The sequence below is a fragment of the Topomyia yanbarensis genome, chromosome 2 (assembly GCF_030247195.1).
Source record: "Topomyia yanbarensis strain Yona2022 chromosome 2, ASM3024719v1, whole genome shotgun sequence".
In the NCBI taxonomy this organism is placed as follows: Eukaryota; Metazoa; Arthropoda; class Insecta; order Diptera; family Culicidae; genus Topomyia; species Topomyia yanbarensis.
The window spans coordinates 345,600,221-345,667,221 of record NC_080671.1 but is presented as its reverse complement, the minus strand read 5'-3'; the positions used below and the strand labels follow the sequence as shown (position 1 = coordinate 345,667,221).

General features: G+C 42.4%; 1 protein-coding gene across 4 annotated transcripts; it reads right to left on the bottom strand.

Annotated features, from left to right (window-relative positions):
- Positions 1-15,563: 15,563 nt before the first annotated feature.
- LOC131684154 (E3 ubiquitin-protein ligase hyd) lies at positions 15,564-61,773 on the bottom strand. 4 transcript variants are annotated; one of them, XM_058966749.1, is made up of 16 exons: positions 61,319-61,773; positions 59,086-59,790; positions 39,141-39,583; positions 37,900-38,941; positions 35,305-37,843; positions 34,338-34,815; positions 33,793-34,277; positions 33,534-33,726; positions 33,359-33,460; positions 20,032-21,324; positions 19,778-19,977; positions 18,158-19,539; positions 17,890-18,096; positions 17,208-17,355; positions 16,904-17,134; positions 15,564-16,841 (listed from the first exon to the last, which is right to left on the bottom strand). In XM_058966749.1, the coding sequence occupies exons 1-16, from the start codon at positions 61,378-61,380 to the stop codon at positions 16,629-16,631; spliced, it is 9,723 nt and encodes a 3,240-aa protein (XP_058822732.1). In that variant the 5' UTR covers positions 61,381-61,773; the 3' UTR covers positions 15,564-16,628. The 4 variants fall into 4 exon arrangements, with proteins under 4 accessions (XP_058822732.1, XP_058822735.1, XP_058822734.1 ...); XM_058966752.1 differs by having other exon boundaries at positions 33,793-34,250; XM_058966751.1 differs by having other exon boundaries at positions 37,900-38,920.
- Positions 61,774-67,001: the final 5,228 nt, after the last annotated feature.

Sequence of the window (67,001 nt, the reverse complement as noted above, 5' to 3'; positions counted from 1 at the left end):
TAAAATCTACAATGCACGATTTTGTATTGTCAACCCAAAAGCTTCACAACATTTCCACCTCTCATATAAATACATTACTGCTTGTAGAAATAATTATATAAAATGATATTTGAGTTTAAAGTTGGAAACTTAAGGAAAACGAAAAAAAAAGTAAAAATGAGTGGTAAATCACTTTATAGTAGTACCTTACCGTATAATTGAACTTACCACACCAAAAGACGGTGTTGGGCACCAGAACGAAAAAAATGCTTTCTCAATTTTCGACTAAACCTAAACCACTGGCAAATGATCGAGAAATTATTCAAGATTTATTAACCATACTTGTTGGTCAGAGCAGAAAACCGGTTATGGCTTTACAAAGAAATCCCATCACTATGGTCCCAAAGCTGTATTTAGTAAGACAAAACTGTTTGCGCCAAAACCGTTGGTTTTAGATATATAGTATCTTCGGCAAACTTTGTTAGTACTTTCTTGCCGATTTTTTTATATTAGTTGAATTAGGGTGGTCCTTGTAATTAGGGTGTTCAAAGTATCAACTTCTTAGATATGTAAAATTCAGCTAAATAGTGTTCTACAAAGTTACAAATCAATCAAATTGAAGCAATTTTTCTTAAGAAACTATGTGACTATCTCTAATGGTTCATGTGCTATGATTTTTGCAATATTTAAAGTAGGGTGGCTCTTTAAAAATTGGTTATCTATTCATATCTTTTTATGTGTTAATTTCTCGCTAAAGCTTTGTTGTAGAGGTTTTTAGAACTTTTGTAAATACACATTTTTGCCGAAACAATGAAGTTTCTATCTCTTTTGTTTGCATAGTTACAGGCGATTTTCAAAACAAAAATGGGTGTTTTCAAAGCTATATATCTTCCAACATTGCAAATAGATTTTCAATCTTTCAATTTAATTTGAAAAATCGGAACTTTTGCAGTTTTTGGTGAAAAAACTGCGGGAGCGTTATTTCTGTAAAATAAATAATTAATTTTTGAAAATGGTGTATTTTTCAACAAAAATCGTTCATAACTTTTCAAATAGACGAGATAATAACTTTGTTACTTCAGCAAAAATCTTCGCCATGCAAAGTTCTAAAAGTGCTGCAAACAAACTATTTACGATAAATCAATGTATGAAGTAACAAATGAGAAATAGTGATTTTAAGGGGTCACGTTTTCAACGTTCAATCTCTTATGGTAAAATCAACTGATAAATAGTCATTGAGTGTGATAATACCGAATGTCATGGCAATTTTATTGGATTTGTAAACGTTTTTGAAAGAACAATCTACCGTACATCTAAATAGTACAGTGGATTTGCAGTAGTGTTAGTTGCAAACTATCGTTAATTCTAAATCGGCCAACAAAAGTTATCTATGCTCACTGGTTTGGACTAGTGCTCAAAACGAGTGCTACACGGAAACAAAAAACTACCTAAAATTGAGTTCCTTTGACTCAATCTCGTGGTATCGTGGGGGAACTTAAAATTAGGTAAACCGTGTTGAAGGTAGTTTCCATTTAACCACGGCAAAAATTACAACTCATTGATAGGTTTTTTATACTCAAATTTAAGTTGAATTTACCTAATTTTGAGTTCACCCCAAACAACTCAAAAGTAACTTCCCCCACGGAAGATCTCGACTGAGTCGAACCTCTCGTTTTGTTTTTGACAACACTAATAAGTGCGAAAGCGACGCACAACTCAAAAGTAAGTTAAAAGAACTTTTCTGCAGGTTGTTTTATTTAACCGTGTAGAAAGAAAATGTTTTAGTCTTGTTATCTTATACCATGTTCACACTACAGAGTTAAAACACGTTATAATAATTAGCAACAAGAAAAATGTCATCAAGATAGTGTTAAAACATGTTTTAACTCGTAGTGTGAACGTAGTATTAAAATAAAATCTTGAAACGAGTTTGTTATTCATAGCAGCGGAAATTATTGTATGGAATACATCCTGTATACGAAAAAGGTGCACTCGATTATTTGTAACTCTTCAGTGCGTTGCTAAAATGGTAATAATTTGAATTGAAAGTTGCATATAGTTCAAAGTTTACATTAGTATTGTTGCATCAATATTCTAATGCCTCTTATCGATGAATCGGTAGCAAAGCAGTTCGGAATGGTAGTTTAATGTGTACCTATGTCGCGAGCTGTTGACTTTCTAAGAGCTCCTTTCGAGTTGGTCAATTCCCGCCATTTTCGGCATAGTTTTTTCCTCCCGGTTATTAAAAGAGAAAATAGCGGTACAATTTAGTGTTTCTATAGATTGAAGTGGCATATTGACGCATTTTTCGGTGTATTTCCCACCGATGCGAGTGTTGACAATTTGTGAAAAGCGAATTCCTGCAGGAGTAAAAAATCATTTCTCCTGCATTCCGGACCGTCGATTCCCGATGGGGGGTCAATAAAAGGGCAAAAACAACACCAAGGAATACAGTGAATAGTTCAAATACAATGAAAAAGTGGTTTTTAAAGAGAAATCTATCTCCAAAAAAGAAAAAAATACGACATATCCAAATAATTGGCGTTCCGCCGTTGATTAGCTACTACCAGGTGTCGCTTCAATTTTTTCGCTTGACATATAGGTGGCTAACCAGCGAGTGGAATGATATAGCTGGTTGTGTGGTAGTGAGAAAGTATATAGATACGGAGCATTACATAGTGAATATGGCCTGTGAGGCAGCAGGGTGTGGATGCTTAGGAAATTCTAAATGGACGCTTCTTCCCGTTGGAATCAAGATAAGTTATCCTTTTTCATATTTTAACTTGTAATACCCTTCATATTCTGTATACTATTGCGACAAGCTAGAATGTTTTTAATGTGTGAACCGACCATGGAATATATAGTAAAATTACGCAGTTCATCTCACACACATACACTGTTTGGGGTCTGTTTGCCAGTTGTTGGACTTTGTAGGTCCGAGAGCCATCGTGTGGATGGCGGGTTGTTTCTTCTGATAGGTTTATTGTCTTTCTAATTGGAATAGTGCCATCCTGACAAAGAGAAATTAGATCACCACCGTCTTTCTTTGCACTGATTCTCTCATTTGTCTTGTAGTGTACGCTGAGGGACGGGGACATGCAGGGTTTGCTTGACTTCTGTTACCTGTCCTGTCTCTTTTATTCTATTGTGATTTTTGTGAGTTTTTCTGCATATATTTCTGGTGAGCGTTTGTGAGGTGGATGGACCGAGTTTGTCTAGTGCGTTGAGTTACGGGCAATAGATGGAGGGGTTTGCTGTTGATGACTGAATAAAGTTCCCCGTGTAGTGTTGACGTTTTCGCTGTTTTCACCTTCTGTTACGGAAAAAGCCTATGAATGTGTTGCATCTTCCATCAGTTTGTATTGCCTGCCATGGATAAGCTGCTAGTGAATACATGAGGAGCTTTTTTGTTCATCGATGGGGTATTGCTCTGTTTGCCTCTCTTTTCTTCTGCTGTGAATTTTGTTCATTGAACGTGTTCGGTCTGTCTACTCATTGAATGTTATTGGAGGTGTATGCCCGAGTATACATGGAAATCACGGCGAAGTGCGGGGGAGGGGGGGGAGATGGACAGTGTAAGGTATGCTCTTTAGACCCATGTGGAATAGGTATTGCGATTGCCGAGATAACTAATGCTCTCGAGTATTTCGTTGATATGATCAGTATAGTATTCCATGTTTCTTCAATAACGCTTATGCTCACTGAAATTATATAACATTTTTCGAAATTGTTTCATTCTGAATTATATATGTAACAGATTGTATTATAGATGTAACATACAATATTGAATATTAATTATAATATTAGTATTGTGTTGGGAAAAGACAAGAACATGATTCTCTGATTCATTTTTTACATATTCTGTTTATTTTAGCTTCAATCAGTAGATTGCTTTCTTCTCCTTGCCTTCGGTGTTGCCTCAATTCGGGGTAGCTAGCGCAAAAAGGCGCGCCTCATCGGTTGTATATCGGACATACAAAGTCGGTCGTTTTAGGGACTTAGGTGGTGCTTGCTTTATACTGCTCAAAATGCATTTCAGCTAGCATAAAAACCCGCGCGAATATCGATTGCATGAAAGTCGGTATTTTATTAAATCGTTCGTGAAGAAAAAGCAATATATAATTGTCATTTCATTTCTTGTAGTAGTATCAATGATGGTAATCCATAAATGTTATGTTACGAAATCTTGATCTAGGCTTTATGTTATATTGTATTTTTCTTGAACGGTCGTGTTTTGCCGGAAAGATGAAACATATAAATGATAAATGATAATTCGAATTGATAAATTCGTGTGCATGCCATCTGAAAAAAATTGATTCATTCAAGTATAGGCAACACTCCCGGCAACCGGTTGCCCGGAGTTGAAGTTGCATTTTTTACAAACCAAGTATTTCCGAATCAATTCAACAAACGATAAATCTATCATAAATTCCCGGCAGCCGGCTGCCCAGAACAACAAACATGATAACATCTCTGAGAGTTGCATAATCGTATCACTTATCAAGGTGAATCCAGATTTGTGTAACGCTTTACCCCATCCCACTAACAAAAACTCCTTCTCGTGGCAAAGGTGGAGATGCAGAGGTATACACGGTCTCCATAACAACGTTTACCACACTAATATTCCTTTCCTTCCCCGATGACTGTAAGGACGTGGCCGGCGCCGTTATTGACATTTTAAAGAATAGAACTCTCGAGACTTGTACATTGATTGTGGATAACTACTCCCAGGCCCCATCTGTTGATTCTCTGTGCAATTTCGCTTGTTCTGGTCAATCACGGAGTAGCAACTACGAATTGTGCGGTCATCATGCTCATGCTCATAGCAGCGGAAATTATTGTATGCTTTTCCAACATTTATAAATGTTTGAAAGTTTAAATTAATTATCGACTATAATGACGGCTGTGGGTAAGTTAAGGAAAGATTCTCAATTTTTTGTTACTTCAAAATAAATAAAAGTAAGAGGTCTAAAAATCGCTAACCACGAACTGGTAAAATAACTCATAAAGCATAATTCCATAGAATCTATATAATGCATGATGACGGTACTTGCTTTATTGGCCCCGTAATAGATAACTTTTATTTAGAGTTTACTATAGTACACTATTAACACTATTGTGAATTCACGCTAACATGTAGTTGTTCGGTAAAATGTTGTGTTTTCAAACAGTGTCACATATTCAATAGATTTTCATTATAACACACATTGACTATTTCTCAGTTGATTTTACCATAAGAGATTGAGCGATGAAAACGTGACCCCTTAAAATCACTATTTTTCATTTGTCACTTCATACATTGATTTATCGTAAATAGTTTGTTTGCAGCAGTTTTAGAACTTTTCATGGCGAAGATTTTTGCTGAAATAACAAAGTTATTATCTCGTCTATTTGAAAAGATATGAACGATTTTTGTTGAAAAATACACCATTTTCAAAAATTTATTATTTATTTTACAGAAATAACGCTCCCGCAGTTTTTTCACCAAAAACTACAAAAGTTCCGATCTTTTAAATGAAATTAAAAGATTGAAAATCCATTTGCAATGTTGGAAGATATATAGCTTTGAAAAAACCCATTTTTGTTTTAAAAATCGCCTGTAACTATGCAAACAAAAGAGATAGAAACTTCATTGTTTCGGCCAAAATGTGTATTTACAAAAGTTCTAAAAACCTCTAAAAACAAAGTATTAGCGAGAAATTAACACATAAAAAGATACGAATAGAAAACCAATTTTTAAAGACCCACCCCACCTTAAATATTGCAAAAATCATAGCACATGAACCATTAGAGATAGTCACATAGTTTCTTAAGAAAAGTTGCTTCAATTTGATTGATTTATAACTTTGTAGAACACTATGTAGCTGAATTTTACATATCTAAGAAGTTGATACTTTGAACACCCTAATTACAAGGACCACCCTAATTCAACTAATATAAAAAATCGGCAAGAAAGTACTAACAAAGTTTGCCGAAGATACTATATATCTAAAACCAACGGTTTTGGCGCAAACAGTTTTGTCTTCCTAAATACAGCTTTGGGACCATAGTGCCATGGGATCAGTTATAGGGCCATATTTAAGGGAAGCGTCTGGTGTAAAGTGTTCAAAACGATTTTTTTACGATTTTGAAGGCAAGGCAACAATGAATCTTTTGTGTAATGTAAAGGACATTAATTAGTCATGGGTGCGTTTCGACTTCGTCTCATCAGAAACCGACACTAACTTTTTGTCACAATAGATTAGTGCCGGCTTGACGCTAAATCCCTAAAGCTTGCATGTTCAGCGAAGATCGAAACCCCCTTCAACTAGCGCATTCTAGCCTTTCCGAATACGTAGTTCAGCTGGTTGGGAGGTTATCAGTTTCATTAAAACCTCTTCTACCGCCAACAGGAGCTCTACCGTTTTGAGGACCGTAGTTCTCTTCGCGACCCTCCAGCATTCTGTGCAGAAATTGTCGTTCAGATTCTGCACCAGGTGGAGGATGCTCCCATCGGACCTTTGGATGCTGTTGGGGAAATACCCGATGTAAAGCGCTTGTTTTGGAATCTGCGACACTTCAACGGCTTCCAATGAAGCGCCTTCCCAGGGCTTGACCGCAGCCACTTAGTTGTATCTTTGTCTACACAGGCGATTTCGAGATACCTTTGTTTATTGGTGTACTTCCTAAACTTGGGTCTCGTATTGTTTGAGCTATGCTCCATGACGCTATTGATCAGCGCGCATCGAGTAGCATTCAGCTGTTCATGGCTGAGGGTATTCGCAGGGTATCCAACCAGGATGATGGCCATCGAGTGCGATTTGGCCATTTCGTTGAAGGTTGGGTGCTGCTCAGTTTTAAGCGTCTCTCTGGGAACCTGACCCTTGATCTTTTTCGATTGCGGTTCCTTCCTGCACCCATTTTTGTTCTACGACTCCGTGTCCGTCGAACGCTATCGCTTGGATGGTGCCTTCCTTATTGGGATTGATTGGTACGCTCGAGCTCTAACGCAGCACACATTAAACTCGTGGGAGGCATTCACACGAGAAAAATCGCAAGGAGCTTTTACCCAGCGGGTATGCGCAGATATTGAGACTGGAGGCATGTTTTCGATTCCAGGGGCTCAATGAGTCGTTCGCCAAATACTATCGGGACATCGCAGCGCTCTTTCGTTTTGTAGAACCACCTATGCAAGAAGAGGAAAAGTTTTTCATCGTCAACAAAAACATGAACGCGGACTACGCGGCGATCGTCACAGCAGCAAGACCAAGGACACTGCAGGAGATGGTGGAGGTCTGCACCAGCTACGACGAAACTAGACTGCTGTTAAGCAGGCAGCGACGTCTTCCTATACCGCACGGCGCTTTGTTGGAACCAAACTTTGCAACGCCGACAATTACAGCAAAGCCGACACCCCACAATATCAACCACGATTAAATCGAGTTCACGCGGTTGAGATGGAGGAAACCCTGGGAGACGATAACAGGATACCGGAAAGTCTGGCAGCAGGTTACGAGGTGGATCAGTCACAGGGATGGGAAGATCCCTGGCAACTTAATATAGATCAGCTAATAGAGCAGGTCAGTGAAATTGCAATTATGAGCAAGAGGACCAAGACCAACCTATCCACCATCGCAAAAAACAAACCTACCGGTGCGGCACCGGCGGTATATGCAACAACAGGAAATGCAAACACGACACGAGCAGCTTCAACAACGGGTATTGCAACAGCACCAGCCACAGCATGTGCCTTTTGCACAGACTACGACACACCAACCGAGAAGCGAGGAGCCCTCACTGCAAGCACAGGGCGAAAGCACTTCTGATCACCGGCGCTTAGTGATGATTTGCTGGAACTGTGATGAGGAGGGACATCGGTTCATGGACTGTCCTAAGCCACAGGCAATATTATTCTGCTACAGACGCGGGAGGAAAGGATATTCACTGCGCAGCTGTTTCTCTTGCAGAACTGACGCGGGAAACGGACCAGCGGAGAACAGACAGTAGCGGGAAATGATTTTCCGCAGCAGCTCGAGAATCCCTCAACCATTCCAGAATTGCAAAACATTAACTCAATTATAATCAATCCCGGACAGGACAACCGGCCACATGCAGTAATTAGTGTAATGGGAAGAAAAATAACGGCATTGCTGGACAGCGGCGCGAATTGCTTGATTCTGGGAGGAATGTATGCAAAGTTGGTCGACGACCTATCGTTGCGAAAAGGTATTGTCGAAGGAGGCATTAAGACAGCTGATGGGACGCGGCACAGGATCAGCAATTTCACCCGATTACCCATAGTATACAACAATCGCAATGACACGATTCCAGCACTTTTGGTACCCACGATTCCAGACTGTGTGATCCTAGGAATGAACTTCTGGGACAAATTCGGAGTAAAGGCGGTATGTTGCGCAATGGAGACCGAAGTACAGGACACTGACCTGAAAGAAGACGAGCCCATGAAGGAGCTGACCGTCGAACTACAACAGCAACTTCAACATACGATTTCAATGTTCCCAAAGGCGGAAGACGGGAGGATAGGAAGGACCACCATGTATGAGCATCGTATTGATGTCGGACAGGCTACACCGCGCAAGCAACGCTGCTATCCTATGTCTCCCTATGTACTGGAGGAGGTGAACAAAGAGATCGACAGAATGATTTCGTTGGACATAATCGAGGATGCACTTTATTCACCGTGGAACAATCCTTTAGTAGCGGCAAAGAAGAAGACAGGACAGCACCGCGGATGCAAGACACCTAAACTCAGAAATGGTGAATGAAGGCTATCCGATACCTCAAATCTCCTCGATTCTGAACAATCTCGGCGGTTGCACTTATATCTCGTCAATAGATCTGAAGGATGCGTTCTGACAATTACCACTACATCCGGATTCGAGACCGTTGACATCTTTCACAGTTCCTTCGAGGGGACACTTCCAATTTAAGGTTGTTCCATTCGGCTTGTGCACGGCCAGCCAAGCTCTGGCACGTTTAATGACACGATTGTTTGCTGATATGTAGCCTGAAGTATTCCACTATCTGGATGACATAATCATCTGTTCTAGGACTTTTGAGGAACACATTAAGACGCTAGAGGAGGTAGCAAGAAGGTTACGACACACGAACTTGATCATATGGACGGAAAAATCGAAGTTCTGCCGGCGTGAAATCAAGTACCTAGGCTATATCCTAAATGAAAGCGGATGCAAAGTTGATGAGGACAAAATAGAATGCATCGTCAAGTTCCCAATTCCGTCCAACAGAAAGGAAGTTCAAAGGTTTCTGGGTCTATGCAACTGGTATCGCCGATTCATTATGGACTTCTCAAAAATTGCCGCGCCAATCACGGAGCTAACAAAGACGAAAGCCAAGTTCCAATAGAACTCGCAAGCAGAACAGGCCTTCCTGAAACTGAAAGCAGCGTTGGTATCTGCACCGGTATTGGCCATGCCAGATTATACGAAACCGTTTTCGATTGCGTGTGACGCCAGCGACGTAGCGATTGGTGCAGTGCTGACACAGGAGCATCCCATCTGCTATTTTTCTCAAAAGCTGTCATCGTCCGAGAAGAAATACTCCGTCACGGAGAGGGAATGCTTAGCTGTAATCCGCGCGATTGAGAAATTCCGAGGATATATTGAAGGCATACGGTTTACGGTGTACTGTGATCACGCAGCGTTGGGTTATCTAAGGTCGATGAAAAACCCGACGGCGCTAATGAGTAGATGGCTGTTGAGACTGAACGCATACGACTTTGAGATCAAATACAGGAAAGGTCAACGTTGTACCAAATGCGTTGTCGAGGATCGTTGCAAGCATGGTATTCGCGACGGAAGAAATCAAAGATGGCTGGTATAAGAGCCTACAAGAACGTGTTGCAAAGAACGGTGATAACTTCCCGGACTTTCGATTGACAGGAAATGAGCTGTACAAGAACTGTCTTTGCAAGGACGAAATGGGAAACATGACACACAGATGGAAGAAGGTTGTTCCAAGCGAGGAACGGATCGAGGTCATAAAACGGTTCCATGATTCCCCGACAGCCGCTCACCTTGGTTTCCACAAGACTTGGCAGAAGATACAATCTCATTTCTATTGGCCAAAAATGCAGCTGGAAATCAGCAAGTATATACGAGATTGCGACGCGTGCAGGGCCAGTAAAGCACCGAACACACAGATGATGCCAACAATGGGGAAGCTGAAGCCGGCTAGATTGCCATGGGAACTGGTTTCGATGGACTTCGTAGGTCCGCAGCCCAGATCGAAGCGAGGCAACACAGTGATGTTGGTTATCGTGGACTGGATTACGAAATATACCATTGTGCACCCAATGCGCAGCGCAGATTCGGTGAAGATGACGGAATTCCTGGAGGTATTTCTGAAACTCTCACGCCCTCAGATAGTCTTGTCCGATAACGGAAAGCAGTTTCAATCATTGGTATTTAAATCACTCCTGTCACGACACAACATCATCCATATGCGGACGGCGTTCTATTGTCCAATGGTCAACAACACGGAAAGGGTCAACAGAGTCTTAGCAATATGTATACGTTCCCTGTTAGATGGAGATCACCGAGAATGGGACGAGCAGCTCCCAGCAATCACTGCGGCCATCAACAGTGCCAAACATGATGCGACCGGCGTAAGTCCTCACGCTGCAAATTTTGGCAGAGACCTGATTCTCCACACGGATCTGTACAAGCAACAAGAACTAAACGTTCAGGATGACCCGAAGGTGGCACAGGACATGCGGTTATCGAAGATTAGGCGAATTCAGCAGTTCATCGTACAACGCATACAAAACAATCACGAAAAGGCAAAGCAGCGTCACGATCTCCGTAAGCGAGCAGTATCATTCAAGGTGGGGGACCTGGTGTGGCGAAGAACATTCGGCCTGTCCTCAAAGGCGGACCATGTCAACCAAAAACTGGATCCGAAGTTCACACCGGCCATCATAAAGGAAACCCTCGGAGCCAACCTTTATTTGAGGATGTGCCAACAGGAAGGAAGGGCAGATACCATGCGAAGGACATCAAGGCAGATTAGAGAAAAGATACTCAGCTATGTCGGCGGGTTTCAGCCTGCTAACCATGAGCAATGTGCTCCAAAAACACCGTTAGCCGATCGGGACAAATCGTGCCCTGTCATGGTGTGGTTAGCAATAACTTCTTTCAAACTACCTCACCACCATGGCACACCAGCCAACGTCAAATGGATTCGAGGAGCTGTCTAGGAAGTCCCATGACAACATGCCGTTAGCGAATCGGGAGAAAACGCACGTCGAGAAGCAGAAGCCTTCAGCAGGCATGCCGTTAGCGAATCGGGAGAAAACGCATGTCGGAAGCAGAAGCCTCCAGCAGGCACGCCGTTAGCGACTCGGGAGAAAACGCACGTCGGAAGAAGAAGCCTTCAGCAGGCACGCCGTTAGCGATTCGGGAGAAAACGCACGACGGAAGAAGCCTTCAGTAGGCACGTCGTTAGCGATTCGAGAGAAAACGCATTTCGAGAAAGCAGAAGCCCACAACAGGCGCGCCATTTAGGAACGAGAGAAATCGACCAGCGAGCACGCGAGCGCAACAGGAAGGAAAGCAGGCAACCGCAAACTAGAGACGGAACTTTCGGAGCGAGTCTCGGGAAAACCTTGAGCCGTTGCACAGGGGTGTAGGTCGACGAAGGCGGACCCCTCTGGACACCGCAGACATAGCAAAAGTCAATCTCATAGGTAAGCTGCTTCATGGTGGCACATCAAACCAAGTTATAGACCTCAGTCACTGGCGCAAGCGCGCGAGCATTTTTCGGAGCGAGCAAAACCATGCAGCGGATGGAGCAGGGCAAACCAGGACAACAATTGAGCACAGCAGACCGTGGCGAAGCGGAATCACCAACGGACACACATCGCTCATATTTCTAGGAACTAAATACCCCTTTGCCTGCGCAATTGTCAACCCCACAAAAATAAAACTATCACTTGTAAATTGTAGCTTCTCGTAATTTAATGATAATCTTACTAGTTTAGTGCTATAATTAGTATTGATTAGAGCCTGTTGCGCCAAAGGGGGGGATGTACAGAGAAGTAGGGATAAAAACTCAGTCGGAGACATTTTGCCAAAAATTGTTTGGTGTTTGTGATCGCAAATTCTACCAAAGCTCGCTGGTGTATATTTTGTTTTGTGTAAATGGAGAATAGATTTAGAGAACTTTGGCAGGCATAGTAGCTTGCGGATCATAGTTTGTGATATGTTACTTGTTGAACTTGTAGTTCGAGCAAGTCCCCTTCTGAGCGATCCACCGTCTCTGACCGACTTTTTGCAGTAAAAGTTGTTTTAGAATTTTTCATGCATCTGTAGCTATGATGCATGCAAAACTCGTCCGCTTCGGTAATGTTGTGTAGCGTATACGTTTTAATTCTGTACAAGATCTAAGAGTAAGCATGAATCTAGCGTTAGCAATAGTGTATACAGTCTTTGCAATTAATGTCTTCACCGGCTGACTGTAATCGCCAATCCCTAAGCCCCCCGTATGACAACAAGTCAATGTCACGTCAGTTCAGTGGAAACGAAAATGTTGCCAACACCACCACATAAATGCGAGCAAACCAGAGCAGAACGGAAACGGCAGAATTCTACTGGGACTGTGCTGGTGACAAGGCAGTAAGCAGACGTCACATTCCGCCTCGAGGATCGGCCGCATTTTCATCCAGTCGAGGAAAAAACTCGAGCAAACGCGAAGTTGGCCGAGTATTTTGGCAATTAGCATTGCAGAAAATTCACTTCTCCGCGAGAAGCGCGCAGCGAAGAAAGAACCTATCGATCTCGGTTTCAATCGGCGACGGAACCACACGGAAAACGTCGGGACGACCTATAGCAGTAGGTGAGCAATTTCGACGGAAAGCTGTCATCTCCACGAGGAGAACATAACCTAAAAGACATTTGACTGAGTTCGAATTTATGCTGTAGCAGCTCCATTCCAAGAAGCATTCAGACGACGGCGAAAGTCAAATCTAGCGTGGATCGAACAAAAATCGGTGAAGAAATCGAACATTCCCGTAAGGAACGCACGACAAGCAGGACATCAGGTCAAGTTCGGGTTCGATCTCGTAAGACAGCACTATTTTCGGAAGAAGGAAGAGGCTACTGCATAAGATTGATTCGCGCTTTCCGTGCTCAGAGCTAATTGCGAAGAGTAAATATCCAACGAAGAACGTGGCCGGTAGGACGAATTCTTGAAGCTCTCCGAAGTCGGAAGTTCGCAGCAAAAAACCTTCCAGTGGGAAGTTTTTTTTTTCTTTAGTTGCCAGACTCAGCGTAAACTGCGAAGGAGAGATTTTCTTCTGCTACACGCAGTGCACACTACGAGGCAACGGTTTTGTCTGCTAAACAGAACGGAGACAGTGACGAAGGGAGGTTCTCCAGCTGGAGTGAAAGCCATCACGGAGTGACTGAGAAACACAACAGTGTCAGTTGCACCACCGGATCGATCGCCAAGCAAAGGAAGATCGCCGTTGAAGTTTTCCTTCGAAAAGCCACGGTGTCGGTATTCGTCAAGGAGGTGAAAATGTTACGGAGGACCGAAAGGTCACAATGGGTTGGCTTGGATGGCACAGAAAGGCTATGCAAGTCAGGCAAATAGAAGGATGGGCCCATCATACGTGAGTAGTTAGTGGTAAGCAGGAGGGTGTTGAATAAATGTAATAAGTGCAGATTTGGGTTCATGTTTTGTTGGTTGCGTTCATGAGTTTCGGCCTGTAGACCGGGTACCTAAAGCATCCCAGCTTAGGGAGAGTAAACCGAACAGCACTTCAGCGGGTTTGTGGCCGTTTCTCAGCAGCCACCCATAGCGTTTCTTCGCCACTCCGCTTAAGTGACGAGTTCTTCCCGTTCTTTTTGTTGTATAATCGGAGCCCTCCGACCCACTAGTTGCTCCGCCGGACTGGTCTGTGTTTTCCCTGGTCACTGTCCGATCCTTGTCTCTATTTGGAGAGTTGGATACATCATCCTCCAATGAACCGTTATTCAGCAGCTCTCCAAGTTTGCTTTCCACGCAATCCTTCTCGTCTTCAACCTCCGTCGCCGCAATCTCCTCCAAACTCATGTTTACAGTGTTCTTAGTGTTTCCGTTTTGTTCCCACGAATAGCTAGGGGAAAAAAGTCAACCCTGTCAGAGCCCAGCTTGTACTGTGGGAGGCGCCCTGGTGTCCTACCGGCTCCGTGCGCGGCTTGGCATTTGTCAACACTTCGGATCCCAGTCCTCGTTTTCGTAGGGTTGGGATTCGAAGTGTTGATGCATCCCCCATTAATCCCTCGGCAAGGGCCGCGTCACACCTTAGATTAAATATAAATAAATTTTACGGTTCGGGTTTTGAGGTCCGCCCGTTGGCACCCTCTCATTCCGATGCTACAGCAGAAGGCTGATAGCACCCAGCCGACAGCGGTCTAACGACCAAATGTCATCGATAGACTCACGTGACGGCATGAGATAGGAAACTTGTGAGCACAATGTTATTTTTTTTCCCATTTTTTTGTTTGCTAACGACCTATTGAATCAATTTGTTAGCTTAATAGGTAATGGCATTTAATTAGCATGGACTGGAAGGTGAAGTATATTTTTCAATATTAAGAGCCTTAGTACTCAAGGGAGAGCAAGGAGGTGGAGAAGGAAAGTTTAGAATATAGCGTGGAATAGGGTCATATTAGCAAGCTTAGTTTCCTGGCGACTTATCCCTTTGTCTGCTACCGCAGGAGTCAGGATCTTTTGGCATTAGAAATGCGAATCACCTGAGTCTGCGGCATGTCCGGACGAGCGTAAAATAGCTTTATACTTCATGCTGTCGGAACTGTCTGCGGTAGCAGACAAAGGGTTAAGTCGCCGGGAAACTCTAAGTTTGCTTATATGACCCTATTCCACGCTATTCTAAACTTTCTTTCTTCACCTCCTTGCTCTCCCTTGAGTACTATGGCTCTTAATATTGAAAAAAATATACTTCACCTTTCAGTCACTGCTAATGAAGTACTATGTTATCTCACCATTTGACAGCACAACTGTTGTTAGTCGCCTCTTACGACATGAGGAACAGAAACCCAGTGGGTCAATTCTTTGCTGAAATACTGCGAGAGATTTCAGCCACCACCGGATACTAAATGGTGCTTGTCATAAGATAGCACAACAGCGACGATATGGCGGCCCCACTTCCCCCTACGTCTCAAATTCATTTTTAGTTTTTATCCCGGTAATTCATGTTACAACACATTCTTCTCTCTGTCAATACGCGATATCATTTATGAACGGCCACTTGGTGATATCTTTGAGAATTGACACGATTTTAGTGCGTTTATAGCACCTGGTAGCACATCGTTATATTATACATACTAAGAATACCGAATCATGAGATGTGATAGCCAGAAGTTTAGAGAAACAAGCCACCCCCCCCCCCCCCCCCACGCTTATAACAATCCTGAGAACTTGTCATCAATGAAATCGAAAAAATAATTTTTTCCATATTTTAAATGTATTTCCTTGAAATTACGAAATAATCAGTTGACTTCAGTAATAATTATTATAGTTGATTAGGTGTTCCAGCTGATATTAATATAATTACACTGTTTGACAGAAGTGCGCGTTCGTTTTATTTCCGAACCTCCGACTCTTTCCCCGTGTGTCCTGATGTCTGAATTTAGCTAACTCGCTTGTATTGGAGCAGAGGGTGGTGTTGCATTGATTAGTTGTTTTAGAAAAAAAGGATGATGCAAGACTGCCCGGTAATTCGTTTGTCCCATAGTGTTAAACAATATTTAATCATGTCGTTAACAAAAAATAGAAGCAGCAATAAAAAAATTCAGAAAAATTAAGATGGTTAAGCTGAATGAAACTTAATAAAAACGAGAATTTGAATAACAAAATTTATGCTACAGTGGAACAAATCAAAATTTCTTATCGCGTGTCACCTCACTCTATTTGATCGCGTATTTTTACATGTAGAACGTCAACAAATCGAAGCCTCCAGTTTGGCCCTACTAGATGGACCCTAATTTGTCGAAGAACACATATATTGTTTCGTTTAACACACCCTCTCCTTTCATTATTTAGAACTCAACCTAAATCTATCTACGTGTTGTTGTTTCTAAAGAACTCTGCCTTACGCTTAATGCTACAGTATTTTTACGTTTTTAACTTTGTATATGATAAATATATGTATATATAAATTTATTTATAGTTGCATTTATATCAAACATATAAATGATTCAATCACATTGAAACGCGACGATTTTATTTCCTTTCCTTTTGCTCGGCTATAGACAAAGAAAATCAAAAAAGCGAACGCGTGTTTGCTTTTTATGCTTGTGTTTTTGTATACACACAAGTTGGTTGAGTTTTTTTATGATCCGTTATTACAGTGCTTTAAACTCTCATTGCTATCGAATGCCGCGATTGCTCACTACCGAATATCGCGCGTCTAAGCAAGGAACAATCCCGAACAAGATTTTCAAGCTAAAGAACGCTGGTTAACGAAATATTTACATAGAAAAGGAGCGGAATGAATGTAATGCGTTAAACAGAACTCAATCGATCGTGTGCTCTCTGGTGTGTTATTTTGCCGCCTCATCGCTCTATCACTGGTGCAATTGTATTTATTCGATAACGTAAAGCTGACTACTTCCTCGTTTCATTTAGACAAATCCAAAATTTTTCGTTTTTATCGCCAGCAGTAGCTTGTGTCGGAGAACTGCTTTGCTAGAGTAAAGCGGGATGTACAGTCGGGATATGCAAGTGTTGGCCGTCGGCAGATGTGCATCGTCCGCCGGACGGATCGTGACCGACGGCATCGGCTGGAAACCTTCCTCGGAGGCCGGTAAGGCAGGGGATCCGGTCCAAAAATAGACCTGTGAAATAAAAATTCAAATTGGTCAGTGAAGACTAAAACGATAGAGTAAAAAATACTCACCAAATCCTGGCGTTCTAGATTGCTCATCTTTTCTACCACGCTCCAAAGCCATCGTTTAAATTTGAGCAACTTATCACTGCTTTCATTTGATTCGTCATTGAACGAAGTGTACGAGATTAGTGTTCCGACATGAATGTCACCGACGCCGTTCAACAGTAGCCGTAGATCTTCCGCCGTCAGTTGGTCTAACGCCGTATCGGATAGTACGTCGAACACACCCGAACGCAATGCCTACAGCAATTTGAAAACCATTGTTACGAACCAGTCAACGTTGATTTTGTTTTTTGGTAAACGAAATACTTACATCTAAAGCTTTCTCCTGGGTTTTTATCATACGATATTCGGCATATTTGCGTACGTAGTCAAACACGTTAGTTTCGTTCACCTGAATGTCTCGGCCTCCAGGCACTAATTCGACGGTACCGGAGCCTTCCTCTGGGATCAAATCGATACTGCAAAAAAAAGTTTGACGACCGTTGATTAATATGGTCAATATTAGTGGATTTTTTTCTTTTTTGTCGGTGCTTTCAAGCATAGTGTTTGCAGTCGAAGCTACTGTTTTTCTGCGATGCGGGAAAGCATACTCCACGTGAACTACGCGCAGTTCCCGAAACACCTTTCCCATGACGTGATCCTAAAACTAGTCAGGAAAGATGTTGGTCTAACGCGTGAAAACGTGCTCCAAGTTCAGCCAAGCCGGACCCTGTCTTTACCTGCATAAAGATGAACTGAACAATCTTGCCATCCACACATCAAACCAACTTCTAAACTATTTCGCATTTCGCAAACAAGATGCAAATTCGTTATTATAATCTGCCGCTAGGCTATGTCCCATTTTTCATTTCCCGTTTCAATTCCTTAATCATTTTCTCAATATTTTTATCACCTATATCGTCGAAATTCTAGAGAAGTACTTTTACAATAGATGTAATTACATAAAGGACCGTTACACTTTCAAACCATTTGTTGTAACTAACGATACTTACACAAAGTTCAACTCCAGACTTTGTAATATAGTCATTCCACTTTTGGTTTGCGAATCCTTCACCAACTGCCGCAGCGAATCATACACCACCGGATCGAAGAACGCCAGATCGTGGAAACGGATTTGTCGTCCCAGGACATACTTCAGAACGTGTCGCTGCAGGAACAGCGGGAATAGCTCGTTTTGCAGTAAACACAATCCGATCAGTCTGCGGAAAATAAATGGGTAAATTAGATGAAACACAATATCGGGTTGTTTGGTGAATTTACCTTCCAACATTCCTAAATGCATTCAGTCGTTCACTAGAGGGATAACCTTGACGCGGACTGTAGAATCCACGCTTTCCTGGCGAGTAGAATAGCGGTGCGTCAAGCTGGCAGTCTTCTAAAATTAAAACAGGTCCACTCTTCTTCGATAGTGCAGCGTTCTGGTTCGGTGAGTACACGGCGTTTCCAGCAGCCTGCTGTTCAGCAGAACTTCCTGTGACCGTCAAGGATGCAGAAGATCCGGCTGCCCCTGCTACGCTCAAATTGTCTATTTCTAGTCTCTGTCGGCTCAAGATAATTTCCAGTGCTTCATTGGCTTTCTGACGAAGACTTTCTTCCGACGCCAGCAGCATCAGAATTTGTGTTGCCGGCAGATCCAGCAACATTCCGGTTATCTTCGGTGCATTGTTCGGGTATAATGCTTGCACTTTTGGATACAGACGCTCTCCAAGCTGTTGCTGATGGGCAGGTAACGTATCGTTGATTTGCAAAAATGGAGGACTGTTGTTTCCACCGACACCGGCGTTGCCACTACTAGGTCCTTGCACTTGTTCGCTAGCCGGTCGGAATGGCCTTGCATCGTAGTTGAGCGTTTTCCTCGCATCCCGATTAGGCCGCCACAATGGTTGTTTACTGGATAATCCTCGGCGAACATTTGAATCCCTGTTAGCACCTCCGTTGCCACTGGCAGCCGTTGTAGGAACACTACTACCACCGCTTGTACCGCTGGTACCACGATGTCGTTGTAGCATACTATTGAAAGGAACAGATGTGTACTTTGCTGCACCAGTTTGCGCTGCGTCCAGATTGGGCAACTTTTCATTAGCCAAAAGAGCTTCCGCAATCGAAGTATAGAAGCTTCTTGCTACACCCGAACCCTCGCCTGGTTCATCTTTGAACGTAACTTTCACTCGACTAAACGCCAACGGTGATTGTAGTCTTCTATTGTTGTAGTGCGTGTTCAGCTCTTTGAACGTTTGCGTTAGCAGAGTCGCCCTATTTCGTTCCATTTTTGACAAGGTGAGATCCTTCTGCTGGGCATTGCGCAATTTTTCCATGTACCGCCTGAATTTTGCCTCCTTTACGGGGAATCCGTTCAGTTCGTAGATAACACTGCCGGGTTCTATGCCTACGTCCTCGAGGAAGACTCGGCCGAACAAAATCAACGACAGACGCCAACGGCCCAGTAGAATGTCGGAAAGGATAGATGAGTTCATTTGATTGCCAGAGCGAAGGTAAATCCCTCGCGGTGGGAGTTCTTGTTGAACGGTCTGTTGGACGTTCGGAGTGGTTTCTACCGTAACATGCGCGGAAATTTCCTGCAGGTCCATTGCCTCAGCGTGTTGGATGACTTCTGTGGTGGCGTTGGTTGATGGCGAGAATGACTGTAAATAAGAAAACATAATTAAATTCGAGTTTTTAAACATTTCGTTTGAATAACAAAGAAATCATTTGTTCACTTCGTATCTGTCCTCGAAGAAAACTCTTCATCGTCCGAGGTCATCAGAAAGTGTGCTTACTCTACGAGCGACAAGGTGAGAGAAATGCAGTAACAAGCTCAAAGCAGTCTCCGTATCAAAGTGCTCACACCTGAAAAGTGCAAACTATAAACACTGAACTTACCGTTGATGGTCCAGCCCGCACAATTACACTCTTTCCGGGAGATCCACTAGCGGCTACGACAGTTCCGGATCCAGTAGCTACCGTAACTTGTGTCGTCGCGTAGGTAACAAACGAAGCGATAGAGCCCTGCTGTTCCGATAGTGATGATCCCGACGACGAACTGCCCTGAGGTATAATTACTGCTGATGATCCATCGGATCCTGAAAATATTTCGTATAATAAAGACTTCAGAAACTAACTCAATTTCGTCCTACCACTTCCGCTTGACTGTTGCGATGATTCCAAGGCTACCTTCCGGCGTGTAACGATGATCGGCGGTCGAATAGTTGATGCGGATGCATCCTGAGAACCAACTACAACTGCCCCACCATCGTCGCTCGTTACGCCTTCATCTAACTTCTGTCGTTTAATTATCTGATGCGAATCCTCCGAGTCAGACTCGGACAGTTCATCGTGGTCTTGATCCGTATCCACGTCTAACTTGATCGATATCTGTGATAAATCCTGTGGCTCATCCGAACTGATGCTTATTTCGTCAACATCGACGTCGGATTCTTCGTAATACTTGTTTTTAATGTAGCACAATCGATTTTTTTTGTAATATACTTCACCAGATGCGCTAGATCCAACCGCAACCGGTGGTGGCGGGGGTGGTGGTTTAGGCGATTGTGATTGCTCACCCGATGGACCAGGTTTGGGTTCAGCATCCGCAGCACTGACCGGGATTTGTTTTACCGGAGTGACGGCTTCTCCTTTCTCATTTACAACGACCGTGGTTTTGTGCTCCTTTGCATCTTGGTAGATACTGACTGGAATGGCAATCTCCACTGTGCCACTTGTGCAGGAGGGTTTGTTATCTTGCGATGAGTCATCCTGATAAATTTCCATCGATACTGTTTCAACGTTTCCGCCGGTTGCAGCTGAACCATCTCCAGGTGAGACCGATCCTTCGTCCCTTATATTAGATGACAAGCTTAACCGAACAGGTGGTATTTCCAGGTTGACATTTCCATCGCCGGTCGACGGTGACGACGAGTTTGCCGTCAATGTAATTGGGCGTTTAGGCATACCGAATAGCTCTTCCCGGCGGGCGTTCGGTTGCAGCAGATGGGGCTGATCAGCAAGTGGTAGCGCTTCAGCCAGTGCATTGTTGAAGGGATCCGGGGCGGGGCAGCCCAGACATAGCGTTGAGTCGGACCGTTGGAAAAAGGAATGTCGACGACCCAGTGAGGGTCGCATCATATCATCATCCACCGAATCGGTGTCCATCACGATCGATGTGGAAATATCTTCCTCGGTGTCTTCATTTTCATTCTCGTCCTGATCGTCCCAAACGTTCGATCCGGTGGTGGTGCGATCGATATCGCAATCGTTGGTGGCCCGCATGTAGAACAAAATGGCATCGAGAACGTATGCAACGTGGCGCAGCGCGGTCACATCCAGCACCGGCAGGAAGTCCCGGTGTTCCGAGTTGTGAGCTCGCATCAGTGACAGACAGTAGGTTAGGAAATCGCGACGACTTGACGCGGCATCCGCAGTGGATGTACCTGAGGGAAAAGGATTGAGAGAGATACTTGTTATTGAACTGAATTTCCACCAGCAACGATGTCCGTAATTTTAAGGAAGAGATTCCGGTGGCAGTTGGTAAGACTTAATAACCGGAAAAATAAATGTGAATGTAAACAGTTAAAGGGGCAAGTGGTGCTCGAAAGCTAACCATCTGCGAAGTGAGAGTGGTCAAACAGAACTATTCATTAAATCAATAGAAAGACGACTACTAAGTTGTAGTAGAAATACGCAAGTTTGCTAGATACTGTGAACTGTTCAGTGTTCTATAGGCGATCCTATCTATAAGGATCTGAAGCTTAAGGATATTCCGTTGTTACGATGTGTACGTGTGCGTCACCGTTGACTCAGATGTTGCAGGTTCTCCATAAGTTTCGCCGGCAAGATGAAAGGTTTCTAACTCGGGTGTTATGGTGTTCAGTTCAGATCACAACCGTTCAAGAGGACAGCCAGTTGTACTTGTGGAATTTTTACTGTTTTATACTGATGTTCAGTTTCGTGCAGTCCTCATTTGGTTGCAGTGTGATCTGATGAGGGCTTGTTTCGTCGGCAGCCAGAGATACGCTATCTAATTGCTCGATCACTGTTCCGGATTGCTAACTACACTTGTTGTTTCGGTAAACCTTGATTCAGACCAGATCTTGCGAGTTGCGGTTTCGTAATTTCGTCGGAATCCGTGCTTTCAGTTGAACTGCTTTTCTTTTCTTCTTCTGGATCTTGTGCAATGGAGTTAGCGGACTCGGTTATACGACAAAGCCAAGGGCTATTTAGTATATAGATTCAAAGAACTGCTCATATTTGAAAGAAGGAATCAACCCCTAAGCTTAAGTAAACCGGGTGAACCAGTGGATCACTAATTTACTTGCGAGGGCTATTTGGTATACAAATTCATAGGATTGCTCATGACTGAAAGAAGGAATCAACCCTTATGTATTGGAAAAATATATTTGCGTATTTGCCGGATACATAAGGGTTGGTTCCTTCTTTCAGTCATGAGCTGTTCATTAAATTTTCATACCAAATAGCCCTCGCAAGGAGACAGGTGATCCACTCGTTTGCCCGGTTTACAAAATTTAGGGGTTGACTCCTTCCTTCAAACATGACCAGTTCTTTGAATCTTCATGTTCACTGTTGAACTGCTCGTTTGCTCGGTTTACTTAAACATAAGGATTGATTCTTTTTTCCAACATAGCCCTTGGCCTTGGCGCATAAACGAGACCATCCGGATGTGGTAACCGCCAACCCGCCGTCGGAAGCAGCGGCCCCTTGCAAGCAAACCCCTGATTCACTCGCTTGCCCGGATTACTCAAACATAGGGGCTATCAACTAGTTTAAGTCCGACGAAGCGGAGCGATGTCGGACAGAGTCAAAGTTAAAACGATGTGGCGTAGCCACATTAGGCGTCAACGCTTAATAGCAGAGAATTTAATACATATTTCAAAGTATGCAAAGCGAGCATTATGCCAAATGACCATTCTGCCAAGCAACCATTATGCCAAATGAACCTTATGCCAAATGAACCTAATACCAAACGAAATCATGCGTCAGCTGCTGTTATGCCAAATGAGCTTATACCAAATGAACTTATGCTCCCATGCGCACTGGTCTACCAAAAACATGTTCTTGGCGAAGATTTATTAAAGAATGCGCCACATTGCTGTTGTCATTTCGAGTATGAATTGACCAGAATGAGATCCCCATCAAATGGCCCTGTGTAGTTCAGATACAGCCATGGACTTTTCGGAGCTGGTCAGGATTCCAAATTCGTCTTTCGATCGGACTTAGCTATGCTGGCACATTCCTTACATGATCGGACGTGTTTTGCAACATAGTCATCTATATTTGGCTAATAAACTTAATGTCGTGCAATCGACCGCATGCGTTCGACGCCTGGGTGAGCCGTATTATGTAGTCGCTGGAGTACGCATCTTCTGGAACGGGGTTACACTACTAATCTCTCACCACACATGAGGCATCCGGCCACGACGAACAGTTCATCATGTCGCAGATAAAATTCCTGTACTTCAGGATCGGAAATGTGTTATCTAATTTCGTTCTGCTATTGACCTTCTTCTTAAACGGAAGCGGAAAAGCCTGTAGTGAATCGTTAATAATGACCCGAAAACTTTGTTCTAGCTCGAAATGGACGAATAAAAATTCCTCATCTAATCGCACGTTGCGATTCATCAACTGCGAGACTACGTCAGCATGGCCGAAGCCTTTCGTGGGCCCGTAGCAGATTGTTATATCGTAAAGCGTTAGGATTCATCGCTGTAGACGGTTAACTGTGTAGATGGGAATATTCTTTTTCGATTCAAAAATTGCTAAAAGCGGTTTGTGATCGGTCCCCAGAGTGAACAGACGTTCATCTTATAGAATCGCATCACAGCAAACACCAGCGCCAATCATTCCTTCTCGATTCGACTGTAGTTGCTTTCAGTTGCTATCAGGCTGCGGGACACGTGACAAATGGTTTTTACAGATCCATCGGGAACAACCCGACGTTCGATGCATCTGCGAAGCAGTGATTTCTAACACGGGATTGTAGTGCGTCAGCAATGTCGGTGATTGGAGTTCACGGAAACAATCGAAGCCACTCTGGCGACCACACGAACTTGGGCCCTATTCTCACAGTCCCGTCACTTAGTGAATAGAAGGAAATTTTGTTCTAGTCACTGGGTAACGTGACTGTGAGGATAGGCCCCCTTATCCACTTTGAGAAGTTGGTTCATGGGTTGCGGGCGTGTAGTAGTACACAGCACCTAGACACGCACGCAATGTTCAGATGTCGTGCGGAGGCGGTATGTTGGCAATCGGTACAATTTTCTCTGGGTCCAGTCGTATTCCCTCAGCATCGAGAATTTTACCCAGGTACTTAACCTGGCGCATATCGGATTGAATGCGGCTTCACAGTACGCATTGTCGATGCGTACTGTGAAGCCGCAATACGCAGGCGTTCGAGAACAAGTTGCAGATTGTGTTGATGTTCCTCTTCCCTATGGCATCCCACCCCGGCGCTGCTTTGACATAGGTGACAGTCGGGTAAACTGAAATAAGCCTCGGTGTGTGTTCATGGTGAGAAGCGGTGGGCTGGCTTCGTTCACTTGTACCTGGAGGTAAGCATCGGATAAGTCAATGTTAGTGAAAATCCGACAGTTGGCTGTTAAAGATGTCCTACGGCAGGGCCAGAGGATAATTGTTCGGATCAAGTAACGCATTTGGACCAGTCGAAAAATCTGCACAAATTCAGACAGTTCAATTCGCTTTCCGCACGACGATAACCGCCCAGTCCTTCTTTATAATTCCAAAGCATTCCAACCGGTGGAGCTCGTCTTCTACGACGCTCTTTATACTGTAAGCAACCGGTCGTTTTGGACGAAACACTGGTGTTGGATTTCCCTTAAACCTGCACTGGATTCATGCCGCGTTCCATTTTGTGGGTAAAACATTGGGAAACCGAACCTGCCATGCCTACGGTCTTCGGAGTACCGATGTGGTTGCAGAATGACGTTATTGGCTGATTCCACAAGGTCCATCATGTCAATGCCTAAAATGTTACGGTTGACATTGGGAGCGGCAACCAAAAAAATTTGCCCTCCCTGCTGACGTTATTGAGAGTAATATTGCATTGCACCTCCGAGGCGAGTTTCAACGGCTTACAATATGCTGTTTTGGAACGGCAAAATGCAGGTTTAACTGATGCGCATTCGATCCGAATTCTGGGATGGGCCCATGTCACACCCATATACATCTATTGTAGTGTGGAAGGTTTACGAGCAAATATCTTTCGATAACAGTTTTCACTCATGACAGATTCCTTCAATCTTACTTCACATTCGTGTATGCCCATCCTTCTCTCTTCTAAATCCAAAGGTCTCTGCTTCACAAATATCTTACAGGCCTGTCTAAATTCTCTTAGGTTGTTAATCCGCTTGGCGTATTCTGGTAATGCGTTGAATAAGTTGTAGCCTTTATAAAATAAGGAGTTCTGTGTACAAGATTTCTTAGCGCTCAACAATCTTAGGTTGCCGCCTTATCTGGTTTCATTTAGTGTTGCATTCAATTTGCCTACTCAAATTCTCTATGAAGAGCCTTCCATCTCGGATTCCCTGGACTTTCGTCGAGCCGACTATGCCGCATTGAAAGATACGCTCTTAATCACCAATTGGGATTTTATTGAATCGGCCACCACTATTGATGAAGCAGTGGAATACTTCAGCGCCGCTGTGCAGGATGCTGTTTCCTACGTTGTTCCGCCTAAACTGTCTCCGCAAAAACCACCGTGGTCGAATCCAAGATTACGCTCTCTCAAGCGAGCGCGATCTGCTGCTCTTCGAAAGTATTGCAGTTCCAGGTCGCCATATTTTAAACGACAATTGAACATCACAAGCAACCGGTATCGTTACTACAACCATTTTCTGTACAATCGTCATGTTAAGCGCACCGGTGAGAATCTTCGTCGAAATACAAAACTTTTTTGGTCGTTTGTCAACTCAAAAATAAACGAAACTGGTTTACCATGCTCCATGTTTTTAGAAAATTCAACTGCCTGCACTGAAAACGAGAAGTGTAATTTGTTTGCGATGCACTTTAAGCAAGTATTCCTCGATTGTTCCGCCACTTCGATCCAGATAGAAGAAGCAACGTGTGGGATGCCTCGTGATGTATTTGATTTCAATATTCCAGATATAACAGAAGATATGGTAGCGTCTGCTGTGCACAAATTGAATCTATCGTTTGCTGCTGGTCCTGATGGTATTCCGTCGTCGGTGCTAAAGCGCTGTGCAGTCGCTCTTTGTAATCCACTGGCTAGGCTGTTCAATCTCTCGGTTCAGCAAAATGAGTTCCCTACACGCTGGAAGTTTTCCCACTTGTTCCCAGTTTTCAAAAAAGGCGACAAGCGTAATATTTCCAATTACCGAGGAATCACTTCTCTGTGCGCCTGCTCAAAACTGTTCGAAATAATTGTGAACGACACTCTGTTCGTTCGCTGTAAGAGTTATATAGATAGTGAACAGCATGGCTTTTTGCCAAAACGCTCAGTATCTACTAATCTTATGCAGTTTACCTCGAACTGCCTACGGACTATGGATTCAGGATTGCAAACCGATGCGACGTACATGGACCTGAAGGCGGCATTTGATCGAGTGGATCATGAGATTTTCCTTAAAAAACTGGAACTGCTCGGTATATCAGTGATGGCTGTGGCTTGGTTCAGGTCATACTTGACGAACCGTTCTGTACAAGTTCAAATTGGATCGACAACCTCAGAATCTTTCTCAGACCGATCCGGAGTTCCACAAGGTAGTAACCACGATCCGTTGCTGTTCTCGCTTTTTATAAACGACGTATCCACGCTGCTTCCACCGGGCTGTCGTTTCTTTTATGCGGATGACACGAAAATTTTCAAAATCATCAAGTGCCTTTCTGACTACTTGGAGCTACAGAATATGCTGCATATGTTCGAGGCATGGTGCAAAAAGAACTTTATGTGTTTAAGTATCGCAAAATGCAGCATTATTTCTTTCCATCGGAAAAGTTCGCCAATCGTGTACGATTATGAAGTTGGCGGAAGCCCTCTTACACGAGTAGAGCACATTAAAGATCTTGGCGTCACTCTGGACCGTGAAATTACTTTTGGACTTCTCTACGACGATATCCTGTCAAAAGCAAACCGACAATTGGGGTTTATCTTCAAAATTGCAGCAGAATTTCGAGACCCTCTATGCTTACGATCATTGTACTGTTCACTTGTACGCTCATTGCTGGAATATAACGCTGTGGTATGGTGTCCTTACCACGCTAATTGGGTCACGAGGTTTGAGAGTGTTCAACGTAAATTTATAAGGTGCGCTCTGCGGTTTCTGCCGTGGCGTGACCCCGTCAATTTACCGCCATACGAGGACCGCTGTCGGTTGCTAAGAATCGAGCCACTGCACATAAGACGGATCACTTCACAAGCATTATTTGTCGCAAAACTACTCACGGGCGACATCGACTGCTCTGCTTTGTTGATTCAGCTGAATGTGTACGCTCCTGAGACCTCCTCGTCACCGTAATCTGCTGTTCTTGGAACCACGCAACACGCAATATGGTCAGCATGATCCGCTTCAATTTGCTTGCACGCGGTTCAACGAATTTGCAGAACTATTCGATTTTAATGTGTCGTCCAAAGCCTTTCATTAGCGACTAGTTGACCTTTTTAATGTTGTTCGTGACAATAAGTTTTAAGTTTTTTATTCATTAAGACAATATATGTCAGATGAATGCTTCATATACAAATAAACAAACAAATACCGGTACACATCTCCTCCGTGCATAACAGTGCTACACAGGTACTGCGGCATAATTCCATTTAAAACTCTGAAGATGAAAACAAGTGTGTTATATTCAATACGTTGCTGATCTGATATCCTTTGTAAACAATTGAGCATCAAATGTCGCGGAGTTAGTCTGTCACATCGTAGTAACAGTCGCACACCTTGTTTTGTAAGAACTGCATTCGCTTACGCTGTTTCTTGGATGCTAAGAACAAAATAGAAGCACAGTAATCAAAATGGGGAGCTATTATGGTGTGGTAAATGTTGAGTTGATGAAAGGGCTTAGCTAATGCGTCGGCAGTTTTCTTATATACTGCATCCAGCAGAGATGAAATGTAAACAAATACTAATAAGGTCATCTCGAATAAATACCGCTCAGCTGGACTCGAGCGGCATAAGTTTATTGAACCTTCAAACAGTGCGTTCTGTTTAAAGCCGAAATTCCCTCAACAGTTCAGTGACCCGTTTGTCCGGTAAAAGAATATAAAAAGTGACGACGAGGATAAAAGTTTCGGTACGCGTGTGATAAGTGAAGTGATTGCCGGTTGGATTTTGTGGTGCAAAGGCAGACGGCAGCAAAAAAATCACGCTTAGTGAAACGGCAAAGATCGTTTATAATACAGCGGGTGGTTAAGCCACAAAAATTGTGCAAAAAGTTACGGTGATAGTGATAGAGCGACAAAGGTCGTCAGTGATTTTGCTAAAGCCACAAAAAGGTGAAAAAATAGAGCGCTAAGGTGCTGGTAGTGTCACCAAGGCTAATCATAATTAACCGTTTGTGAGGAGGACAAAGGTCCCACAGTTGCACAAAAAGCAAAGGCTTGGTGATGCGGAAAAAAGAGCAATAGTGAATACAAATTTTTTTTATCTTTCGTTAGGCCGCAAAGGTGGTGTTGCGCGATTTTATCGCATCCTCTCTGAAGAGTAGAGAGCCATAGTGCGGCTATTTTTCAACAGGTAATGGAGCAGGTTTTGGCTGGTTTAGAGAACGTTTGTGTTTATTTAGACGATGTTTTGATTGCAGGAGTTAATATGGAAGATTGTCGTAGGAAACTTGACATGGTTTTGGAACGTTTGACCAATGCTAACATCAAGGTTAATTGGAAGAAGTGTTCATTTTTTGTGTCAAGTTTACCTTATTTAGGCCATGTTATAACTGATAAAGGGTTGCTTCCAAGTCCTGAAATAGTTTTAACAATAAGTAAAGCATCTACCCCTAATAGTGTAACGGAATTGAAGGCATATTTAGGACTCGTTAATTATTATGGTAAATTTTTTCCACACCTGTCCTCTAAACTGTTTTGTTTGTATCAACTGCTCAAGAAAGATGTAAAATTTGAATGGAACAGCAAATGTGACGAAGCTTTTGCTGATAGCAAGGAGGCTTTATTGGATGCAAGCATTTTAGAATATTATGATCCTAAAAAGCCAATTGTAGTTGTTTCAGATGCGTCAGGTTATGGATTGGGTGGTGTCATTGCACATGTTGTTAACGGTGTTGAAAAACCAATTAGCTTCACTTCGTTTTCGTTGAATAAGGCACAGCGTTATTATCCCATTTTGCACTTAGAAGCATTGGCTTTAGTGAGCACTATTAAAAAATTTCATAAATTTCTATATGGTCAAAGGTTTACGGCTTATACCGACCATAAACCCCTTGTAGGTATTTTTGGCAAATCAGGCAAAAACTCAATTTATGTTACGAGATTGCAGCGGTACATTTTAGAATTATCTATTTATGACTTCGACATTTGTTTCAGACCATCAGCTCAAATGGCTAACGCAGATTTTTGCTCGCGTTTTCCGCTTGAGCAGGGTGTTCCAGAAGAGTACGACAAAGAGATCGTAAATAGTATTAATTTTACACAGGAAGTTCCCATAGATTATTCTAAAATTGCAAGAGAAACTAATCAAGATGCGTTTTTACAAAGGTTAATAGCGTATTACCAGAATGGTTGGCCTGAGAAAATTGACAAGGATTTAGTGAATGTCCACTCTAATCGATACGACTTAGAGGTGATTGACGGGTGTTTAATTTTCCAGGATAGAGTTGTGATTCCAAAGTCCATGCAAAGAAACATTTTGAAATTATTGCATGTGAATCATTCTGGTATTGTAAAAATGAAGCAGATGGCTCGTAGGTCGGTGTACTGGTTCGGCATTAATGCAGCAATTGAAGCTTTTGTCCACTCATGTGAATCATGTAATAGAATGGCAGTAGTTCCTAAAGATAATTCGCGATCGCATTGGATTCCCTCGACTCGTCCATTTAGTAGAATTCACGCTGATTTCTTTTATTTTGGCCAAAAGGTGTTTCTATTAATAATACAGTTTTTCCAAATGGATTGAGGTAGAGTGGATGAGGTTTGGTACGGATGCAAGCAAGGTGATAAGGAAATTTGTTTCTGTTTTTGCCAGATTTGGTCTTCCAGATGTGGTGGTTACGGATGGTGGTCCACCCTTTAATTCGTCTGTTTTTATTTCATTTCTAAAAAGGCAAGGAATAATAATAATGAAAAGCCCTCCTTACAATCCCTCTAGTAATGGGCAAGCCGAAAGGTCGGTCAGGATTGTAAAGGATGTGTTCAAAAAGTTCCTTTTTGACCAAGAAGTTAGACAGATGGATACGGAGGATCAGATTAACTTATTTCTGATAAATTATAGAAATTCCTGTTTGCCTAAGGATGGAAGTTTTCCATCTGAGAGGATTTTTACCTATACACCAAAAATCCTATTGGATCTTATTAACCCTAAAAAAGTAACCAAACCAAAGATTATTGACGATTCCATAGATGGAAGTAAATTGAAAATTTGTGATATTCCTAGTATTAAGGCGACAGTTTCGATTGACCCAATTACTAAACTGACTGTAGGAGATACCATTTGGTACAAAAACCATAACATCAAAGACTGTTCTAGGTGGGTACAAGGAAAGTTTGTAAAACAGTATTCTCCTACAATCTTTCAGATCAGTATTGGAAGCGTGGTCGTAAGAGCGCATCGCTCGCAATTGAGGGTCCCGAAGGCGAGTAGTAGGCGTCAGAATTTGGCTGCTCCGTGCAAGAGAGACTGTAAGCGTAACAGGCATCATTCAGAAGACGAATTCTTCGGCTTCTCTAACATTGAAGTAGAGTCGGACAAGAAGAAAATACGGGCGAATGACAATTCGAGTTACGCGGCAGGATCGCCGGCACTGAAGCGGTCAGAACGAATAAGGTTACGCCGCGAAAACATGAAATTGAAAAAGTGAAGTGCGAACAAATTTTTATTATTGAAATGAAATTATAAGTTAAAAATATATATGTAATTTAATTGTAATCAAGTGATTAATTTAAGGTATCAATGGATACAAAATGAAAAGCTTTCGAGCGTTTAAGGACGCAGTCAGAAATCTAATATATATTTAGAGCGTTTAAGGACGCAATCAAATCAATAAAATAATGAAGCGTTAAAGGGCACAGTTAGGCAATTTAAATAATTAGAGTGTCTAAGGACACAATCAAGTGTTTAATGAAAAATAGGGTTGGCTTAAAAGCATAGCATCAAAGGATGCATTCAAATCTAAAAGAGGAAGAATTGTTGTGTTCATGAAAGGGCTTAGCTAATGCTAAACCCCGTCGGCAGTTTTCTTATATACTGCATCCAGCAGAGATGAAATGTAAACAAATACTAATAAGGTCATCTCGAATAAACACCGCTCAGATGGACTCGAGCGGCATAAGTTTATTGAACCTTCAAACAGTGCGTTCTGTTTAAAGCCGAAATTCCCTCAACAGTTCAGTGACCCGTTTGTCCGGTAAAAGAATATAAAAGTAAACAGTTATCTTTGAGTCAAATGTGAGAAGTCTATTAATCCTACAAAGAACACCAAACTTTCTGGCAGCTTTCCAGATTGTATAGTTCACATGCGCATTAAAACTTAGTTTGTCTTCCTATGTGACCCCAAGATATGAACTCGTTCAACTATCTCTCCATCTATTTCAACTGTTGCAGTACTTTCATTCATATGCCCCATAGTTACAATCATATATTTGGTCTTGGAAATGATCAGTTTGAGTTTTTTGCACTTCAACCAATCACTAAACTTCGTCAGCTCAATGTTCATTAGCCTGATGCACTAATCGACACTATTACCGATGATAAATAAAAATGTGTCATCGGCAAACAGGTATATTTGGGCTTTTTCCAAAACGTTTCTCATGTCGTTAATGTATAGGATAAACAAACGTGGTCCTAGTAAACTAGCCTGTGGTACACCAAGGGTAATTTAGGCTTCCGATGATGTGGCACGGTTGTACCTTGTAACTTGCGTACGTCTTTCTAAGTAACCGTGAAATCACGCAAGAGCATTTCCTTTTACACCATATTACTCCAAAATGCAAATCAGTTTACGGCGACAAAGTAAGTCAACAAAAACTGCCAAGACAACTTTTCCATTCTCAATGGCCTGCTTCCATTTCAACAATAATAGATTAGGCGCTGTTTCACACGAATGATGCGGCCTATGCGAGATGATGGATATATCGGACCCAGTGTCCAATTGCAGTCAGAGAGACACGTTGTTCAACTTTACACCAACGAATTTCAGACCTTAGCTGACTTTCTGTACTGTCGCTGGTTTTGTTGACTACTCACGTTGCTTCCTTTTCTTCGCCGGTGCCTGTTTGACAGATGTGCTGGTCAACGGTTTCGACGAAAACAGGTGCAGTAGCCCTCACGATGACCTTGTTTGCCGCAATCTCAGTATTTGTGGTTGGGGAATCGATAGGAGTTTGGAGTTCGTGACTGCTCACTGTTTGATTGACGCTAGGGCCTTTCGATTGGCGCATTTGATTGGACGGTCGCTTGTGTGTCACGTAATTAACTGTTGACGGGCTCTCCACCAGCACGGTATTCTGAATTAAATTTCCAAGGTTGCACTACTCAACGACTTACTCTGTTGCTTCGTTGAATTTGTTGAGCACCATCAGGATATCTGCCTTCATGCTTGATTTGAGAACGTAGGCAGAGATGAGACATTTAAACTGCTCCTCTAGCAACTACGAGCGTTTGAAGTCAACACAGGATTTGTTTACCTTTCACGAGTAGGCAAGGTTATCTTCATTATCCTTCTTGGTTGTTTGGAGGTTATTGTAACGCCCGCGAAAAGTGGACACTTCGGCTCCGAACGCTTTCAACTTCTCGACAGCTTCGACGAAGGTGCACTCACAAATTAAGTTTGGTAGAATAAAGCTGGTATAGCGCTCGTGACCTCGTTGGCTCATTTTTGCAAATGTCGTCGAGATCAGTATAGCGAGAAAACCATGTGTCGAACGTGTGCTAATTTGACATACATGAATTCCGCCATGTTGCTTGAAAGGGAATCCAATATAACCTCATCACAAGACAGGTTCTTGATGGCTTCCTGCCCGTCGGCCAACTGTTGACATTTTTGTCAGAAGTGCACGCAAGTTGGTAAGGATTGCTTACAGCCGCTTCCGTGCACTCTTTTCCCATAATAAAAATGACAAGACAAAGACAAAACACGAATTTCCAATTTCCAATATATGTGGGAAATATGCCGAGTAAGCAAATTTGTTCTAACACAAACACGGTCACACCACAAAAACTTTTCTCAAATTACCATTTTACGTTTGTTGTGGTCCTAAAAATATGGAGGACCCTCAATATTCTTCACCCAAGAAAAAAAACCTACCTTCACGCGTGCTGCGCTCGTTATTACTATTGTCACTAAAACCAAGACTCCGTGCGGTGGTTGCTCCTAGTGTACTGATGGCTGCTCTGTTTCTACTGCGTGCTAAAGGGCAATAAGGAAGGAAAAAAGATTACTCTTTTTATACAAAAAAAAACTAGGAAAATGTTCCACTCACCAACGATCCCCATAACGCCCGTTGTAGTATTGTTGGCGGTATTCGAAGAACTAGGCGTATTCAACGGATGCAACGGATGGGTCGAATCTGTTGAATCGGTCAATGAAGCACCGAAGCGGAGCTGCGCTTCGGTTGCCTCCATAACGGTTAGTATCCATTCCCAGGTTGGTCTCAGACGTTTTTCAACGTACATCTGTAATTATCATAAACTTGGTTAGGGTGAGGGGAACCTAATAACCCTTCAACGGTCATTCTTCACCTGTAACTGAACTGCCTCTTGATGAGTAACATCCAACGCGGACGATGCACCAGTAAAACTAGTCGGCAACATACCGATCAAATCAGAAATTTGTCGCAATACGATCCCGAAAGCACGTGCCAAAGCACTGGCTGTAGTGGTCATCGTGGGAGCTTCCTGCTGCTGAGCTGCCGTCACAGCAGCGCTCGCCGTCGTAGTTCGCCGCAAAGCATTGGGATCGATAAAAACTAGATTGGATCCACCGGTTGTTAGGCGAACCCGTTCCGGCCCAGCTGTATCCCGGCTACGAATAGCCCATTGCATGGATTGTGGTGCCAAGTTTGTCCGCTGATTGCCACTGGTCGTTTGTCGACGCTCCAGCTGCTCATCGCCTAGACTGAAATCTTCGTGCGAGTGATCATCGCTTTCACCGTCTTCGGATCCTTCGTCATCCGGTTGGCTGGAATCACCCGAGTCATCTTCGTTGTCGAACAGCATTGCCAGACCTAAAAGTTGTAGCAAAATTTAACTTCCGTTAGAGTTGTTAAGTAGCTTCAGATCGTCACCTGTGTCCGATCCCGCCGTCGCGCCAGTTTGCACACTTCGCTGAGCATCCTGAGTGCTCTGATTATCGTCCGAGTCCGATTCAGTTTCGGCTTCGTGGAAATTAAACTCGGTATCGCTTTCTCCTTGGGCCACATCTTCGTTTCTCAGTGGGTCCTGCGATTCCTCCTCGGTTGCACTGATAGCGGCCGAACTGGCGACCGTACGAACACCGGAACTTCGTCTCGGAGGCGGTTGCTCCCGCTCGGACATCTCCTCCTGTTCCGACGTTTCTCCATCATCCTGCACCATTGCATCGGCATCGTTGTTATCCTCGATGTCCCGCAGGCGCAGATTGATGCGGGACATGAAACCGGAATTGGAATTACGTTCCCCTTCCGCGGGTTCCCCTCGCGAGCTACCGGTGGCAATATCAACGATGTTTGAGGCTCGATTTGTCGGCGGTGCCAGGGGTTCCACCGAAAAGAGGTCGTCCGTGCTCTGAGAGAGGGAAAGGGGTTCAATTATAAAAAAATATTGTAGTAATACAGGATAACGGAAACTGATTACAAAACGGATTCTTTCCAATAGACATGGAGAGGTAAATGGCAGAATGTTTTCCTGAATATTTAAAATACATTACTTATTTATGAAAAAACCGACATTCGGAAAGGTCTCAAGGAAGTTAAGTTACAAGACTTTACAAAACAGCGTTGTGGCGAACACAGCAAATAAATAAGAATAGCGCCTAATCATCTAATACAGCGAAAACAAAAACTGGTTGAACATATTTTGGAACATTATCTGAAGGTTTGTCAACTAATCAGGAATTTTTCCAATTCGGAACGAACTTTTTTTAAAACTTTGAAGCAGTTCCTCTTTTCTCTGCTTTCTAGAAAGTGCAGAATTTTTTCGACTATTTCAACCCGGAAATAAAATAACATTTAAATGACCCATAGATAAACAAGTATTAAAGAAAAAAGTACTCACATCAATACTACTGGACGACAGCGAGAAGGGAGCAGTTGGTTTGACCACTCCCAGCCGCACCGGAGTTATCAGCGCATCGGAGATTTCAATCAGCTCCTCGATGGCAAACTTGAACAGTGTCGTAAACACTCGCCGGTAGGCCTGCAGATGTTTCGCTTGAGTTGTGGAGTTGCGCGTCTTCTCCGGATTATTGAACCGCTCGATACTGAAAATCACAAACACCCGTGCAACCGAGCGGACAAAGCGCCTGGCCACCTTTTGCGCCTCTTCGATTCGGCTGGGGATGGTTTCATTTTGCAGCTCGTTAACCAAGGTTACCAACAACTTTTCCAGGGGATCATTACTGCATCGCACGATCAGGCTGTGAGTGAATTTGTCCAACAGTGTGGTTCCGCTTTGCGATTGTAGGTAAACCTGCTGGTTGTCGTCGTCGTAGAACGGCTGAGAAGGGTTCGGTACCACGGGTTTTTCCAACTCGGCACCCGTCATGATCATTGATCGCACCGCGGGCCAGTCATTCAGCAAACGATCGAGTGCTTTCCTAGCAAAGCGAGGTGGTTCCAAATCATGCTCTGGCATATCACTGTCGGCCTCCAACGAAGGAGTTTTTCTGACATTTCCAGAGTTTCTCACCCTGGAAGTAGCTCGATACTGGCGCTGTTCAACCATCTGGCGACCAACAGTTTGAATCAAAAATAGTAAAATTGATTCGCCTCGAGAATTGAACTTCGTCACAAGATCCGTATCGCTGGCCATTTTGCACAGCAGTTCGTACCGTTTTGTTTGATTACCAGCAATCAGCGCTTTACATTTACATTTCTCCCAACAGTCACAGTATGCTGTTGGAGAAGTTCTTTTCAATTTACAATCATGACCCTTGTGGCAAACCTTCGCGCATTCAGTGCAGCAACATAGTGATCCTGTTAGTCCACAAGTTCGGCACTCAAATATGTCCTGATTGATGTGATCCGCTCCGGTCCATGTGAAAGAACACGTATCGTTACAACAGAGCGTCCCCAGTGGGGATTGATCGGGGGCACTTCCCGGCGGGAAAATCATCGAATCACGTAGTGTAGCGTCTCCGTTGGCGATTTTCAAAATAGCATTGAAAACAATAATACCAGCTTGGTAGGCTCGGCATGTAACGGCCAGCATGAATGGGGTCTGTCCTTGGGCGTCTTTTGCGCTCAGAAGTTGTCTCAAATAGGGCTGAAGAACCGGACTTTCACAAAGAAGCTGAACGATCTGTAGAGCATTTACTCGACGTTCATTCGGATCAGAAATGTACGTTTCGTTGAGGCCTTTCTGCGATTGAGGTGCATTCAAACCACTCATACTATCTTCATCGCCGCTCGTAGGGTCGTATTCCGGAGGCCAATACACAACTGGCAAAGATCCACCTGGTGCTTCATCACTTCCTGGCGGAAGTGGAGCACTGTTAGAATTCGATGCGTCAATCTCACGATTAACACTACGACGCATTATTTCCCGAATGCTGACCGGCCGATTTCCCATGATGGTATTCGTGATCACATTGATACACTCTAAATTGGCGGACATTGAACCAGAACCACCGGTACCTCCATTAGCATTGCTGCCGGATCCAGAGTTGGAAGCACCTTGGGCAAGCAGATCTTGATCCGAGTCTTTATTGGATGTCGGCGAGCACATACTGATGCACGCATGAATAATATTCCTGTTCCTATCGGTATGTTCCGAAATTACCGACATCAACTGATTCTTCAGTTCATCGCCTAGCTGTGACAGAACGTGACGAACGCCCTCGATATCACATCGCAGAATTCGTGACATTAATTGTTGCTGTTCGGGAGCCAGCACAACTAACGCAACTTGGGACTTCAAGTTCACTCCCACAGATGGGAGTGTCAATGAGGCAGCTGCTATGCACTTAATCGGAGGCAGATCCAACCAACTTGGATCCCGAATGGCATCCACACAATCCTTCGCCATCGGATAGATGGTATTATTCCCGTCCCGTAACAACAGAACACTATCCGAACAATCCCCAGCACAAGTCAGTGACACATTCTGTACCGATGTCCCAAGAAATGAGGCAATGTCAGTTGGGAATACGCTGTCCTGTTCTTGTCGTCCGGTGTTCAAATTAAACAGACAATAGTGCAATTTGGTTCCACTCTTCATAATCGCATGAATCCCCTTCGAATCAACAGCAATCGTCAACAGTTGCGATCCGGACTCACCGCTAGGCAAATGCGGATTCAGTACAATTCTCCTGGGAATCTTCTGAAAACAATCCGGCACCCGAGAGGTCGTAGCCGATTTTATCACCTGTAAGTCATCTTTTCGCAGCAAACGGCAATCTTGCCATGCTTCAATGGTATCGTCAAATTTATCCTTGCTATTGCTTCCACTGCTTGCGACTCCACCACCGGATGAACTACCTGCACCGCTGCCGGCCGAGAGCAGCGGTGGGAATTTTACTGCCGCATAGTCTCCATCTACTTTTAGCACCCGACCGATCGGGACCGAGCGAACATCCTCCACAAAGATAACATCCCTGGAATGCAAGAAGAAAAATGTTTAGTGGTCAGGTAATTATAAAATTCTACTCACTTCAACAGCCACTGCTCTTCGTCCTTCTTCGGATCGGGATCCTCCTTCGGTGCCATCCGTTTCTGTCGTTTGTGTGAGTTACTGACACTGCCGGTGTCACTACAAGTACTGGACGCCGGCGACGGAGGCGGTGGCATATCCATTCGATCGGCAGTTTCTTTGTTGTTTCCGCCGGAACTCTGCTTCGTGCTGCTTCCCCCGGAACTGGGTGGTTTTTCTTTTACTTCCACTGGTTGAGCGCTGATTCCAGTGTTGGAACTTACTGGAATGGGTCCAGATACAAGCCCCAACTGTTGCGAAAGCGTAGACATTGAAAGTAATTTGAACCGGCAGATGTTAGTCAAATCCCAGGCCGCGTTTAACAGCTGACCGACTTTGGGGACGCCGTTCGAAATCGTGAATCCGATCGCTCCATGCTGATACATAGGACTGTTTTTCATACTCACTTGAGCACCTACCGTGACTTCCGGTGCGTTTACACTAGGGCGAACCGGTTTCTTTGCTTTCGCCTTATATTTGTCCCAGAGGCGCTTGCGTTGGCCGAAGGGTAAAACCCCCCACCAAAACAATTCACCGCTTTCTGTTCGTGCAACCGTGTAGAGCGTACACGTGTGTAGAGAAACAATCTTGTCCAGGGCAAACTCCGGGTAGCTCGTTGCCACATGCTCCAATTTATTTCCAGCATATCCTAGCAGTTCATCCATCCAAGTGGCTATTCGACCGCTCTCGGTAGACACCGAACAGCGGATCGAAGTTGCTGAAATGTGTGTTACCTTCTCGTACAACAGATTCAACGGGACCGTCTTCGAGTGGAAGATATTATTAGACTCGCTGCTCCGGTATGGTTCCACATCAGCCCATCGCCACTGGTGAAGCTCCCCCTTGCTGGTGACACCGATGAATTCCGAGTACAGAGATGCGATTTCGGTAAACCGAATAGGTTGATCCTTCTCAGGCCAGGCTTCCAGCTCGTCCGAAACCCATAGTGGGTAACCGGACGAGTATTCTTTCTTTTTTGGATCTAGAGTATAGTAAAGTTTTACTATTAGAAATATAGTAAATGCAGTACTTAGTATAGGCGAAAGCGATTTTGTATCGGGGGATATCGTACACGAATGATCTGTTTTTATTGTCAAAGACGTCTTGTATGATCAGTATTGAGAACCAGCTCAACAATAGCGCCTACTCTTTCAACACGTTCAACCTTTCCGATTCCCCCCGTACTTTCACGCTGCACTCACCACTTTCTTTATCCCATCCGTCTTCCCGACCACTCTGGAACCAACGACGTGGCCCAAAGTACTGTCGATCCCGCCAACGACCGAATCCTTCCCGATCGGCACTACTCAAACCGGCTGAACCTGCGCTCGTTCCACTGCTGGCAACACCGGCAGACCCAGCGATTCCAACGGCAGATACACCACCAGCTCCATTGCCACCGGAAACGCCTACGCCAGCTGTACCGCTGGTGCTACTCTGACGCACAGCACCTCCTGCACTAGCTTCGGTTCCACTGGCTGCTCCAGCAGCGACTCCGGATGCTCCACTTCCAGCGCTCGCACTACTTCCACCACCACCACTTCCTCCTCCACCACCTCCGCCAGCGGAACCATTGCCGGAACCACCGGCCGACGAGGAGCTGTTTTGATTTCGTTCACTACGAGCACGACTGTATAACATCAAACTTGTTTCAGAAATTGAAACAATTTGATAATTTGTTAGTCAATGAAAGCGAAATGAAAATAATGAAAATGATATGTGGGAAAGGGGCGGAAGAGAGGCTCACTGGTTTCGTATTGCTTGTATGGTTCCCCGTGTCTGGCTATGTATAATATGGTATGCATATTGTGACTTTTTTACGGTATTTTTAGTCAACACCATCCTCTTTTTTGGTGATAAAATATTTACTTTTGCTTTGGTGGCATTTTTGTTGAAGAGGAATTTTTGATTTTGACCCAGATTGGAAAGAAATTTTAACGGCGGCTAAATATTTAAGCAAAATAAAATAGGCATCGTGCTAGCTGGACAAATTATTCAACTTTAACAACCATCAAATTCGTGAAATTGTGCAACTGACTATAAAAAAGATTTTTAAAAAAGTTCGCTTTCTCTGATAAATTTGATAAAAAGCTTCTGATCTAGCAAGGGATTGATAGTTGCGGACAAAAACTTGCTTTATTACAAACAAGACTAGAGATGCTAAGATATACAAAAAAGAGTGCCAAGCACGCATTTTTTCTTTCACCGCAGATAACCGACATTAAGGCTCATATTAAACACATGTGCAAAATCTTACAACTGCCATTTCGAATAAACGAGAGTTTGTATTAGTCACGTTTAGCAAAGTTTGTTGGTACGATCGATGCTATGCAAATGAAATTCAACTGTCAAACTACGCAGAGCAAACAGTTCAGTAGCTAATAGCAGAGCATCACTATTAACTTATATGGTTTCGTAAAACGCTGAGCAATCGTCAACAGTAGGGTGATGATGGATATGATGATCCAGGATACTGCCGAAATAAAGAGAAAGTGCAATAAACTGACCGCAAGTTTGATACAGTGAAACGAATTATTCGACCAAATTTAATGTTCACTGAATATTAAGAAATCTGGGGATTGAAGAGTGTTGTTCTGAGAAATGCAGTGCCTCGTCAGCTATATCCATGATGGGAACCCCTTCACGAGGATAGGTGTCACAGCCCTGGCAAGGCGGCATGCCGAATAAACAAATAAACAACCGCAGAAATGTAATGATTTTGCTCTTCTTCCCTACAATTAGAGCTAACCCACTTTGGTGTCTGCGGTCCGTTCACAGCATTTTCTTAGGAAGTTTTAGTTAATCCTGTGATGGAGCCAACCGTACGGTATACGCCTCGACAGAATGGCGTAGCAGAACGAATGAATAGGACTATCATGGAATGTGTACGATCAATGTTAGATGATGCATGCTTCAAACCGTCAATGTGGAACGAGACAGTTCTAACTACAGTATACCTGATTAACAGGAGCTCTATTACTACCTCGTCGGATATGAAATAAAGGGATTGTCGAGTGGACAATGACGACCACATGGTATCTGATCGGAACCAACAGATACCGCGTCTGACCGGAATAGCGAAACAAATTGTGATTCAGTTCCGGCACCATGCCTCGAACAGTCTACAAATGAAGCTGGTGATGGCTACGAGTCATCAACCGAAGAAGAAAGTGCTGAAGACGACGACGTTCCGGTTAGACGAAACGTGCGACACCGCAACATCCCGCTCGTTTCTCCGATTTTGATAGTTGCTTTTGCGTTGAATGCAGAAAATTATGTGAAAGTTTTGCCGGAGAACATTGAAGCACATCAGACGCGTGGCAATTGAACAGAATGGAAGCGTGCAATCGACGTATAGATGCATGCGCTCGAGAAGACATACATGGGACCTCGTGGATATCCCAGTTGGTGCTCGACCGATTCCCTGCGAGAGGGTATTAACCTTCCGGCAGTCGCGCTAGTGCACTGAGTGCACGCTGCTCTGAAAATCTAGCTAAATTGTCTTAGGGAACCAGCGGGTGATGGTTCAGTGATCCACTTGCGCGACTTCCGGAGGGTTAAAAAAAGCAGCCAGCGATCATCAGTTGTCCCGGTCCTGTGTGTGGGATGGGTCAAAGGGTCTTCAAAACCACTACAAATAGCAAGTATACAGCTGCCCCGAACACTTCAAACCCTGATGCATTCTTCGTTTCCAGTAATTTGTCTTTTGCTTCGACATCTTGTGACCAGATGTTAACCATTGTGGGATTGATGAAAGGACTTTCCAACGTGCTCAAAACGGTAACATGGCTTCAATCTCTGCTGAACCTGATCCGTCCTCCAACAACATCGAGATTTACTAGCAGAATGTTGGTAGCTTAAATTCAGCTAATGGCTCGCGATCACGAGCTGCTGTTACAACTCATCGCTTTGACCGAGACGTGGCTCGACAAACGTAGTCTGTCTCGCAAAGTGTTTAGCTCAACATTCGATGTCTACCACTGTGACTGCAACGACCTCAACAGCCATAAGACAACAGGTTGTGGTGTGCTTGTAGCCGCTCGCCATGGTATGAAATGGATAATTTTGGACAGCTACAGCAACGCAATTCTTCGACAAATCAACAATGGTAATCAACGAGAATGAACGTACATTGGACCCCGGGATTACGCTCCGTACTGGTGCGTCAGCGTCCCCCACTACATATTTTACTCGCTGGTAAACTAGGAGTGAACTTCGAAGATGTCACAAGCTCTATCGTCTACGATTTTAAAAACACTGACTACAACAGCATCGTTAGCACGTTGTAGAATATAAAGTGGGACGAAAACCTTAACAATGACGACGCGAACGATGGATGACGTTTTTTTAATTTTTTTTTAAATTTAAAAGCACCAATCAACGCCCTCCCTGGCAATCAACCATCCTTAGACAACTGAAAACTGCCAATGAGCTGCCTTTAAAAAAATCTCGAAACTTAAAACACTTGCACTACGAAACCACTACTTTCAACTCAACCACGAATACAAACAGCAAAGTAGACACGCCTTTTTCAGACACCAGCGAAACGTCGAACGTCAATTAGGCAATCCATGAGACGTTTCTAATCAGCTGGTTATTTCTTGTTTTCTTATTTTGACGTTACTCCGAGGGGTGCGACGTCCGACAATATCGTTGATTCGATCCAACATCAAACGAATCGAGCTAACAAAGTTGTTTGTCGGACGAGTTTTTCTGTTCGCAGGAGTAGACTTGTTGACAGAACCCACCGCTGAATTGTCAAACAAACGTCTAATGGATTGCCTAATTGAAACTAAGCCTAAGTCGTTCGAAAAGAATCCGAATTTCCATCGTGTCGTGACACTAAAAAATCTGCCAGCTGTTCTCTGACAAATTTTCAAATGTTTTTTCTCCAACGAGCGCCGTACACAACAGGTCTTTAGGACGCTCCGTCAACCGAATTTACGTCGATAATGCTGCTATTCTTGCAGAAAATTCCAAGCTGAAGCCATCTAGTTGTTAGGGTCCCGATGGTGTGTCCTAGATTTTTGCCAAAATGTGTATCGACGGGCTCCTTAAACCCCTTCTACAAGTCTTCAAGCTATCTCTCGCTACGGGATTATTTCCTGCTTGTTGGAAAGCGACCCACATGTTTCCGGTCCATTAACAGGGGAACAAATCGATCATCAATAACTATGCGGTATCCAAGCTGGGTTGCAAATGGTGATTTGACAACAAAAAAAGGCGCGATCAATATAGCTCTGATCCTCACAAATTCCTCCTCACGCTTTCACGGATCGAACGATGACAAATGACCGCCAGCTGAGAGTTGTGTGCATAGCTGGTGACGCAGCCTGGGCACAGTTGGCCTTCTAAAATCAGCGAAGTAAGAAGGTGCGTACCCCAGCGTCTGGAGGTGCGGTTCAAACAGCGTGTGACTGGCCTCCAGTGGTTGAATAAGAAATGCTACATCGTGCCAGCTACACCAAAAGTGGCAGCCCGACCAGCGCGATGTAGGTAACGCGATCCTGGTAATGTAGTCTACCGAAATACTCTAAACTCCACGAACGGCAAGAGTAGAGCAAAAACAAACTGGATTTACGGCGCAAACGACCCGGCAACGAAACTCGGATCTTGGAACGCAAGAACGTTGAATGAACCCGCACGTGCAGGGCTCGCGAACTACGTAATGTTGGCGTGCACGTGGCAGCAAAACAGAGTAGTGGACTTCATTGCGAACACTTCATTTTTTTTTTTTTTTTTGTAAAATTAGTGTTTTAGTTTATTTATAAAATATTTACAGTTCATTTTCTAAGTAAAATTGTAGTGCCTGTAAGTTAACTACATTTTCACTTTCGGTAATGTATTTTAAATAAACTGCGAAAAGTCTAAGAATTGACGCTTTTGTGCTTCGGTGTATTCCATTCAACATTGGTTGTGCTAGGTCCGTGAAGCACACTCTTGGCCATCCGTGTAGTATTGTCGCTATCCTTCGTTGTAGTAGTGTCCATGCCTCTCCTACTCGTGGACACTCACAGAATTTGTGCTCCACCGTTTCGATTGCTGTGTTGCAGTGAAGGCAGTTTTCTCCATCCGCTCGTCGTATCACATACATGAGGCGTCTATGTATCGTTTTTCTGTTTACTAGTAGAAACAATTCGGTTCGTTGTTGAGATGAGAGACCTTTCGTTCTATGGATGTTTCTCCATATTCGAGGCCAATCCGCGTGACGGTTATCTCGCTCAACTTTGGGCTCGTCTGTGTTTTTTACATAGAATTGATTGATGGTGTTAGCTGAGACGTTTTGTTGAATTTGTGGAGGAAGATGCGGGACGTTCTGCACAATTACTTTCAGGCAGGGACAATCTGCAGGAGGGTTTACTGGGTTTGGGAACATGAATGATTTGTAAAAGGGAATGGAATCAATTTCCTTCAAATGCCTGTTGATTAGCAGGGATTTGCATTTGAATGCTGGTAGTTGCAGTTTTAATCCTCCTTCTTCATAATTTCGTGCTAGTTGCTGGATAGGTAAGCGACCCGGGATTCCTCGCCATAGGAAAGTACCCATTGTTGCTGTCAGCTTTGCTGTATGGGCGTTGGACGGGGGTAGGATAGAGGCGAGGTACCATATCCTTGCTGTTACGAATGTGTTCAGCAGCGTAACTTTTTGCAGAAGTGTTAATGATCGCATCCCGTGTAGCCATATCAAACGACTAAATTTTCCCACCAGCTCATCCCAATTCTGCTTAATCATCAAGCGAATTGAATTGGTGTAGATTACACCCAGAATTTTAATACTGTTTTCTGTTCGTAGCCATGGCACGTTGAGAGCGTTTCCATTCATAAAACCAACGTCTATCGCCGTTGTTTTGTTGAGGTTTAGTTTCGCACCAGAAACACGAGAGAAACGGGTAAACAAATCGTGTATGGCCTCAATTTTTTGTACGGTTGTAGCTATAGCACTTATATCGTCAGCGTAAGCTACAACAAGATCATTGCCACATTCTCGCTCAATCTTTGTGAGAAGTGGTTGTAGGTATATACTAAATAAACAGCTTGAAATAGGGCTTCCTTGCGGTACCGATCGTTGTATAGGAAAGGCGGCGGAAAGACGTCCGTTTACGAGTAAGCGAGACGACGACATCTCGGAAAACCGGGAGAGCAGATCAACTAACCTCCGATTGAATCCGAGCGCGCACATGTTGCCGAACAGGAACCTTCGATCGACCCGATCGAACGCGTGATCTAGATCGAATGATATTAGCTTGGCTCTCTGTTTATTGTGGATCAGCTGAGCGATTCTATCCTTTAACGAAAGAGTGGCTTGGAAGATATTGCGATCGTCGTTGGAGCATTTTTGCACACCGCTTAGAACTCGATGGTTTCGCATTACAGTTTCAATTCTCGCTTTGATAATGCGCGAGAGGAGTTTGAAATCGTAGTTAAGCAGCGATATGGGCCTGTATGAGCGAATAGTGTCATCTGTCCCCTTCTTTTTCACGAGAACGATCACACTTTCCACGAACTCAGCTGGTGCAGTCGACATCAGGGCCTCGTTCATAACGAGGTTGATTTCTCGGTGGATAACATCGAATGTGCGGAGATAGAATTCTTTTGGGATGCCGTCGGGTCCTGGAGATTTTCTCGATGCGCTGGTTTTGATTGCCGCATATATTTCGGTCGTTGTAATTTCGCTCATACAGGCTTCGTTCAACTCATCGTTTTCAGGAATAACTCTCTCACAGTTAAAGTCGTCGTTTCTGTCTTCAAGCGTCTCTTCCCGCGCATACAGAGTCTGGAAATACTGCAAGAGGTGTTGCTCGATGTCTTCGGAGCGATCGATATTTTCATTCCGTTCGTTGCGTAGCTGTGTGATCGTTGTTCTTTTTCTCCTCCTCTCCCCAAGCTGGAACGTCGATAGAGGTTCGCCAGCGATGTGTGTTTCGTTGATGCGCACGAACATATACGTGAATTCTCGTTGTTGCATCAACATCTCTGCTTTTAAACGGTTGATGGTTGTCAGCATGTTCGGGTCTCGAAAGTAGTTGTCGTAGGCTTGTAAAAGTTGTGTATACAGTCGTTGATGCTTGCGGTTAAATTCGTTGTAGGCTAAACTCGATTTCCACCTGAAGAAAGATTTTATTTTGGGTTTTGCACACGCTAACCACCAGCTTATCCATGACGGGAAATTTCGACGTTGGCGAGTCCAATACTGCCAGTTGGTGCGTAGTTCATCAACATTCTCAGCCGTAAGAAGATGGGGACGGAGGGACCAAAATCCCCTGCCGGGTTCTCTGCCGCTACCACATCTACTACAGTGGTGGTGAAAGAGCAGAACATGGTGTTTGTTTCATAGTGATCGGGAAGCAAATGAAGCGAGTTATTCGGTAGAAGACGATAAACGACCGAATCTATGTGTTAATAATTAAGGGCAAGTTCTTCAACTACAGCCTGATCAATATTGCGCCAACTAACGAAAAGCCCGATGATATGAAGGACGCGTTCTATGAGAGATGCTAATGCCCAGGTTGAGAGGGAGCAGTTCTTTCGCCCAGTTATTGGTATGCAGAGCCTTCATTCTGCTACCAATCATAATTGCCTGCGGCTTGTAACTTTCGCTGCTGCTAGGGGGATGGTAATCAGTAGTACCTATTTTGCACGTAAGGGTATCGGAAAGCACACCTGGAGACACCCAAGTGGCAGTACTCATTCCCAAATAGACCACGTACTGGTAGATGAACGGCTTTTCTCCGACTTCATTGATGTGAGGACCTTCAGAGGCCCAATCATCGACTCGGATCGGATCGTAGTAGCATAGAGCGGACAGATGAGACCAACGTAACTGGCAATGTGAGGGGTTGTCCACGAAACTGTGAATATAACGGCGCGAGAAGTGAGAGGTACAGCTCAGCGGCGCCAACGAAGCGGTTGGTTCGATGAAGAGTGCTAGAGAGTGACGAACTAGAAGATTGCGGCTAGAAGCCGGATGCTAGTGGCCAATACTCACGCCTCAACAGAGACCGGTACGGGAAAGCGAGAAGTTCCGAGAAACGAAACCCCCGCGAAAAGGCAGCACGAAAGAAGTGTATAATTGCTGGTTCGCGGCATAGACCAGCACCAGTGCCCTAGGGACCATTCATAAATTACGTAACGGTTTTGGGGGGGTAGGGCAATTTGTGACATGTTGTGGCATATGGGGGAGGGGAAGCTGGATCGTTACGTAACATGTTTTTACTGAAGAAAAAAAAATTCCCGGAATTTACGTAATAAGGGAGGGGGGTATAGAGAAATTTGTGACATTTTGTTACATGGGGGAAGGGGGGTCGATATTGGTAAATTTTTGCGTTACGCAATTTATGAATGGTCCCCAATATGTGCAATAACCGAGGGAAATTTGCCGACAGACCAAAACAATGATGGTTGCCAGGATTCTGTCACGTTCGCCCGAATGACATTCGCCCGAAAGCCATTTACCCGAAGGACATTTGCCCGAATGTCACATAAACCGGAATGTCATTCACCCGAATGCCACGAACACCCGAAAGACATTCGCCCGAATGCAACATAAACCCGAATGCCATTCGTCCAAATATACCCGAAAAATATCGAGATGTCAATCGAAAAAATTTAATTTATTAAGATGAAATACAAATTTTATTACATTTGATGCTATGAAGAAATTAACACTAAAGCTATACCAGTCAAATAGTTATTCCAATCACCTGGTTTGTATGATTTAACTGGGGTTTCCAGTTTTAGGTCCTTTCGTGAGTTCTTTTTAGACTTTTTAGCTGTTGGTAAAGCTTGTAGTGTACGTAAAACATACGTACTAGGGTTTTTCTCTTCAAGCTGCAACTTCTTCTACACACCATAGAATGTAAGATTTCCACTGCTTAACAAACCGTTCCATTTATTGTACTAGTCTTCCACATATAGATTCAAGAAATTGCTGTTGTTTTGAAAGAAGGAATCAACCCTTATGTTTGAGTATACCGGGCAGAGGAGTGGATCAACAGTTTCTTTGCAAACTTATTTGGCATGCAGATCCAAGGATTTGTCATGTTTGAAAGAAGCAATCAACTCCTAATTATGGGAAAAGAGCTGCTCATGTTTAAAATAAGGAATCAATCCCTAAGTGTGAGTAAACCGTCCAAACGAGTGGATCACCGGTTTGATTGCGAGGGCTATTTGGTATACAAACTCAAAGAACTGCTCATATTTAAAGCAGGAATCAACCCCTATATTTCAGTAAACTAAGCATACCAATGGATCACAGGTTTGCCGAGTAGGGACCCCCGCTTCGCTTCCTCGACCTCGGTAATTGTGGCAAAGCCGCATCACACTAGCATCGCCACATAAAATTTATGAGCTACTACTTACTAACGGTGTTGTGCCAAATGGACTTCCACCATGCAAGATATAATTACTAATTTAATTGATTCAATTCGTCAACGGAACATCTTAGGGAGCATTTATAAATTACGTAACGCTTTTAGGGCGGGAGGGGGTACAACAAGTTGTGACATGTTGTGACATAGGGGGGAGGGGGAGTTAGCTAGATCGTTACGTAACATGTTTTCACCGAAGAAAAAAAAATTTTTCTGGGAATTTGTTACGTAATAGGGGAGGGGGGGATGGAGAAATTTGTGACAATTTGATACATGGGGGGAGGGGGGAGTCAATTTTGGGCAATTTTTGCGTTACGTAATTTTTTTTTTTTTGAATTCGTTTATTTGGCACGGCTCAAGGCGTTAGCTTCACGGAGCCGTGGGTATTTTATATATTTACATGATGCAAAAATAAAAATAACAAACAATTAATGCTAAGATCGATCCAGTACGCGCGACTTGCCATTGCGCGTAGAGATCCGTTTTCGCGTCGGGGAAATCCTTGCATTCACGTCAACTATATCAAGTGGGTCATTTGTATCTTTGTCGTCTTCGCACATGTCCGGGTCATCATCGGGGTTACTGCCTTGATGTTCGCGATCAGGTATTGTTTCTAACTTCTTTCCCTTTCTGTTGACGCGACTTACGCAGTTATCATTATTGCTTGAACAGCGGCCACAAATTTGGCAACCGTTTGTGGCTCAGGGAATGATATTGGAGACTGAGTGTTGGTATTTCTTTCTATAGATGTAGATCTGTAGATTTTCTTAACGATTTCTGGGCAGGGTTGTCCGTAATGTGCCGTTTGTTCACAGAACTGGCACGTGTTAGTTTGTCCTTGATATATACATAGAGTTTGCTGTATAATGGTATCACCCCCTTCTGTTGTGTACTGCAGGGTAAGGTAGGAGGGAATGGGTTGGTCTACCCGCATTCTTACCACAAAAACACCATTTGAAATACCTGGAAAGTAGTTCCTCCACGTATCCTCCGTGATTGATTCCACTTCTCCGAAATACGACATGAATCTTTTAATGGCCACTTTGCAAGTACGTGGTGCCAAATCATGTAATTTAACTTCCACGTTTCCGTTATCCATATACACAGGGATCTTGATTTTGGCGGTGTCACAATCCAGAACGTGTTTCAAGTTGTTTTGCGAAATGAATCTTTTTGCCTGGGCGAATTTGTTGAACGTTATCAGCACCGCGTGTCTGACGTGCTCCAACTGAATGAAACTGACGTCTGAAAACCGAAGCTGCATTTTTTCCTTCAGCAAATGTTCCACATCACCAATACTCGGTCTTATGCGGAAAGACCGGAAGTCAATGGCCACCGTGTTGGCCCGAAGAATCACATTTTGTTGTCGAGACTCAATCATCTTGATAGAATAATAGTAACGGTTCCCTTTGTTCTTCAGACAAAGCACACAAGAAAAAAGCAACTGCTTGCGCTGGCTTGGGTAGCAGCAGAGAGCACACTGGTATTGTGACTCATGCCTTTGGTGGTTGAGAATAGACTGAGCGTTACGTAATTTATGAATGGTCCCTTAATATATGTTTACCTCGATCGATGGTGTTTCCGAAAGATTTCTTATTATTTTGTCCGGTTTATCACAAGATTTCACCGCTCGAGCTAACAACTGCGTCCTATATGCATCAGTTTGCATCTGAAGAGCATTTGTGGCGTTGGTAACAGAACTTCAGTGACGTCGGATAGTACACCTAAAAGCGATGTCGCATAGCCACATTGGTCAGTGTACGGTTGACTAATGTGGCTACGCCACATAGCTTTCTGGTGCACTGTCCGTGCACTGTTTACTGTCCGTGCACTGTTTAAACTAGCTATAGCCCCTATGTTTGAGTAAACCGGGAAAACAAGAGGATCACAGGTTTGCTTATAACTCCGGCGACGGGTGGATCAAGGCGGCGTACGACTCAGTAAAAAGAAATCAGCTGAGGCAGATTATGTCAGAACATGGTTTTCTGGCGAAACTGATTAGACTGATACGTGCGACGTTGGATGGTTCAAAATCAAGTATTTGGATTGCAGATGAGATCTCATCCTCATTTGTGACCTTAGATGGACTGAAGCAAGGCGATGCACTTTCAAATTTGCTGTTCAATATATACGCGAACGGAGGTCTTAGTGGAATGTACGTAATGTTTCAAAGGTTTTCTTCCATTTAATTCCACTATGTTTTATAGTTAAATACACTTGCTATAAACTATAACTATATTGCTATAAACTATGAACTATAAAAACATAGTGGAATTAAATGGAAGAAAACCTTGTTCAATATTACTCTTGAAGAAGCTATCAGGAGAGCTGGCGTGGTTTTGCGGACGATATTGATATATTTGGAATCGATCATAGAGCAGTGGAAGATGCCTTTTAAGAGGGAGACAGCGAGGATAGGCTTAGTCATCAACTCAGCCAAGACAAAATACATGGACGCAGGTAAAGAGAGGCAGGCCTAGTGGTGTTGGTTCCGAGGTAGTGCTTTATGATGACGTGTTTGAAGTGGTCGACGAATTCCTTTATCTTGGCACACTTGTGACGTGACAACAATGTTTCCCGTGAGGAAAAAGGCGTATTGCAGCTGCCAACAGACCCTTTTACGGCCTATGTAACCTGCTTAGATCCCACAATTTGCAAACGTCAACAAAATTCGTCTTATATAAGACAATGACCCTCCCTGTCGCTCTTTATGGCCACTAAGTGTGGACTTTGAGGGAGACGGATAAGAGAGCATTCGGAGTCTTCGACCGTAAAATGCTGTGGACAATGTTCGGCGGGATATGCGAAAATGGAGTGTGTTGAAGACGCATGAATCATGAGTTGTACCAATCATACATAACTGCGGATACTGTTAACCCTCAAAAAGGTTAGCTAAAATTCTGACTTCAAGAAACATCGCTCATAAAACCCCATGAAACACTTTGTTGTCGTTTTATCAGTGAGAGAATCGAAAACCCGAAAACGCTCGATCATTTGGTCGGTGTTAAGTCAGGCCGGACTAAGTGACATTGCGTTGATTTCGAGAAAATCGAATTTAAATTTTGGATTGCAGCATCCTTAACGTAATAATTCGAAAATATTTGTTGACATAATTCTCGCTTTCTATAACATATTTAAAATCTAAAAGCAGGTGAAGTTAGCTGAAGAAATTCTTTATCCAGTGCTATCATTATCTCATTTATTAAGATTTTGCCACTTAGTCTGGTTTGATTTAACACCGACCATTTATATTTCAAATTACAAGTTCATTGAAACTAGAGAACTGTAACTAGCCGGGCATCAAGACACCTTGCCTTTTTAGGGTTAAACAGATAAAATACGGCAGACTGCAATGGACTGGTCATATGGTACGAATGTCGGAAGAAAGAATTGCAAAAACGATATTCAGCAGGGAGCCAGGAAGAGGACGCCGACTTCGTGGGAGGCCACAAACACGTTGGCTATACGCAGTGGAAGAGGACCTAAGATCCCTGAACGTTCGGGGGAACTGGAAGGAAGCAAGAACGACAAAGATGGAGCTCTACGATACGTCCGGTATTGGCGAGATGATGCTGTAGCCAACAAGGTAGGTAGGTATCTAAGCTATTCGAGCTGGCTGTTTTGGCTCTCTCGATGGAAGGCAACTCCAAATCAGCATTAACCCTCTGGAAGTCGCGCAAATGGCCCACTGAACGAGCAGCCAGACGATTTCGCTAGATTTTCAGAGCAGCGTGTACTCAGTGAGCTATCGCGACTTCCTAAAGGTTAAGGACTATCCATCAACATTTCTCGCCACCTCCGACATACCGCAAGGAAACCACTTCGGTCCAGTACTATTTTAATGACGTCAGTATCAAACTACAAGAACCTGGCGTCTCCTTCGCCGACAACATGAACGTTTTTCGACAGATACGTGATCTAATCGATGCCGAATTTCTTCAAAGTGAACTGGACAGCTTCAATAAGTGGTGTGATCTGAACAGAACGATTTTAAATCCAATTCACTACCGTTTGTTCGACTCGAGCATTCCAAGACACTCTCACGTCAAATATCTTTGAGTCATCTTGGATTCGGCACTAATGTTCAAGCCACATTCTTCATGCATTGGGGCATCAAAACAGCTAGAACTCATCTTCCGAAGAGCAAAACATTTTAGGGACGTACACTGTCTTAAATCGGATTATTCTGCGTTGGTTCGCTCAACGTCAGTATATTGCTCTGCTGCTGTTTGGAATCCGTACTACCAGAACGGGATTGACAGAATGAAGGCTGTCCGACGCCGGTTCATACGCTTTGCTCTTTGATATCTCCCATGGCGTAACAGATTTCAACTATCGAGCTACCAAAACCGTTGCCAGTTAATACACCTCGATACACTCTGCATCAGGAGCGACTGCTTTCGAGCCCTTTTCTTGTCGGACTTACTGTGTGTCAGAGTGGATTGCTCTACAATTCTCGAACGCCTGAATCTGCAAGCCCGAATTCTAGCACTACGTAATAACTTTCCTCTGCGACTTGCCACAGAGCTTTTACCGGACTGGTGAATTTTCAATAGAGTTGCCACAATATTTTAGTTCCACTTGTCACGAAATACGATTAAAGATACGTTCGTGTCTATCTTGTAACTAGTTTAAGTAACCACCATTAGGAGCAAGGTGTTTGTTGGTGTTGATACAACAAATAAACAAATACAGATTTTTCTCAAACGTAACTGGAAGATGTTAGATACATGGTTGACGAATTTTGGAGACGATTACTAAGCGAATATTGTACTTCGAGAACATTAGGATACCATAATCAGATGACTCTTTGGTTGACATCAAAGATGCCGGGAGCGGAATGTCGCACCAGTCCTGTAGCAGACCCCCTGGCTAATAAATGGCTCACCAATGACGTGATCGTCTAATCGAATGTCAGGGCAAACTGATAGGAGAATGAGAAAAAAACAGAATAAACATTTTTGAACAAAGTCAGGTTTGTGTACAATATAGAATAATTATCAATCAATATAAATAACTCAATATTTAGACAGGATCGAAAACGTTGATATGAATTTGTAGGATAGTGAAAAAGTGAGGTTAATGAAATGTGTTTCTGATTGTCTAACTGAATAATATAGCTTTTAGATAAGTCCATGATTTGGGTAACTGTTCCTCGGCGTGCCGGAAATGCAGTGACCATCGGAAACGAATCCTGCCAATGAGACGACTGACGAGAGATTATGACCATTTCAGGTACACAGTGAATTTATTTTGATGTTTGTAAATTCGAAACATTTCTGTAACTGGACAAAGCTAAATATAAGTCGCTACCAACTGGTCCTATCACACTGCCGTTCTACGCATAATTGTCCCATGTTGCTTTTTGGTCATTTTCACTTTTTTTAATCAAACAATATCGCTTTTTGGGCACTAAAACATTCGATAACTTCTAAGTTGTAAGAGATACAAATAAACTTACATTACAAAAATTCTGTATTTTCTTATGCTGAACAATATCTTGGAACATTTTGAAATTCTACAAAATTACCAGGAAAAGTATTTTGAAAAAAGCAATTTTCAGGGGTATATCAAAAAAATCTCCACAAATGTAAATTAAAATCGACAGATAGACACATAGTCTCTTCAGCGAAGTTAATACTTAAGATATTCTCAACAACTTTGCCAAAGAAAGTTTTTTTTTATTTTCATAAACATAAGCAAAAACTTTCTTCTCAGCTTTAGAGGGATTAATCACCCAACTAATACTTTTTAAATGCAAAAAAATATAAATAAACTTTGCTGAAGACACTATAACTAAAAATGTGTTTCGTGGTTTAAAGAATTTCTTTCACCTTTTTGCCAATTTGGATCCTCGAGTGAATTGAAAATGTCCAAAATTATCGATTTTCAACTGCCAACAACCTGCCCTTAAGGTTCAAGTTACCTTTTTTAAGCATGTGTTAGAATTGAACGCTTGGTAGTGTACGTAGGAAAATTTGTGTTCAGCTTTGCCACCGGATTATCCATTTAAACCTTTTTAAAACTCTAAAAGAAGAATATCAGTCGATTTATTAGATCATCACGATTCAATTCATGCAAAATAACTGCTGGAAAAACCATCGGCTTAGCTAAACGGTGCTTTTGAAAAAGTGGCTGTGGTTTTTTCATTGCGCAGTTGTGCTGCGTACCCCAGCTCGGTGTGGTAGTGTGATAAAAAATCACAGCCACTTTTTCAAAAGCACCATCCAGCTAAGCCGATGGTTTTCCCAGCAGGTATTTTGCATGAATTAAATCGTGATGATCTAATAAATCGACTGATATTCTTCTTTTAGAGTTTTGAAAAGGTTTAAATGGATAATCTGGTGGCAAAGCTGAACACAATTTTTCTTACGCACACTACCAAGCCTTGAGGTAACTTGAGCCTTAAATATAAAAAGTTCGCGAAACGTTGAAGAAATATTCTATTTTGATGCACCGACGGTACATTGAAAATGCCCAAAACTATTGATTTTCACTTACCAATAACTTCTTCAATATAACAAACTTTCCTCAAAGGCTGAAGAAATCCATTTTGACACATCGTCGAACCCCCTGTGTATTGAAAATGTCCAAAACTATTGATTGTCAACTGCCAATAACTTTCCCTGCAATATAAAACTCTCCCGAAAAGTCGCCAAAAAATTCCATTTTGACACATCGTCGGACCCCCCTCACCTCCCCCCTGTGCATAGAAAATGGCCAAAACTATTGATTTTCAATTGCCAACAACATGTCCTTCAATAGTTATTTATTTCTAAACAATTGAAAGTTAACCACATCAACTTCAATCCCAATAAACGGGAAAGTAACGCAAAATGTATCGCGATAACCGATGAACCGACGAAGACGATGAAAACGACGATACAATTATCGACGATGACGATGAAGGCGACGATACATTATCGTTAACGGAGTTTCCGATGACGTTGACGGGTGGTTAACGTTATCGACGATGACGATTAATTATCGATTAACAACCCTGCTCCAGATGGCTAATACAATTTTCATCTTCAATCGCGTTTTTCTCAGTTGCCAGTTTTGCAACATGGGACAATTGGGCGTAGAACGGCAGCACACAACTTGAAACGTATCCCGATGAAATTGCTATCTATCGGAAGACGAGGTTACAGATGAAACTGGAAAACTAACCCAATTAGGAGGTTGTCAACATAGATGACCGACGTAAGAATTGTCCAATCAAATTCCAGGATTCCCAAAGCCACGTTCACATGGTACTGAATCCAATTTGCGACAAACCTGCTGAAAGAACAAACGCATAACCCTATAGTGTCTCATACACAAGTGGAAAAAAGCAACTCCAACAATTTCACGTATAGATCCACATCCTGCAGCTACTAGGTGGTAATTGACTTTTTTGGATCACAGTTCGAGTCAACCGTAGCACCGACAGGTTGGCAACCGATTATTGCAAGCAACTAGTTTATTGGACGTAAAGAGATACGAAGCTATCAACGAACGTAAGGACACGATCGCCATAGACCGACAACCAGTCTTCCCAAATGAACATCGAACACCATGTTCACTCTAGTTTTGTGCCCATCCTACACCATCAATTCGTGTGCAAACTCGAACGTGCTAATGCGTACCAAAACACGAGCACATGTTCATCTGCACAACTGAATCCCATGTACGCACGCGGTGTTCGTACACACAGATTCTTGATACTAGTTTTCTCTTTCTCTCACCCATCATCATTAGCATTGACTCATTCTGTTTTGTGTGTGCCTTTCTTATGTACGCACACGGTGTTTAAACCTAAGTTTGCACATCGTTCGCTTGGGTTCGGTGTTCGATGGGTACCTGTGCACAAAGGCAAAGCATGTTTGAGGTTGAACGCGTGCACGAAATTTTGTGCACAGGTGCAAACTTGTCGATGTTAATGGGAAGACTGCCGACAACTTGCAGAATCCCTGACCCACACAAACATTCGGTGGCTGTGCAATTGAACTGCAGCGCTGCACATGGATGGTTAAGAGGTATAAATAGATGTGTTCACAATCCAGAAGCACAACGGGTGGACGTCATAGCGTCCACACAATTCAATAGGAGCTGTACAAAAAGTATGACGTAAGCAAAATTCATCTTACGAATACTAAAGTGCCATCTTAGCCCAGTATATAACATATTGAATGAGGAAACACTGGGTGCTCTTGAGGTCGTAGCAAAAGCGCCAACAGCAGACTGTTTGGCATAATTATCATTGGGCATAATGGTTATTTGGCAAAACCTCTGCACTGAGACTAATGCTTTAGACCGAATATTAATTACAAAATAAAAAGAAAATCATGTTGCGATTAAAGGTTTGCTTGCGAAGAAGTGCTGTTTCCGCCACAAATTTAAAAAATACTTGCCGCATCCTAATGTGGCTACGCCACATCGCTTTCCAACCGTACTGTATTAAACTAGCTATAGCCCGTATGTTTGAGTAATCCGGGCAAACGAGTGGAGTACAGGTTTGCCAAATGACTTATCGACTGTATGCCAAACGGGCTTATGCCAAATGGCCTGACACCGTTAACTTTCATTCCCCTCGAGGTGAACCAGTAAGAGGTGTCGACGCCGAACTATTTTCGCTATCAAATTGCCGTATAGTGAGTGCAACCGTTGAAGCGTTAGGTGGTGTATAAAGAAGAATGTCAGTTTTACCAAACCATGTTAACCCTTTCATGCCCAATGTTTTTCTAGTGCATGCAAGGTTTCAAAAAAAAATTCTTTTAAAACAGTGGGGTCAAGAAAAACGAAAAGCCTTTTTGCATAAAGATAGATGCTTCCCTCGTAGTGCTAGAAGCTGCTCAAAGACAGTATAAATTGATGAGTTTTATCAATTTTCAATAATATTTCAACATATCGAAGATATATGAAAAATTAATTTTCCGTCGTCAACGTAAACTGTCCCTGGCAGCACTGCTCCATCGGAATCACATCAGACTAGTTGCAATAACTTCAGGCCTATAACTAATCCTTGTAAATGTTAACATTCAAATGAATGGTAATAGTCACATTTAGCCTTACTTGTTTTTGTGAGCAAATCTTGCCACAATCTAAAGTTATAACTATTGGGATTTTCGATTGATTGACACCGGTGTAGTGGATCGCACTGGTTTTGCACTTTCTAGCAGAAGTGTCAATGAAACATACCCACTTCTGCTAGAAACTACACCGGTGTCAATCAATCGAAAACCCCATATTTAAAAGCGTTGTTGTCCAAAAACAACATGGGCATGAAGGGGTTAAATCAATTCTGGCTGAGATAATGGTGAGAGTATCTACCCAACCATTGCACGCAGAACACAGAACTTCGAACTTTAAGGTAAAGCGATACCAAAATCACAACAAAGGTTCGGTTATGTTCGGGTTACGTTCAGCATCTGTGTGCGGCTAGAAAGTACTATACCGATATGAGATGGCACGCACACAAGCGTATCGTTCAGCAATCAGCTCAACTCAGCTGGTTTTTGCACCACGTGTTTCATTTGTTTTGAAAAATAAAAAGGGACACATTTCCCAAACGAATCGAAATTCCGTGAAGAGAACCTATTCATCAGCTTGTGCTAACATGCCTGCATACAGTGATACAATTTCTAAGCAATCTGAGATAAAACACTCAAGTTACAAAAGATTTTGTCTTGCGCACCAATGCAATGTTTTGATTTTGATGATGAAATAAAAAGAAGAAGCAGAAACGACGGTAGCCATTTTAGCTGCAACCTTGTGGCTCTATTCAGCATGTCCTTAAGGTTAGACGCTTGATGTTTGACATAATTGTGGTGTATCCAAATTAGGATGATCAATGTAATATAGATATTAGAATTATTAAAAACATCTAGCAGTTCACATATCAACCAGAAGTCAGAACAACAGAGTTGTACTTAGAAGATCCCGAAAACTCACTTATTACCCAAAAATTGGATAACAATATTTTTGAAATCCGGAATCAGCAGTAGCCGAGTGCTCTGCAGTTCAGAGCTTCAAACTTAACGAGCGAGTATTTCTGACAATCTGCCCCTTTGAAGAAGGTAACAAAAATTCAATGACTAAATTTCATTTTTGTTTATGCATGTCCGTGAAAATAAACCGGGATGTAGTATCCTATGGCAGATGTTCTCTATAGTAAAATGCTAATGAATCTAAAATATCTATAACTTTGTATTTTGGCAGCTTATTACTTTGCCAAATTACGCCAGCCTCATGATCAGGCTTTTCCCATCAAGCGACACGAAACCAGTAAATATACATAGGAACTAAACCCAGAATGTAACTAAAAAGAAAACTTAAAAAATTATAACGATAAACTAAATCTATCAACAGTTGATTCAGACTGATGACGTCGCTTGGATCCAACACCGATTATTTCAGGTAAATAAATAAATGTTAATTATTTACTTCAAATATAGCATCTAATTATTTACAATACTTTCCAGACGCCATCAATCATGCAACTATCAGAATGGTCAGCTGCTTTAAAAACAATTTCAAAATATTTTCCTAAAGTCGAAGCAGCTGGCGGTCAAATAGTACAACGAACACAGTCGCCAATAATTAGAAGCATTCAAATGAGAAAATTCTAATATGCTCATCAACTTAAAACAAATCAAAAAGAGTAGTTCACTTCTAGCGTGCCCAATATACTATACAAAAAATCTAATAAAAGTAAAAATAACTAAAAAAACAGCGTACAAAGAATTGGGAACTGAAAACCCCGCCCTCTCATAGAAGACAACCCGTAACGAAAACTTACTTCCGAATGTTCGAGAACCCAAACATATCCTCCGAGAACATGGCTTCGGCATCGATGATCACACTATTGTCCGCGTGAAATCCCCCATCCAACAGCGAGATCAAATCTTCCGCTACGTAGTTATCGCTTCCTTCTTCGGTATCATCACCGCCTTCGTCATCGCGTGACAGCAGATTGTTCACCGCCAGATTCACGTCCAGATTGGTACGCTGCAGTTCCCGTATGATCAGATTGCGGCTCTTGCCTTGCAGGACCACCTGGGCTTGCGTGACCAGCTCCTCCGGTACGAACGGTGCCGGCACGGACACTAGCGAACGACTGCCGGACGATCCACCGCCCATGATAACACCGGTACTGCGTGAACCGGATCCTTGGGAACTACCCCCGCCCCGAACGGAATTGCTGGTACGCATGATTCTTGCCCGCGAGCGGCACTGTCTCGATGCGGGTGAGTTTTTCGAATTATTGTTCGACTGGTTTGCCGTACTGCCGGCGCTGCCACCGACCTTGTTTGCATCTTGCTTACTCAGGTCCAGCCGCTCCGGGATGATCGAAAAGGCCACCCGAAAGGCACGGCCATCCTCCAGCAGAATTCCCAGATGGGCGGGACCGATCACGATTTGCTTAACGGGAACTTTGAGCGATTGAAGTGCCGGTAACGTTTGCACTCCGTACTTGTTGATTTTGTCCGCGACTTCACGAATTCTGGAAATAGAAAGGGAAATAGTTGTTAGAATTAATGCCCAACGGATACCATTTTACTATCTCTATTTTCAATTCAGGTCAAAATAATCAAGTTAAACTCCAGCATACCTATAGATTTGCAATCTAAAATAGTTCAACATTAGTCAATTTAAGCAATCCTCAGAATTCAATTTGTGTTTTCTGAACGACGAGTAACTTCGATTATATTTGCATTTTCTAGTGCTTCTTTGCATGAGGCGAAACTGAGTCAGGTTGTAGACGAAACTGCAGTCAAAATATATGAACTGACAATGGTGGTTGGTGCAAAAATAGCAAGGGCTTGATCAAAAGCGAATATTATTGGTAATATTAAGGAACATATCCCATGGTCCCGAACAATGTATTTTGGGTCCCATTAGATATTTTCTATGCATCATACCTGAGAATTTACGGAAGCAAAAATAATAGTTCATTGGTTTTAACTGCCTTGGCCTGATTCAAAGTCGTTCGGTCGGTCAATTGGTCGGTGTTAAGACTGACAAAATATTGATTTCGAGAAAACCGGATTTAAAATTTGAATCGCAGCATCCTCTACGTTATAATTGGGAATTATTTTTTCCATAATTCTTGTTTATGTTTACATATTTCAAACCTGGCAAAAGTGTAATGTATCTGAAGGAATTCTTTATCCAGTGTTATCATTCTCATTTTTTATGTTTTGTGGCTTAGTCCGGTCTGATTTAACACCGACCAATTACAAAATTTTATTTTATTGACGAAGATAATCAAATAACATACCGGTACGACCTGGACCACTCTTGAATGTGCCGCACCGGTGTAGTGCAAAAAAGAGACAGACTGGTTACACCCAAGTTTGAATGATTGTAGCACCGACTACACCGGTGTAGTGCAGTCAAATACGAAAATGCCATTAAATACATTTGACGCAACGTTTACATGAATACCGGTATTAATCTACGTTCCTAGAATGCAAGATGCTGAAGTACGCGGTTCGGGTTACTGGAAAACTTGCTTAATCAGCTGATGTGTAATCAGAAAACGATGACTCACACAATCAATTTAATGGCCACCTTCCCAATTTTCTAGAATATCGAAATAAATGTTATGTCCGATACTAGTACGAAATGATTGTAGATATAAATACATATTGTTGAAGTTGATTTTTTGATTGACTTATGCAGTTTGATTAATGTTTCAAAGCTACTCTCTGGCAGCTCTGCAGCTGGAGATCTGTCAAAAAATCCTTAGTAAACAAACGGATTAATTCCCTCAACGATCGATTCGTGACACGACCGAAACTCATCAAAAGCAACAAACATAGCCACCGTATGCACGACAGTTAACCTGTGCTTCTGCTGCTGCACAAATAACAGCAAAAGTAATAGGAATCGGCCATTTTTGATTAGCAGCCAGTAGCGCTAGCGCTCCCTGTTATACTGCTGATGTGCTTTCGCTCATCAGCCCAACTGGCTGCCATCTTACTTTTTCAATGTTCCACCCCATTTTAAATCCGCATTTTTCCCTTTACCTGTCGTTTAGCTGATCTTCCGTTCCGGGCAGCGGATGCACCACGAAATGCAGCGTCGACATAGCTGATTTTCAGTTAATTTCGCAGCCGATTTCCTCGAAAAAGGCAATTTTTCGCTTCCTTCCGTCTGCACGCACTCTGGTTAGCTCTTCTTCTGTTGCTTCTTCTTTTTCCTCTTCCCGAAACGTCTCCTCCTGCACTGGCAGCCGTGTGCGAATGTAACTCGTGCAGGCCAAATCAAGAGTTTTGCACCCCGTAGAGGACTGCTATAGGCAGATTGCAGTACTGGCTTTTCACAGGAATATCACGACTACAAACTTGTCGCATCAAAAAAGAACTGCTTTTTTATTACACCTAATTAATGTTCTAGAAAAAGTTCACTCAACATGCTTTCAGTCATGTACGAATTCAGCTGCTACTGCTGACGACCGTGCTTCTGGCTGGAAACACGGGCGACGAACAAATCAAACTGCCAGCATTCTTTGGGCGCATCAACAGCGGTGACGTTTCCAATTCAAAGCGTCGCCGCGTGAAACTAGCGTTGCCAAGTGTACAGATATTTCAATTTTGAGATAGTCGACTGATAAATAGTAAATTATTTCAAGTTTGAGACAGTTGACAAATAAATAGTACACTGCAAATAATCCGCACATTGAACTCAAGTGCTCTACACTTAATTTTGCCGCATCTGTCCTCACACTTAGAATCCATGTGTTAGACACTTATTAACATACTTCTTTGAAACACTTTCTTTTCAATAGACGTCACACTTTAGTTTCATATGCCTGGCGTATTAAAATCAAGTGCCTGACAAATGGTTATTGATTGTAATTCATATAGAGTTCAAGTTGGAATCAACATGAATGTTATATTATTTCCTATAAAATGTGAAAAAAGTTAATTTTAAAATAGAGAGAATTTTTTCAAAGTGACTGATACATTCAAGATTTTTCAATTCGTTTTTATTTCAATATAAACTTAGCTTATATGCAAATACAAATTTACTTACAACCTAATTAAAAATATATAATCTTCTTCATAAAGTTAGTCCGTTTGGGAATCGGGAAGTTGAATGTCCAGCTGGATTTCCCGTAGCACTCCATCGCTCTTTCTTTATTCTGTAAAAAATATTATCTAATGAATTAAATATTTTACCGGAAACATATCTGTTATTCGATAATTTTACAAATTCCATCAATTTACTTACCATTCAAAACCTTTATATCCAGCCATGTTGTCTCGAATTGATGTTGGGAAAAGTGAACTTTTATTTAAGTGTTTGCACACTTAATGTTGCCGCAATTATCAGCAAACATAGATTTCATTGGGAAAACATTTATGATTGAATTCCTTGTCACTTAAAATTTAAATGTGATGACAGCTGATCATGTAATAGTGTGGCACACTTAATTTTCAAGTGTAATTTTATTGAAGGGCAAATGGAAAATTCTTGAAGTTTCAGCAACGACACGACTAGACACTTGCATCCCGAAACTGTATCGCAAATATGACTACCCCTCAGTGACTCAGGTAACTGGTACTGTCAAAATTGACATTAGGTTAAAAAGTTCATGAAACTAGCAGCACTGATTAAACTGTTATTTAATCGTTTCCATTGTAACACTTGGTTACCAGTGTTTTCAATAAACAGTAAGAAATAAAGATGGTGAAAATATTTGAAAATTGTGTTTTCGTGCAAGTATTAGGTACATTACTTCGCGTTAACTGTGAGGTTGGTATTCGAAAGAATATCAATTTTGTGCTGTACGGAAAACGTGTGCTTTTGTGGCAGCAAGTCATTGAACAACCAGTTAGCAGATGTAATTTCCCAGTAAGCCCCGAGATTTCGTGACAGGTAAGTGAACAATAGCGATTTTTTTGCCGGACATGAATTAAACTAAATAATGTATTGTCAGGAAAAAAGGCAGAGCTAAATACCATGGTGAATGTGGATTGGAATCCAACTGTAGCCTAGGAAATATCATCTTAATGACTGAAGATGACCAAAACCAAGAAAAACCAAGGGGCTGAAAACCGTTATTAGTTTGCTTACTGTAAATAAAATACGGTTCCAATTACTACAACGAACCCGAAGCGGCCCAGTAATCACCTCTACTGAACTTTACCTATTTTCAAAATATACGGGGAATCTTTTTGAAGTTGTGTCGGCAAACTATCATCAGTGTACCCTTTATAAAATAACTATGTTTCGGTGTAAAAGTTGGGGTTTCAGATCATAAAGTAATAATGTAGGTACTGTAAAAGGCGAAGAGCTATTTTTTATTAAACAATATTATTATAATACTTGGATGTCTCCCATTAAAAAGCAAGCGTAACTACATGGAAAAATTTATAGATTCGGATAGTAAGGATGACGGGGATAAAACGGCCCGATTCAGAGGAATCGATAGACAAACCAGGAATGTGGTGTGAAGCGAATGTGAATTCTACACCCGAGGATTATTCATATGCTGCCAGTGACCTTGGTCGTTTAAATTATAACGTTGTGAAAATAAAGGAATTTTATATGTTAGGTTAATTGGATATTATCATTAGTATACCTTTTTAATAACTATAATAATATATTTTCAGAATAATATTGTCAAAAACAACATTTTAGCGTCACAAAATTTTGGTACTGGCGAGCTATAGTGTATATATATAAAATTGTAACAAAAATAAGTAAAGGGCCCTATTCTCACAGTCACGTCACCTAGTGAGTAGAAGGAAATTTTGTTCTAATCACTAGGTGACGTGACTGTGAGAATAGGGCATAAAATGTTGGTATCCTACTTGCAGTTACAAACATCGTATTATCTTTGGTTCTAAGTAATGGAAACACGTCGGAAGTAGTGCGCATTAATCGTACAAAGATGCGCTATAATGCGCACTACTTCCGATGTCATGGATTAGCACTGAACAAGAGAAAAACGATTGTCCCTAGTTGGATTTTCCCAGATTTCAACTGTAACGATAATATTCACACAACTATGTTTTCCACGGATAGACGCGCTACGCCAAAGAGCGCTCACAAACCTGCTTAAATCACGACAAACATTAGCTTCTTTGAAAAAGGACCCTTTATCGATTGAAGTTGAATTTAATATTGGGGCCGTACACAAATGACGTAGCTTTGTTTTGGCGATTTTTCTCTAATTACTACGTCACACAACTTCTGACCCTACCCTCCCCCTCGTCACACTTCCTCACAAATTTGGTATACCCTCCGTACCCCCAAAATACTACGTCATTTATGGGGGCCATGCATAAATGACGTAGCATTTAGTAGCATATAGATGATCATTGCATCAAGATACGTACATATTAGACCGGCAACAATTTTGACTTTTTTTCGGAACACTGTTTGATCAAACGGTAATTGGTTTCACATACCATTTGTCAAATATGAGCTTTTTTCGAAAACAAGTTCACTCACAAGAGTTTTCAAGTTTGCATGTGAAAATATATGAAAAATTGGCAAAAGAAGCAATAAATTCAGTAAAAATGCCAGTATCATCTTGCACATCCCGTAATCTGCAGATGCAAAGATCAACATTGCCGTGTACTGCAAATTGATCCGATTTTGCAGTAAAAATATATTCTCATATAAAGTTGTGTTTCCCCTCTTTCTTGCACATACTTAGAATTTCAAAAAAATCGGTTGGTCTTCAAAGTTAAATAACTTTGTCGGGGAACCTCCAAATACAAATAATATGAATAACTCGTGATTTAAGATTCAGTAGAATCGCATTCACAGAGATCGTAATAGCATCAGCCTCATAGAAGAAATAACTGTACCACAGATAACAGACTTTTAGGCTAGAACAAAATTTCTTCAAAAACGTGTGTAAACTTTCAAATAATAAACGTTGGAAATCCGTGTTTCACTATTGCCATCTGCGCAACTGTTTGCTAGACGTGTTTGACAGCTGCACCCTAACTGCATTGTATCGATCACTGCGCCATCTGCATACGTTTGCCAAACGTGTTTCAGACGTCTAATTTATTCGGAATTTCAGTAGCGGGTATTTACACACGATTCAAATCGAGCCTAAACGTCTGTTATCTGTGACTGTACTATCGATGCTATTTGTGGCAAAATTCAAACATGTAGTACCTCGTTCTCCGAAATACCAGGTTCGAACACCTCTGGAGCTTGAAGCCAATCTTGCCGGTAGTAAATTGTAAAGACCATTTCGCTAGGCAACTGTCAAGCCACATGCACGTACCCATCAAAGGGCAGTCGGAGCGGGTAATTTCGAGTAAGCCTCAACCGATATTGTAAGTGAATCTACAGTTCTTAATACTCGTGATATCCCAGTTTAGTTGTGCTTGAATGCTCTCGATAATAAAAGTAGCAGTATTTGCGTTCTAATAATACGAAAGTCAAACGGTAAAATGAAATTTTTTGCTATAATTTTCAGCGACTTTAAACAACGGTTATCTCTCGGATACAACTTCCATACTTTCACAAAATGTTCTGGATTCAAATGATCTTCATATTTTTCTGGTTTTTTTCTTATCTGACAAAACCGATTCTTGTCGCGGGACCATCTAATTAAACTTTTTCGCAGCGGTTTTTGTTGTTATGCTCTAATGCGACCACGTCCTGATATGCAGGTGACATTTTCACGTGATATTACTGAAAAAATAGATAAAGCAAATTAATATCTAAACATACTCGCTTTAATCTACTAAAGGTCTAAATTAATATGGTGTAAACCAGTTATATCAAAAAGATATGCTACGTTATAGTGCATATAGGATAACATTTGTCTGAAAATTGTAAACATCAGATGGTTGCTATCAGGTTGCTACATAGCAACTGAAAATCAAATAAACAAAGAAGTGCTGCTGGAGAAATTATTTTTTTGGCTGCATCGAGGGGTTCCTCAACGGGCCGGTAACTGGCGTTAAATAACTCGGGCAATTTTAGTCCGAAATGTTACATCGAGTTTCAGGTCGTGTCGTTGGTTTCAGCATGGCTCGAAACTTAAATTTTATGTGTCAAATCTGTTCGAAAAAAGGGTACATTATTTATTATTTAATATGATGACACTTAAAATTTATTAGCGAAAGTATTCGATCTTGCCATAGAGTAGCACACTTAATTTTCAAGTGTTATTTTATCAAAGGGCAAGTGCAAAGTTTTTGAATTTTCAGTGTGGCCTGACACTTAAATTTTATGTGTCGAATCTCTTCGAAGAAAAGTGTACATTATTTACAGTGTAAAATACATGCAATTTCAGCATTCTTCGTTTTAGATCCTTGAAATGCATATTTTTTTACAATGTTATGCATTATAATAAATTCCATACTAAATTTGCAAAAGGGCGAATAAAATTTGTTAACAAACTTTTATTTTGATGGTTTCTCTTAATTTACTATAATTTCAAAGCAGAAAACAATTGAAATTACTTCTACGAAGGGTAAAAATTTACATTAACCCATATTTTTCATGAAACTTCACTCTGCAGCAGACTAATGAGCGAAACAAGTTTGTTTACAAAAAACACTTTCGCCCTTTTGACGAATTAATATTGAATTAATACTGATAGTTGTTTTTTTGTATGTATGCAGGTATTTTAACCCACACTCAAAAAAAAGTAAACGTTATGCCCAAGGGGCGTGACACTTTCTATAAATTATAAAAATATAATGTTTTTGTAGAATTATAAACTAA

Coding starts and splice junctions, on each gene's coding strand:
- LOC131684154 (XM_058966749.1), bottom strand. CDS start 61,380: ATGTCGACGCTGCATTTCGTGGTGCATCCGCTGCCCGGAACGGAAGAT. Junction 39,584..59,085: donor GGGTTCTCGAACATTCGGAA/GTAAGTTTTCGT, acceptor TTCTGAAACAAG/TTTGATGTTATACAGTCGTG. Junction 16,842..16,903: donor ATCTAGAACGCCAGGATTTG/GTGAGTATTTTT, acceptor TTTATTTCACAG/GTCTATTTTTGGACCGGATC.